This window comes from Cervus elaphus, chromosome 24, assembly GCF_910594005.1.
Source record: "Cervus elaphus chromosome 24, mCerEla1.1, whole genome shotgun sequence".
Lineage (NCBI taxonomy): Eukaryota > Metazoa > Chordata > Mammalia > Artiodactyla > Cervidae > Cervus > Cervus elaphus.
In genome coordinates this window covers 18658604-18730692 of record NC_057838.1, presented here as the reverse complement: position 1 = coordinate 18730692, position 72089 = coordinate 18658604, and the positions used below count along the sequence as shown (strand labels likewise).

Sequence of the window (72089 nt, the reverse complement as noted above, 5' to 3'; positions counted from 1 at the left end):
ACTCCCCGATGACCTCAGTCCATCTGAACACTTCTCCATTTCTTTAAACTAGAAAGTGGCTGCTTGAAATCAACTACCACCTAGGAATGCTGTCTCATTGAAATAGCTCCTGGATAAACTAGCAGGCAGTAAGGTGGCAAGAAAATCTCAGAGACTGGGTGTGGTAGGCAACTTCTAGGGATCCTTGATGTCTGGTGTTCATACCCTGTGATCCCCTCCACTAGGTGTGGGCTGGATCGAGTGACTCACTTCTAAGCAACAGAATACAGCAAAAGTAATGGGTTGTCACTTCGAAAACTAGGTTATAGGACTTCCCTGGTGGCCCAGTGGTTAAGAATCTGCCTGCCAATGCAGGGGACATGGTCCAGGAAGATCTCACAGACAACTAAGCCCACTGGCCGCAATTATTAAGCCTGTGCTCGAGACCAGGAGGTTTCCCTGGTGGCTCAGACAAGTAAAGAATCTGCCGCAACATGGGAGACCTCGGTTTGATCCCTGGGTTGGGAAGATCCCCTGGAGAAGGGAATGTCTACCTACTCTAGTATTCTTGCCTGGAGAATTCTGTGGACAGAGGAGCCTGGCAAGATACAGTCCATGGGATCACAAAGAGTCAGACACGACCGAGCGACTAACACTGGAGCCCAGGAGCCGCAACTATTGAAGCCCAAGAGCCCTAGAGCGCGTGCTTTGCAACAAGAGAAGCCAGCGCGATGAGAAGCCCATAAACCAGAACTAGAGAGTAGCCCCCACCTGCCACAACTAGAGGAAAGCCTGTGCAGTAAGGAAGACCCAGCACAGCCAAAAGTAAATAAAAATTATTTTTAAAAATTAGGTTATAAATAACTAGTCTCATCTCCCTCCCCTCCTCCTCCCTTCCCCCTCCCCTCTCCTCTCTGCCTCCCCTCTTTCCCCCTTCTCCTTTTCCATCTCTTTCTTCTTCTCTCCCCTCCCAGGAAAGCGAACAATGATATTATGAGGAGTCCCGTAAAGGGGCCCCATGTAGCATGGAACTATTTTCTCTGGCCAGCAGCCTGTGAGGGCCTGAGGCTGCCAACAGCCGCAAGAGTTTGTTTAGCAGCAGATACCTTCACAGCCCAGGCCTGAGATGACTGCAGCCTATGGAGGCATCCTGAGCCAGAGGACTCAGTTGAGCCACACCCAGATTCCTGATTCACAGAAACTGTGAGGTAATAAATGTGTATTATTTTAAGCTTTGTGTAATTTGCTACACAGCTATGGATAAACTAACCCAGAGGAAATAAAGAGTGACAAGGTTATCAGGATTTTTCTCATAAATTTTCTAACAATGTACCTAAATAACCCACAAATATGAAATCACTGAATCACCCAAACAATTTCTAAGGCACACTTAGCCCATAAGATTCTTTGGGAGAAAACAAAAAAGTTTTCCTGGTCAAAAAATAGACATGGGGACTTCCCTGGTGGTCCAGTGGTTAAGAATCCACCTGCCGGTGCAGGGAAACCAGTTCATTCCATCCCTGGTCTGGGAAGATCCCATGTGCTGCAAAGAGTAACTAAGTCCATGTGCTGCAACAAGAGAAGCCACAGCAATGGGAAGGCCATGCACCACAATGAAGAGTAGTCCTTATTTGCTGCAGTTAGAGAAAGCCTTCGAGCACCAACAAAGACGCAGTGCAGCAACCCTTGCCCCCCAGAAAAAAAAACAACATCGTTTATTTTCCTCTTGGGAATGTGTGATAAATACTGCCATACTCAATGCTCTGGAAAATTTTGGAATAACTTGATTTTACCCTGCACTGCCTCAGCCTATTTGACCCTAGGACCTCTTTTCTTCATAATACCCTACCCATTAAGAGGCTGTGAAACACCTAGTCCTCAGACATAGTTTGGGAAACACAGCATGAGATTAAAGCTGACAATTCAACTTCGGCTCTAGAACTTGAAGAGCCTTTCATGTGGAAGAGCCCTGGACGGGCAGCTGAGAGTTACATTCTGGATCAGGTCTTGCCAGTAAGTCAAGTGACCTCAGGCAGCTCCCTGAAGCTCCCCACAGGAACCTGTCAAATAACTAGAGCAGCAGAATTTTTAACTCTGCACAGCCCTGCAAGGTTGGTTTTCATTCTCTTGACTGCTGCTTCGCCATTGTAAAATAGCTGCTAAAGCTCCAGACATCATGTCAGCATTTGAAGCAGAATGTTAGGGGAACAGGAAGTGTCAATCCTGTATGTCTCCCCTTTTTAAGGAAAACAAAGTTCTCCCAGATATCATCTTACCTTACCTTCTCTTAGGTCATTGGCAGGAACCCACTCCCCGCCCCCGCCACCCCACTGTGATCACCTTGACTTTCTATTGCCCCAGGGCCCCACTGTCACTTCTTTACGCATATCTGGCCTTGTGGCTAGTTCAAGCAAAAATCCAGAAATTGGGTTTTAGTGAGTCTGATTGGCCTGTCTTTGATCAAGTGCCAATTCCTGACCAAATACCTTGGCTAAGAGGATAAGAAATATTCTGTGATATAGACCAGTGAGGTGGCTGTGTTCCAATAAAACAATTTATCAGAAGCTGTTGGGTCAGATTTGGTCTGCACGTCGTAGTTTGCCATCTCGTGAACTACAGTATTCCTCATCCCCGAAATGATGTACACGGGAGAGCCTGATTTATTACTACTACTATTATTATTACTATCATTGCTATTACTGAATGCTTTACAGAGGTAATAGAGTTACGTGAAGACTCTGCCTCCCTTCCTTTGTCCTGAAGCCAAATTCCCTCACTTTTCTCCCTGTAGGTAATCATTTTTCTTATTTCCTTTTGTATTCTTTGAGCATTCTTTATGCAAAGGCAAGCACATAGCTTTCTTTTCCATCCTTTTCACATGCTTGACACACTTTTCTATATCTTGATTATTCTTTCAAATATTTGTCTTCAAGATCTTTCCACATCAGTTCATAGAGACCATTTTCATTCCTTTTTACAGCTGCATGATATTCCATAGAATGGATGTAGCATACTAATTTAATCAGTAACTCACTGGTGGGTGTTTGAGTTGCTTTCAATTTTATGACACTGCAAACAAGGACAAAATGAATAGACTATAAAGAAGTAATTTTTCCCAAGTGTGTTGACTGCATAAACTTATGGAAATTTGTAATATTTATAATTTCAGTAGATAAATTGTCTGTTATATGGGCTCGAATCAATTGCCTTACCAGAGTGTGAGAGACCCACCTTCCAGGGCTCATCAACAATGTACATTGAGAAAGGGTTGGCCTGGGGACTTGCCTGGTGGTCCAGTGGCTGAGACTGCACGCTCCCATGCAGGGGACATGAATTTGATCCCTGGTTGGGGAACTAGATCCTGAATGCTGCAAATAAAGATCCTGCATGCCACAACTAAGACCCAGAACAACCAAAAAAAAAAAAGAAACGGTTGTCTTTTTGCCAACTAGTGAGATGTAAACTCATGGTTTTAATTTGTATTTCCCTTATGCATAAAGCTTAAGGGTACCTGATTTTATGTTTCAGGCAATCTTTTCACATCCTCAATGAGGCAGAGTTGCCAGCATTGATTGTGTATCTTTAAGCATACTTATCAGGGTAGTAGCTCCAATATTATGGAAACCATTAACATGTATAGTTTTATTTGCTGGTTGCTCAGAAAACGAGGTCATATACATTGAATTCATGCAAATCTGTTCCTAAAAAAATTCCCCAAACTCTTTTACTGTTTAATTTAGCATATCCTGTAGATTATCTACTCTAGATCATGTACTTTATGAAAGTACCTTTGAAGTAATGAAGGGATTTTTTATGGTGCATTAAGAAATTCAGGTAGAATATTTCTAAAGATAAAGTAACTGCTAGCAAATGCCTCCTCTGATAGAAAGGTGGTTGTTTCATTTTATTTTAATGTCACGAAGTTTTGTGCTTTCCTGGTATGTAGCTAAATTGTGCACCTCTTCCTGAGAGCCTTATAGGAGCAGACAAGTAAATAGGTTGCTTTCAGTTCAGTTCAGTTCAGTCGCTCAGTCGTGTTCAACTCTTTGCAACCCCATGGACTGTAGCACACCAGTCCTCCCTGTCCATCACCACCTCCCGGAGTTGACTCAAACTCATATCCATTGAGTCGGTGATGCCATCCAACCATCTCATTCTCTGTTGTCCTCTTCTCCTCCCGCCTTGAATCTTTCCCAGCATCAGGGTCTTTTCCAATGAGTCAGCTTTTCGCATCAGGTGGCCAAAGGATTGGAGTTTCAGCTTCAGCATCAGTCCTTCCAATGAATATTCAGGGCTGATTTATTTTAGGATGCACTGGTTGAATTTCCCTGCAATCCAAGGGACTCTCAAGAGTCTTCAACACCACAGTTCAAAAGCATCAATTTTTTGGTGCTCAGCTTTCTTTATAGTCCAGCTCTCACATCCATACATGACCACTGGAAAAACCATAGCCTTGACTAGATGGCCCTTTGTTGGCAAAGTAATGTCTCTGCTTTTTAATATGTTGTCTAGGTTAGTAAATAATATTTTTTAAAAATATATTTCAGTTACAGTCATAGTGATCTAATGTACTGCAATCACCAGTTCCTATACACTGGGGATTTTTAAATATAAATTGCAAAGTGATCACAGAATCAATCACTGCATTGTTTGTAAAAGATTGTGTTAAATTATATTCTAATGTAAAATAAGTTGGGGCTTCCCAGGTGGTGCAGTGGTAAAGCATCTGTCCGCCAATGCAAGGGACACAGGAGAGGTGGGTCCAACCCCTGGGTTGGGAAGATCCCCTAGAGGAGGAAGTGGCAAGGCATTCCAGTATTCTCGCCTAGGAAATCCCACAGAGAAGCCCGGCAGGTCCATGGGGTCACAGAAGAGTCGGACACGACAGAATGACTGAACTCCACAAACACTCACACTCACAGACACACACACACATGCATAAAATAAGTCAGAGTGAAGTTCAAAATTTATATAATATGAAGATACTGTTCATTTCATCCTATAGGTGTCCAGAAAACAGGAAAACTTGACATAGGGGTTTTTTTCTTGCTGAACCAGAGAATTTAATATATATTGAGCTTCAGAATTTATGTATTCATTTTTTAAAATCTCCCCACTTCTTTCTACTGTAAATTGTTCATATCTCAAATATTTAAAGTTAGATACAATAATTATTTTGCTGAAGAAATATCTTCCCCTTAATAACTATACAAAACAAACTCATTTACTAAGGAATTAGAGGAGATTTTGTTGGTTATTAAATTAGTGACATAATGAAGAATGGAAGGCACATTAGCTGGAAGTTATAAAATTGAAAATGATGTTATAATTTGGATAATAAAAATAAAATTAAAAGGAGCTGAAGGAATATATTAATTGTAAAAATATTCTGAATACCTAAAGCATTATAAATGCATGTACGATTGGGGTGTTCATTTTATTTCTGATAGTGTGGATTTCTTAGCCTCTTTCAGTTTTCAAAGAACAGAGATGTATTTGGGTTCCGGGTAATGGAATTTATTGAAAGGATGCACAGAGGAGGAAAAGAGAGACAGGAAGACCCCTCTACAGCTGCACAACCAGACCTCAAAGAAAACAATAAGTTATTTTGGGATGCACAGCAATTCTGGTGTCTCAACAAAACTCCGCCGGGCCAGTTGCATGACTTGTCATCTTCCTTGCACCCTGTCCGTGTGCTGACGCCATTATTCTGTCTTGGTTCCCATTGTAACTGCTTTCCTGTCTTCACCCTTTAACACACTCACTGTTCTTGTTCTCAAAGCCTCTTCCTCAGGCTTCCTTATGGCTCCCGTCCCTCTGTGGCTTAGTGCCCTCTCTCTCTCTCTCTTTTTTAATTAATTAATTTTTTAATTGAAGGATAATTGTTTCACAGAATTGTGTTGGTTTCTGCCATACATCAGCAGGAATCAGCCATATACATATACATCTGTCCCCTCCCTCTTAAAGCTCCCTCCTGCCTCCCACCCCATCCCACCTCTCTAGGTTGTTACAGAGCCCCAGTTTGAGCTCCCTGGGTCATAGAGCAAATTCCCATTGCAGTGCCCTCTCTTGAACATCTTTCTGCTTTTCATGAAATCTTTGCACATCCATTTTAGATCCGTTTTCCCAGAAGGAGCCCCTGAGATGGGCTTGTGTGTGACTTACTGAGGAAGTGCCCTCAGGAGAAATTGTCAAGGGAGAGGTCAAGGAAAGGGAAGAAGCCCAATAAGGATGTAGCTAGATTAAAAAAAAAAAAAAAACTTGAATGCACAGCAGCGGCCAAGCAAAGCTGTGAAGCTAAAACTGAAGGCCTGGTGGAAGAATGTCACCAAGAGACTGACGGTCAGCAACTGTGTTCCAGACAGAGTGAGTGTATGTTTGGTGAAATGCCGAGAACTTCAGCACTTTATCCTTGGGCCATGTGGTAGGGCCAGCAATGCTGTCCTTGATGTAGGATAACCTGAACATGTCCATGGAATTTTCAAGTACGACTTTTGATCCAAATAAGAATACAGGAATTGGACGGGGCCAAAGTGCTGTCATGGGCTTCCCTGGTGGCTCAGCGGTAAAGAATCAGCCTGCCAATGCAGGAGATGCGGGTTTGATCCCTGGGCCAGGAAGATCCCCTGGAGAAGGAAATGGCAACCCACTCCAGTACTCTTGCCTGGAGAATCCCATGGACAGAGGAGCCTGGCGGGCTACAATCTCTGGGGTCTCAAGAGTTGGACATGACTGAATGACTAAGCACACAGCACAGGATTCTAAGTGGAAGGTGCTAACCCTTATCCACGCTTTGAAGATAAGGAGACCAAGGCACACAGAGGTGAAGAAATGGGCCAAAGGCCACGTGACTCAGAAGTCAAGCTGGGGTTTGATCTCCAGCAGGCTGTCTCCAGTCCATCCTAGAGGAAATCAGTCCTGAATATTCATTGGAAGGACTGATGCTGAAGCTGAAACTCCAATCCTTTGGCCACCTGATGTGAAGAACTGACTCATTTGAAAATTTAGGCCCTGATGCTGGGAAAGATTGAAGGCGGGAGGAGAAGGGGATGACAGAGGATGAGACGGTAGGATGGCATCCCCAACTCAATGGACATGAGTTTGAGTAAACTCCAGGAGTTGGCGATAGACAGGGAGGCCTGGCGTGCTACAGTCTATGGGGTCGCAAAGAGTCGGACATGACTGAGCAACTGAACTGAACTGAACTGATGGTCTGTAAGACATTCGTCTATGGAAAACAACTTAGATACTCCAGTAGGCAGAAAAGTCTGATCCTAAACCTTGCATATTTGAAGACATAGTCTGTGTTCTTTCTATTGCATTCTTGTTTCACTGCATGTGTTGTTATGGACTGAATTGTGTCTTCCTCAATTCATATGTTGAAGCCCTAATCCCCAGTGTGACTGTGTTTGGAGACAGGGCCTTCAAAGAGGTAATTCAGATTAAGTGACATCACAAGGGTAGGACTTTAATCCAGTATGACCAGTGTCCTTACAAGAAGGGGGAGAGACACTAGTAATGTCTCTCTCTCTGTCCTTGGTGGTCAGAGGAAAGGCCATGTGAGGACACAGCAAGAAAGCAGCCTTCTGCCACCCAAGGAGAGCGATCTCACCAAAAACTAACCCCTCTGTCACCTTGATCTTAGATTTCCAATCTCCAGAACCGTGAGAAAATAAACAGAAGTTGTTTTTATAGCTACCTAGTTTGTGATACTCTATTTGGGAAGCCAGAGTTGATTACAACCTAGCTGATCAATACATTTTTCCTTAAGTGACTTTCTCTCCTCTAGCATATTCACACAAAAAACTTAAACTTAGAACACAGCTAAGGTTTATTCCTCACTCATTGTTCACAGCCCAGTGGGCTTGTGGGGGGTCATGTGATTACTCACAGATGGGCTAACTGAGGCTTTACCAACCTTTAGCAACAGCATCTAGACCACAGTGGTTTTCTCCATCACCATGGAGGTGAACGGAGACCCAAAGGGCCACCATAGGACTGAAGAATTGAAATTTTCCGTCCAGAGGTAGCCTGCATCACTTGCACTTTTGGCCTATGCCAGAACTAACCACATGACTTTAAATGTAACCAGGGGCTTAGAACATTCAGGGGAACCCTTGGTTATCCAGTGAGCAGCAAACTTCACGACTAGAGAAAATCAAAACTCTTCCTGACTATAAAATAGGTAATCTGCCCATTAGACCCTAAAGTTTTGGGGGTCTGGGGAGATGTTTTGCCTTGGTATCTTATTTCACTGTTTTTTGTTTGTTTCTTGTTTTTTTTTTTTTTTTAATTGCCAATTCCTTTTTCTTTAAATTTTATTTTTATTTACTTATTTGGCTGGGCCTAGTCTTAGCTGTGGCATGCAGGATCTTTAGTTGCGGCATGTGAACTCTCAGTTGCAGCATGGAAGATCTAGTTCCCTGACTAGGTATCAAACCCTCGCGTCCTGCATTGGGAGCTCAGCGTCTTAGCCACTAGACCACCAAAATAGTCCCTTGCCAATTCTTTATTTTATTTTTTGACCATGCCATGGGTCTTGTGTGATTTAGTTCCCCAACTAGGGATTGAACCTGCACCCTCGGCAGTGAGAATGTGGAGTGCTAACCACTGGACCCCCAGGGAATCCCCTTATTTTACTGTTTAATGTACCAGTTGCAAATGATTTCTCTTCTAGTAAATGCAGAAAACTGAAAAGGTAGCAGTAATGGAGTGATTAAGAGCGAGGCCTTAGAACCAGACTTCTTGAGTTTGTATCCTGGATCTTTTTATGGGCTGTGTACCCTTGGGTGAATTACTCAACCTCTCTGTGTATCAATTTTGTCCATTTATTAAAGGGCATAATAATTATATTAATAATAGGGTCTATATAATAAGGTTGTCAAGATTAAGTGAGTTTGTTGAAGTGAAGCCTGAGGACTGAGCTTCATACAGTGGGTGCTCAATAAATCTTGTCATTATTATTACTGAACCACTTTGCTTTTCACTGAAGAAAACTATTCTCCAGCTGCAGCATCTAACTTCAGCCAGAGCTTGTGGACACATGTGCACTGGGTCACAAAGGGAAACCACATAAAAGGGAATAACAGTGCAAACCTCAAACCACTCGTGGAAAAACAACTCAAAGGTCATGTTCAGTTGAAAGTGGTTGGGCTGTGTGGTCTTCAGCAGCAAAAGCGAGGGTGTGTGCATGCAAAGTACAAAATGTCAAGCAGAGAGATGTTGGACAAATGACACATGCAATTCAGTCTTAAGAGTCCATTCTCATGTAGCCTTTACATAACATAATGGGCTCAGACAGGGTCTTGTTATTAAAAAAAATTTTTTTATCTATATTTTGAAGTATAGTTGATTTACAATCTTGTGTTAGTTTCTGTTGTACAGCAAAGTGATTTAATTATACATAAATATATATTCTTTTTCATATTCTTTCCCATTATGATTTATCACAGGATACTGAATATAGTTCCCTGTGCTATTCAGTAGGACTTTGTTGTTCATCCATTCAAATATAATGGTTTGCGTCTGTTAATCCCAAACTACAATCCATCTCTTCGCCCTCTGTGAGTCTGCTTCTGCTTTGTACAGAAGTTCACTTGTCATATTTTAGATTCCACAGAGAAGTGATATCACATGGTATTTGTCTGACTCACTTCACTTGGCATGATCATCTCTAGCTCCATCTATATTGCTGCTAGGCAACATCTCATTCTTTTTCATGGCAGGGTAATACTTCATAAATAGTGCTATTATGACATGGGGGGGTTCATGTATCACTTTGAATTATAGTTTTAAACAGAGTCTTACATATACATGAATCAAGAATTAAAAATAGACTAAAAATACAGATTTCATTTAGCTTACTCTCATTTCACACACACACGCATGAAATCGACTCAATCTCTCCTTGGCTACTGAGACTAGATAACATTCCAGAAAACCCCAGTACTTCTTGAACTTTTATTTCTTCTTTTCTGGACAGTCTCTGTGGGGAATGTGATTTCCCAGGGGCTCTGTGCAGGATTCACCAGCACGATTACATCTTCCAGCCCTCACCAGGGACATGAGACTAAAATCCGGCTCCCAGGAGTTTGCCTGACCTGCCAGTACAGCCTTCTCTCATCTGCCAGCATCTCCTGGATGCACTCAACTCCCTTTCATTTCACCACTGAGAACCCAGACATTTGTGAGAATGAAATCTTATTCAGGTATACCAACAAATCTGAAGCCTTAACTTTAAAACTAAATTGATTTCTGCTTGAATTCACGTTTTTCTTTCCCTACCTCGAGAGCACTCATTAAGTGTCTGCACACTTACTGTGTCACATAGATAAGGAAAATACTCAAGACTCTAAGTGCACTTTAAAATTTACTTTAAAAAAGTAAGCAATTTTGAAAGAAGACATTTAAGTCTCCTTCACTATACATTATTTAACAAAAATCATGAACAGCTATTAGTAACTTCTTTGAGTATACTGAGGGTGTTAATTTAGTTCTTTCCTATTTCCCCCTATTCATCTTTGTGCCCTTTGAATAAAAGACATTTATTTTATACTCTACATATAATTATGGTTTTGTGCCCCTGCATTAGTCATAGGGAATGCCTTGTTCCATCTCAACTTCAAAAGAAGAGGTTTTATAGTTTTAGAGAAATAAATAAGCATCTTAAAGGCAGAGCATGTCAGCCCAGCTTACACAGTAAATTCTGACCCGATTTTGTTGAGATTAAGATCTACACAGGATAGAGAGTGAAGTAAGTCAGAAAGAGAAAAAAAAAAACAAAACAAATATCATACATTAACACATTTGAATGAAGTCTAGAAAAATGGTATAGATGATCTTATTTGCAAAGCAGAAATAGAGACATTGACAGAGAGAACAAATGTATGAAGCCCAAGGGGGAAAGAGAGGATGGGAAGAACTGGGAGGTTGAGACTGACATATATATACTATTGATGCTGTGTATAAATAGGTAACTAATGAGAACCTATGGTATAGCACAGGGAACTCTACACAAGCTCTGTGCTGACCTACACGGGGAGGAAATCCAAAACAGAAGGGATATATGTCTATGTACAGCTGATTCACTTTGATAGACAATGGAAACTAACACAACATCGTAAAGCAACTACAAGCCAATAAAAGTTACTTTAAAAAAAGACCTACACAGGAATTCAGAACACTCAGAGACAGTAGCAAGACATAGCCCTGAGAGGTCTCAATAAGTTTAAGAGGTTCTTAACTTTGCAGACCGAGATAAATGTAAGGAACATATTCAATGAATATTTATGCTCCTCTCCACCAGGTACAAGACATTTCCACCAAGTCAATGGCACATTTATTATTCTTGTTTTGTTTGGGTTCAGGTTGAGCTATTTATTTTCCAAACAATAGGCTGCAAGAATGAATTCTGTTCTCTCTTTCTTTCTTCTGTTTTTTAATAACTCTTTCTGGTTCTCCACATTAATTCCCTTTGCCAAGTGTATACATGATCTATATTTTAAAAAGTGACTTGCTTTCTGAAAAACACAAAAATACTAATTCAAAAAGATACATGCATCCCAAGTTCATTGCAGCACCATTTACAATAGCCATGTATGGATGCAACCTAAGTGTCCACCAACAGATGAAGGGATGAGAAAGATGTGATATATATCTACAATGGAATATTAGCCCTAAAAAGAATGAAATTTTGCCATTTGTAGCAACATGGATGGACCTGGAGGGCATTATGCTAAGTGAATTAAGTCAGATAAAGACAAATACTGTATGATATTTTGCACTTGTGTGCAGAATCTAAAAAATACAACACATAGTGAATATAATAAAACAGAAGCAGACTCATAGATATAGAGTGCAAATTAGTGGTTACCAGTGGGGAGGGAGGAGAGATAATACAGGGGTGGGGAAATGGGAGGCACAAACTATTGGGTGTAGCATAAGCCCAAGGATGTATTGTACAACATGGGGAATGTAGTCAATATTTTGTCATAACTATAAATGGAAAGTAACCTTTAAAAATTGTATGCGTGAGTGCTAAGTCTCTTAAGTCGTGTCCAACTCTGTGTGACCCCATGGACTGTAACGCACCAGGCTCCTCTGTCCATGGGACTCTCCAGGCAAGAACACTGGAGTGGGTTGCCATGGCCTCCTCCAGGGGATCTTTCTGACCCAGGGATCGAACCAACATCTCTTACATCTCCTCGATTGACAGGCAGGTTCTCTACCACTAAAGCCACCAAAAAAAATTACTAAAAAATTTAAATGGCTTCCTCTGAAGTAATTGGAGAAGAAAATGGCAACCCACTCCAGTGTTCTTGCCTAGAGAATCCCATGGACAGAGGAGCCTGATGGGCTAGAGTCCACGGGGTCTCAAAGAGTCAGACATGACTTAGCAACTAAACAACTCTGAAGTAATAAAATGTGCTTGAGGTCAAGAAAGTAAAACATGTTGGGCACATTTTACCCTAGGCTGAGATGCCATTGTACAGATTTAAGTAGAGCGAAGTGATGAATTCTGGATTGACTCTGAGCACTGTACAACTGAAAAAGAAGTGGAGGTGGGTTTTGTGTTTAAAATATAGTAACACATCAGGTACCTTTGTTTCTCTTATCTTGGTAGTTCCTGTTCAACCTTCCTTAGAAATTTAAAACCATGTGAGGAAGAGATATAAAGAGAGAGCAAAGAGGTGAAGAAAGGAAAGAAAAGAAGTGATGTAGTTACGGAGAGACAGAAGCAAGAGAGACTTCTCGGGAGCAGGGAGAATGGGGCAAGGATCTCATATAAATGTTGTTTTCAAATAATCGTAGTAACTAAGAATAAAACCACAGCTAACTCTAGCTGTGACATATCAATTGACTGAAAGTAAGAAATCTGCATGCTGAGGGAAGCAAAGCAGCTCAGCTGTTGACACAGCCGACAAGCCTGTGCAGCAGGGGAAGCTGAGCATCAGACGGGGACCCCTTGTATCCCATTGTCCATAGCTTTCTTTTCCACCTTGGTCAACATTTTGTTATTTTTCCACTATTACTAATAAGCAGAATCAAAGCTGGTTTTTCACAAATGGGCACAATAAAGGACAGAAATGTTATGGACCTAACAGAAGCAGAAGATATTAAGAAGACGTGGCAAGAATACACAGACGAACTATACAAAAAAGATCTTCATGACCCAGATAATCATGATGGTGTGATCACTCACCTAGAGCCAGACATCCTGGAAGGTGAAATCAAGTGGGCCCTAGGAAACATCACTACGAACAAGGCTAGTGGAGGTGGTGGAATTCCAGTTGAGCTATTTCAAATCCTAAAAGATGATGCTGTGACAGTGCTACACTCTATATGCCAGCAAATTTGGAAAACTCAGCAGTGGCCACAGGACTGGAAAAGGTCAGTTTTCATTCCAGTGCCAAAGAAAGGCAATGCCAAAGAATGCTCAAACTACCACACAGTTGCACTCATCTCACACGCTAGTAAAGTAATGCTCAAAATTCTCCAAGCCAGGCTTCAACAGTACATGAACCGTGAACTTCCAGATGTACAAGCTGGATTTAGAAAAGGCAGAGGAACCAGAGATCAAATTGCCTACATCCATTGGATCATCATAAAAGCAAGAGAGTTTCAGAAAAGCATCTACTTCTGCTCTATTGGCTATACCAAAGGCTTTGACTATGTGGACCACAACAAACTCTGGAAAATTCTTCAAGACATGGGAATACCAGACTACCTGACCTGCCTCTTGGGAAATCTGTATGCAGGTCAGGAAACAACAGTTAGAACCGGACATGGAACAACAGACTAGTTCCAAATAGGAAAAGGAGTATATCAAGGCTGTATATTGTCACCCTGCTTATTTAACTTATATGCAGAGTACATCATGAGAAATGCTGGACTGGATGAAGCACAAGCTGGAATCAAGATTGCTGGGAGAAATATCAATAACCTCAGATATGCAGATGACACTACCCTTACGGCATTAAGTGAAGAAGACCTAAAGAGCCTCTTGATGAAAGGGAAAGAGGAGAGTGAAAAAGTTGGCTTAAAACTCAACATTCAGAAAACTAAGATTATGGCAACTGGTCCCATCATTTCTAATGGGGAAACAATGGAAACAGTGAGAGACTTTATTTTGCGGGGCTCCAAAATCACTGCAGATGGTGACTGCAGCCATGGAATTAAAAGACGCTTGCTCCTTGGAAGGAAAGTTATGACCAACCGAGACCGCATACTAAAAAGCAGAGACATTACTTTGCCAACAAAGACCCATCTAGTCAAAGGTATGGTTCTTCCAGTGGTCATGTATGGATGTGAGAGTTGGACTATAAAGAAAGCTGAGCACCAAAGAATTGGTGCTTTTGAACTGTGGTGTTGGAGAAGACTCTTGAGAGTCCCTTGGACTGCAAGGAGATCCAACCAGTCCATCCTAAAGGAAATCAGTCCTGAATATTCAGCATCAGAATTGATGCTGAAGCTGAAACTTCAATCCTTTGGCCACCTGATGCAAAGAACTGATTCATTTGACAAGACCATGATGCTGGGAAAGATTGAAGGTGGGAGGAGAAGGGGACGACAGAGGATGAGATGGTTGGATGGCATCACCGACTCAACAAACATGAGTTTGAGTTTGAGTAAATTCCGGGATTTGGAGATGGACAGGGAGGCCTGGCGCGCTGCAGTCCATGGGTTGCAAAGAGTCGGACACGACTGAGCAACTGAACTGAACTTATTAGTGTACTTCTAAATTTGTATGTATTTATTTCAAATTAAAGTATAGTTGACTGACAATGTCATGTTAGTTTCAGACAGACAGCCTAGTGGTTCAGTTATACACACACACACATCTATTCATTTTCAGATCATTTTCCCTTATAGGTTATTACAAAATATTGAGTATAATTCCCTGTGTATTTGTATTTATTTTAAAATTTTTTATCTGGAGATTCCAGAAGTGTACCAAACAGAGTTCCTATATGCTCTTTACTCAGCTTCCCCTATTGCTAGCTTCTTACATAATTATAGTGCAATGATTAAAACTGAGAAATAAGCTCATTTGTACCATTTTTAAAGATTCCACATATAAGTGATATCATATGATATTTGTTTTCCTCTGACTTACTTCACTAAGTATGACAATCTCTAGGTACATCCATGTTGCTGCAAATGATATTATTTTGTTCTTTTTTAAATGGCTGAGTAGTATTCTCTTATGGAGAAGGAAATGGCAACACACTCCAGACTTCTTACCTGGAGAATCCCAGGGACAGAGGAGCCTGGTGGGCTGCCGTCTGTGGGGTCACACATGACTGAAGCGCCTTAGCAGAAGCAGCAGTATTCTCTTATATATACATATACCGGCTGTATAGCACAGGGAACTCCTCTCAGTATTCTGTAGTGACCTATATGGGAAAAGAATTTTTTGAAAGAACAGATATATGTATACATACAACTGATTCACTTTGATGTGCAGCAGAAATTAACATTTTAAACTATAGTCGAATATAAATATATAGAAATACATATAGACTAAATAAATATAGACTAAATATAGAAATAAATATAGACTATTTAAACTACAGTCGAATAAAAGTTAAAAAAAAAAACATTGGTCCTTCATTATTACTAGAGACTTTGAATTTCACCAGTTTTTCTATTACTGTTCTTTTTCTGTTTTAGAATCCTATGTTGCATTTAGTTGTTGTGTTAATCATTGTTGTGTACTGAATGTGTCTCCTCACTCCAAATCCATATATTGAAACCCTAACCCCATTATGATGGAATTTGGAGATGGGGCCTTTGGGATGTGCTTAGATCATGGTGGGTAGAGCCCGAGGTAGGATTATGTAAGAAGAGATAAGGGAGTAAGCTTTCCTTCTACATGAGAGAACGTGGTGAGAGCCGTCTGTCACCTGAGGGTCCTCACTAGAATCTGACCATGATGGCACTGTGATCTGGGACTTCCAGCCCTGACAACTGTGAGAAATAAATTTCTGTTGTTAATAAGTTGCCCAGTTATGGTATATTGTTACTGCAGCTTGAGCTGATTAAGATAGCTATCTAATGTGGCAGAACAAATTGCCATAAACTCAGCAGCTAAAAACAATACATTAATTATTTCATAGTTTTTGGGGGTTATGGTTCCAGGCACAGATTCGCTGGGTTCTCTGTGAAGGGTCTCACCAAGCTGTGATCCAGGTGTCAGCTGGGCTGACATCTGAAGGCTAGAATGGGAAGAATCTGCTTCCGAGCTCACTCAGGTGCTGGCAGAATTCACTTCCCTGAGACTGTAGGACGGGGGCCCTGGCTTCCTGCTGGTTGCTGGCTGAAGGCGACGCTCAGCCTGTGCGTGGGTCTCCCAAATGGCCACTTGCTTCCCCAAAGGTGGCTGGAAGAACTCTCTCGAGCGGGTCTGCAGCAACATGGAGCCTTATCTAACATGACACCATCACAGGGACGATGACATCCATCGCCATTGCCAGATTCTGTGGGTCAGAAATAGTCAAGGCAGGGGGCGGGGTGGTTCCAGTTACCACCAGGGGTGGGGATCGATTATTCACATGGACTTGGTCCTCCCTGGTCATCCCTCTTACCTGGCAATTACACAGTCCTCTTGTCCTTCAGAACCTTGGCACTTTAGAATACTGAGCCGCTTTTTTATTGATGTGTGTACTTTTGACCATTGTGGGGATTTTTTTTACGTTTTATTAAAATGTATTTATTTATTTTGATTGGAGGCTAATTACTTTACAATATTGTGGTGGTTTTTGCCATACATTGACATGAATCAGCCAAGATGACAAGATGATAAAGACAACACTATATGCGAGACCATTGTGTTTTTAACAATTATGAAAATATTTTTCTCAGATAACTGAGGACACATACATATCATTTACCCTCCCTGCACACTTTGGCCTACTAAATCATCACGTGTCTCTTGTCCCTGCCTGCCCCTTTGCTTTCATTTCCTGAGAGATGTTGGAGAAGAGACACAGCAAGCATAAGAGACCACCTCAAGAAATAATGGGCAGAGAAAGACAAGTATCATTTGATATTGCTTTTATGTGAAATCCAAAAAATGGTACAAATGAACTTATGAACTTAATTACAAAACAGAAATGAGTCACAGATGTAGAAAACAAATGTATGGTTACCAATTGCAGTGAGGATAAACTGGAAGATTGGGATTGACACATACACAGTGCTACATATATATAAAATAGATAACTAAAAAGGACCTACTGTATAGCACAGGAAACTCTGTTTAATATTCTGTACTAACCTATATGGACTTCCCTGGTGGCTCAGACGGTAAAGTGTCTGCCTACAATGTGGGAGACCTGGGTTCGATCCCTGGGTCAGGAAGATTCCCTGGAGAAGGAAATGGCAACCCACTCCAGTACTCTTGCCTAGAAAATCCCATGGATGGAGGAGCCTGGTGCAGGCTACTGTCCTTGGGGTCGCAAAGAGTCGGACACGACTGAGCGACTTCACAATAACCTATATGGGAAAAGAATCTAAGAAAGCAATGGCTACGTGTGTATGTATAACTGATTCACTTAGCCATATACCTGAAGCCAACTTGATGTTGTAAATCAACTATAATCCAATAAGATAAAAATAAATAATGAAACTTAAAAAAATAATGGGGAGGGATAAATTAGGAGTTTGGGATTAACATGTACACACTGCTATATATAAAATAGATAGTTAATAAGGACCCACTGTATAGCACAGGGAACTGTACTCAATGTTCCGTAATAACCTATAAGGGGAAAGAATCTGAATAAAATGATAAATATGTAAGTATAAGTGAACCACTTTGCTGTATACCTAAAACTAACACAATGCTGTAGATCAACTATATTTTAATTAAAAAAAAGAAGAGGTAACAGATTAGCTATAAAAGGTTGTGAGCCTAGAGGAATGATCACATCTTTGATAGAAATCAGAAAATTAAGGGGAAGATTCTGGCTTGGGAAGCATCCTGAACATTTATTGCTTGCCCTCTGGAAACCTCATTGAATCTTAGCCAGAGTGGTACAGATGGAGAGAACTGCACCCCAACTCTAGTGGTGGGTGTGGCTGCGAAACCTTTCAGAGCCCTGGGTCACAGCGATCAGCTCAGGAATTGGCTCATCCTGATCAGAGCCATGGAGATGCTCAGTTGCATCTTCTTAGAGCTTTTGAGGAAGAGGCAGGCATAGTATCCTGCAGAGCTTTACCCCACAGGAAATAAGCCTGGAACTGTGGTAAGCATTCTGCCATGCATGTTAATTAATATTAGGTTTTGCTCAGAGACAGAAACCTCACATTTACAATAATTTAAATAAGGTACAGGTGTATTTTTTCTTACATGAATGAAGTCTGCAGTAAGCAGGGAGGCTGTGTGGTGACTCCATGGCCAGCAGAGCATGGTTTCTCTCTTGCTCTGTCGTTCCTGATAACACAGATGGTTCCAGACAGATGCTTGAGTTTCCAGGCTGTAGGGAAAAGGAAGATGGTGAAGAGGGATCCTTCAAGGACAACTTTCTGAAAATTGCTCATGAGGCTTCTTCCGCTTGTATGCCATTGGCCACACTACCATGCTTAACTGCAACAGAGGCATGGAAAGGTGGTCTTTACCTCAGGAGGCTGTTCCCAGCCACAGGTGAGAGGTTTTATGATAAAGGAAGCAAAGGGGAAACAGCTGTGGGTTGGACAATGAGCTTTCTCTGCTGCTCCCTCTACTAGCGGAGAGCTTGACTATAAATAGAGTCTACTCTCAAGGAGCAGGCAGAGTTGAAAGATGAAACTAAATCAATCTTGTCCCAGTGATAGCTTTGAACCCCTGCATCAAGCTGTACCTGAAGCCAAAATACCCCTGCTACTTAAGTTAATAACTCTCCCTTCTTTCCTCATTCCCTCCCTTCTTCATTCCTTCATTTCTGTTTTTCTTCCTTCTTTCTCATTCTCTGTTTTAACTGAAAAAAATCTCGACTGGTACAGAAAGGAGGATTCCCCCCAAACAGCATATAAGATCACCTTTATTTCTTTGTTCTCTCAAGCTTTCCATTCCCCTTACAGTTACTCAGAAGGCAACTGAATTTTCCCTTATATTTCCTAAGGGTCAAATTATGCATCTCCATGCTCTGTTTCCTTTCAGCCTAAAGGAGAGGGAGCTGCTGCTGTTTCTTAGAACTTGCCTTTTTTGGGATTGGATTAAAAATTTTAAAATATGTTGGCTTGTAAATCCCTACTAAGACTCATAAGCTGTAAATTTCAGCTCAACCTATTCTAGGTATTTTTACTTATTTTTAGCAAATGTTCCTTGGAATTCTTTCCCTATTTAGTAAAAACTCCTCTGTCCAATATCTTGGCTGCATACCCACATCCTCTTCCTCAATTCTGGCTTTTATTAACATTAACAGCATCTGTGAGAATTAGAACTTAATGGATTGCTTTCTGTTGATCTGAGAACCCTGCCATAATAGATCTTGTTTTAAAGGATTCCAAACAGTTGGTCAGCAATCCAGCTTTTTTTTTTTTTTTAAAGTAACTTTGCTAATAGAATCAATTTGCCTAGCCTGTTCCCTTGGCATCTCTTTTTCTGGGTCTTTCCTTTGAAGCAGACAATCCAAAACATTAGGTTTGGAGGTTTTTTTCTATCAGATTCTGAAAGCACGGTTTTCACTTAAATTATTATGCGTCTCTGTCCCTACTTATATCAGTAAAGTGATTAGGAGTGTCTACCAACTGCAATTCTCAGGCTATGAAATCTGGATTTTTAAATTTAAATTATACCACAGCACCATATGGCTGAGGAGAAAGGAGTGCTCAGTTTCTTATCTAACCGAGAGTTCCTCTCAAGCAAGGGAAATTGCCGTCACAGTCCAAGTTTTCCCCGGCTCTCTGAGGTTTAGCATCACTGCTGCCTCCCAAAGCGCATGCGCATAGGATTTTCTGAAGCGGCTCAGAGAAAAGTTGCTACAAAACACAGCGGACGACTTTTGGATAGCAGCCATTCTGACTGGCGTGTAATGGTACCTCATTGAGGTTTTGATTTGCATTTCTCTCATAATGAGTGATGGATGACCCAGAGGGATGGGATGGGGAGGGAGGTGGGAGGGGGGTTCAGGATGGGGAACACATGTAAATCCATGGCTGATTCATGTCAATGTATGGCAAAAACCACTACAATATTGTAAAGTCATTAGCCTCCAACTAATAAAAATAATTGGGGATGGGGGGGAAATAGCGGACGAGGAGAGCTCCCGAGAGTCCGCCGTTGCCTGTCTTCTCACCACTGACGCTGACATAGCCACGAGGCCAAGTTCCGGAAATAGGAGCACACGGGGTGTCCTTCACTTACAAGCATTAAAAAAATGCATTCAACTTGAGGCGCATTCAGAACTTCATTCCTTTCCCCGAGGGCGTGGTGAGCAGGGGCTACCAGGCTAATGCAATTATGTGTGGGAGCACCACGGAGACCCCTGAAGCTTCTGAAGCACAAGGTCAAATGCTGCGAAAGTCTAGGTGTGTCGGGGGATGCGGCTGATTGATAATTATGGGGACTCCTCTCTGAATCTGTCATGAATTAATGGAACTCGGGAGCTACACATCCTCTTTAGGATTATAAATGGCATCCTGACGTTTTAGACTCGGCCACCCTTCTCTCACGCCCGATATTAGGGGACACTTGACTGCCTACTGAGACGGTGACCTTGTACTTGCCTTCCCCCAAGTCAGGGTCAGGACTGTTGCAGACAACCCAGGGGTGACCTCTCTTGTTTACCCGGCATAGGAACTAAGCCAGGTCCCTTTGTAGGCTGGTGGCACTGGATACCTCCTCCCGTCCTCTGAACCCGCTCTCCGCGGGTTTGCTCCTGGTGGCCGACCTGGATGGTTGACATCCCCGTGGTTCCTGCCCTCTGTAGCTGGGGTTGTCCCCCGGTGAGTGCAGGCAGGGAGGTTGGGGTGTCTGCTTCCCTGGCCTCCTTTCTGTGGCGTCAGCAGTGCTGACACCTACATAGCTCCTGCCACGTGGCCTTCTCCCGTCTGATCTCTGGTACCCTCCCTTAACTCCCCGCCTCTGGATTCTGAACCTCCTCCCTGCCGTCGCTGGCCCTGAATGTTACACCGCCCAATGGTGGTTTCCCTTCACCTGCCCACACTTATGTAAATAATGTATTTCTTAAACTCTCGCCGCATTTCTGCTTCAGTGTGCCCTGGGTTTCTTGCTGGAAGCCTGTGTGTTAAAACAGCATTGTCTTGATTTGTCTGATCTTGCTTCTGTCTCTTCCACCTGCTCTGACTCAGTCTTTCCTCTTAAGTGTCTGTAAAAGGCCACCATCTATGTTTGCTTCTGCTTATTTGCTTAATGCGCTTTTGCTTCAGCTCATTTTCAGAAGGATGTGATGATATGCATGTTGGTTGGTCATGCCCCTGCGCTGACTTGCCTCTGCCCACTTAAAATGCACTGTATCTTTCGGTCACCCACACAACCTTTTAAGAAATCAGGGGGAACCTTCAATCTGGCTATTCCCTGACATGAAGACAACCTCTAAAGATAGAATTTCATTGAAGTCAGTCCTTTAAAATAGAATTTAACTGAACCTTTTTGGCATGGCTATAACCTCAGAAATATAATATGTACTTGCCTGGTGACAGTGAAGTGCCTACTATTTTGGTTAGTACAGATTTCACTTTGATTCTTTTGAGATAATTGTCTTTTTACATAAGATAGAAATTTCTTTTTTTCTCTTTTTTAAAAAAATGTTTATTTATTTGTTTGGTTGCATTGGGTCTTGGTTGCAGCACACAGGCTCTTCACTGGGGTGAGGGGGCTCTTCATTGTGGCTTCTCCCTCTACTTTTGGCATACATGCTTCAGGGTGCACAGGTTCCGTAGTTGCCCATTAGAATGTGGGATCTTAGTTCTCCAACCAGGGATGGAACCTGGGTCCCATGCATTGAAAGGCAGATTCTTAACCACTGGACCACCAGGGAAGTCTCTAAGGTGAAAATTTCTTAGGTAGCCATTGCCCTATCAGAAAAAAATTCCAGCAAGAAAAATGCCAATGTACCACACCTGTGGTAAAAAAAAATAATCCAGCTATGAGTACTAATTTTTAGGCTATTCAATATCAGGAAAGGTTATTCAGGACTCAAGTAGATACAGCATAGTTTTAAGTACAAGAGAAGTATAGGGTGCCTTCAGATAATGTTAGAAAGTTTTGAATCCTTGGTATGCTGATGATGGCTTTGGTCCAGAACTAACTGTTACCCAAATGAGAAAAGGAGATGTGGCAGGTGCTATAAACAGCCCACTCACTTTCCTGTTCCCCCTGTCCCTTCCCCCTCCCCCAGAGGTGGTGCTCCCGTGGAAAATTCCTCTACTCACACAAAGTTGCCCCTTGCCTGCATCTCTCTGCCAGTGGGATGTGTGTGGCCTGGTGAGGAGGTGCCCCAGCAGCAACCTTCACCCACATAGGGCCAGGAGCTGGAGGGTGAATGTCTACATCTCTTTATCCCTTTGGGAGAAGGGCCAGTCCTGAGATGTGTTCTCTGCAGGCACTAGTGGTTCCCCAGAAGGACGGAAACTCAGTTGCCAACAGCAGTAACCTCCTTGTGAGCAGACCCTTTATTGGTTTTCCTCCTTCTATTGTCTCACTTTCCACCTCTTTCTGTGCTTCTGTGATTGCCTCCCGAATAAATGGCTTGTACCCCAAATCTTGTCTCAGGCACTGACTTTTGGGAGCATACATTTAGGACAGGATGCTCCAGAAGGACAACGAGAGATGAGACCCATAGAAGAAGAGATCAGGCCATTCCTAGCTTCAAGAGAATTGTGTCTTTTCCATTCTTCTGAATTATCTGTTATGAACTATTGAGAACACTGGCTGTTTCAAAACTATAAATCTGTTTCAGCTCTATAAATCTCTGCTATCTACGCATGCAGGGAAGGAAGACTCGATAAATATTTGATAATAATGACAATTCTAAGATTATGCTATTTATGGTAACCATTACCCTAGTGAAGGGATATAATTATTGCAAAAGAGCAAATCAAGTTCTGCATTTTGTGAAAGGAAAGTGCCATCAATCCTCTTTGAGTCATCTCTAAAAGCTAAAAAAAACAGCGTCTTCCTCAGATGAGCACTGTTAGGGGGTGGTAAGGTTATGCAATTGTGTTCAAAGCAAACTGAATTTCTTCTCAGGTGACTTGGCAGTTTTTCACATTCCTCCACTCATGTCGAGGGCCTAAGTGGATTGATTGTAACATCTCTGTGTATTTCCATAGACAACAAGACTGTTTCACCAAATGTACACTGAAGGTCTATCTTTGCAAGTACAGCTCAGTCTTAGCATTTTAAAAAATATTTATTCCTTTTTTAAATTTGGCTTTGCCAGGTCTTAGTTGTGGCATGCAGGATCTTTAGTTGCAGCATGAGGGATCTAGTTCCCTGGCCAGGGATCGACCCCAGGTATTGGGAACGCAGAGTCTTAGCCACTGGACCACCAGGGAAGTTCCCAGACTTAGCCTTTAGAACTGGCTTCAGACCTTTCTAAACTTTATTGGAAGGAGCCCAACCAAACATAAATGGTGGAGAATTCAGTGGAGAAAACCATGATGAAACAAAAAGTATGTGCGTGATTTAGCTCTTAGCAATTTCCAAATTATGGCCTTTATTCTTTGACTTATCATCTGCCCACTCTTCGGTGAGATGAATAGTTTTCTGCATATTATTTTAGAAATTTTTTTTTTCACCCATGAGTTACTCACTAGCATTCATCATATAGTAGAAGAGTGAAAGTCACACCCAGGATAATATCAGACAATTTCTTCCTCTAGCTAATATTAATGAAATTGAATAGGCTTGCTCCAAAATTCATTGGGAACCATTATTCACTGTCCTGTGATGCGTTTAATCAGATCCAGTTGTTCAAAGATTATGTTACACATCTCCTCAGGAGGAAAGTTATGGTAGAAAGACAACCTTCCAGGCTGTACACAATAGGACAAAATATGTGATAAGGGCTCTTGGAAATCCAAGCAGGTTAGCTTCATTTAAAAACTTCAAGCTTCATTTAAAAACATCAAGCTAGAATGTAGCCCATCTTTGCAAAACATGGTAAAGTGCTCTTTCCAATGATCACACATTTCATCTGTCAAAATGTATTTTTTGGTATATTCTTTTTCATATTCTTTTCCATTATGGTTTATCCTAGGATACTGAATATAGTTCCCTGTGCTGTACAGTAGGTCTTTGTTGTCTGTCCACACTAAATGTCATAGTTTGTGTCTACCAACCCCAAACTCCCAACCCATCCTTCTCCTTCCCCCAAAATGTATTCTTGTTGTATTTTCGAAATCATCATCCTAAGCATATTTAGTTAGGCATCACTTGCAAATAAGCTAATGGGGTAGCGGCACAAAATGCTGAGACAACTACAATTATCTCTTAATTACACACAGCAGGCTCCCAACGTGTGTCACCCTTCCGAGGATACTTAACAAGAAGCAAAGAAAGTCAGGCTAACCAGTTAGAGAGCCCACGCGGGCTGCCTGATGACAGGTTTCCTCTGAGACACTGTGGGGCAGGACACAGCCGCAGCAGCTGTCACCAGGAAGAGCTTGCCCAGATCGAGAAAATAACCCGACTGAATCTGATGATTCAATTCACACGGATGGACGTGAGGAACCAGGAAATGAGGCCATGAGATAATCCCATCGGCAAATCGATGGTTTTACAAGGAGCTCTAGCCCTCTACATATGAATAAGGGAATTTCAGACAGCCCACCTCGGGTTGTGTCACTCAGGGCGTTGTTATATCTTCCTTGAGCAAGAATCAATATCTCCTTGTTACTATGAGATCCTATATTCAGGAGGGGAAATGGTCTAAGACCAGAAATATGTCAAACAAAGTCCACTTCATCTCCAGGGGAGATTGATGAAATGGGGAAAAGCCTATCTGTGAATTAGTCAATGAAAGTTTATGGCATGACTGTTAGCTGCTGGCACTGTCCACAGTAAGGTTAAGGACTTCCCTGGTGGTCCAGTGGTTAAGAATCTGCCTGCCAGTGCAGGGAACTCACGTTCAGTCCCTGGCTGGGGAACCTTCTAAGATGCCACATGCTGCGGGGCAATCTGTGTGCTGAAGCTACAGAGTCCGTGCTGCAAGGAGGAGCCCACGGGCCACAGCTGAGACCTGAAGCAGCCCGGATAAGACAAGACAACAACAAAGCGCCCAAGTGAGGGTAAGAAAAATTCAGCATGTATTCTGTGCTTTTCCACACGTTCTGAAACAAAGCTGCTGTGGGGAGTAGCACCCAGCCTCTGTGGATGGTGCACATGTGAAGTGGGTAGACCGACTGAGGGCGGTAATAATTATTCTCTGTGTCTACATCTCTTGCCAGACAACAAAGGATGCTCATAAGCTTTCTTTGCTTTGATTCGTACCACAACTCATGAAATGAATTGGAAAACACATTCACCCCTTTCTGCAAATGAGAAAGCCTCTTGCTCCATGGTCTAGAAATTTCTAATTGCTGTGGGAAAGGAAGTACCAGTGCACAGCCTTTATGACACTGACTGCAGCGGGAGGTTACTGGAGTGGATGAGAGAGGCTTCTAAAGCTGGGCCTGAGGACAGTCGTCCCACCCTCATACTCAGCTCCGTTTGGGAAATTTCAATTAGCCACCAATTAGCCCCGCTTGAACCCTCCAGTCCTGCTACATCCTCTGTTTTCACAGAACATCCTTGCATCTTGAATTCAGCCAATCACATCACACCTCTCTCTTTGTTCATTCTCTCTTCTACTACCCCAGTGGGCCCAAGCCTGGTTTTATAGCAGAGTCACCTGCTGAGTTTATTATCAATTCAGTTCCTTGGGCTCCATCCACTACAGACCCATTGAATCAAAGATTCCTCCTGCAGTCTGTAACTAGAACTGCTTTTGCTATTTGGAAATGCTGACTAGATTCTGAGCTCCTCTGGGGATTTTGCTTTGTCTTTTTCATTTTTATGATTCAGTCTGATATTTTTCACTTTCACTGATATTGTCTAAGCAATATTCTAATCAAGAGTTGGAATATTGGAGGGAATTCCCTGGTGGTCCAGTGGTTAGGACTCTGAGCTTCCACTGCTGGGTGCATGGGTTCTATCCCTGGTCAGGGAACTAAAATCCCACATGCCACGTGGTGCAGTCAAAAAAAAAAAGAAGAAGAAGAATTGGAATATTGGAACAAAGTTAACTGGTCAGCCTAAAGAGAGAGCAATAGGTGTGTGTTTGATTATCCTTGTGACTTTTCTGTGTTTGGCATTTTCAACACAAAACATTGGAGGAGAAAAGATATGATTAGCTAAATAAGTACTGACAAATTTGGTGGAATTAACTGAAAACAGTTTAAAAAAACAAGGTGAATTGGGCTTCAATACTAAATTAACTGTATAGCACATGGAACTATACTCAGTATTTTGTAGTAACCTATAAGGATGAAGAATCTAAATATATATATTTAGATCTATCTATCTATATATATCTATCTGAATCACTTTGCTATACACTTACAACTAACGCAACATTGTAAATCAACTATACTTCAAGAAAAATACTAAATTAGCTAATTAATTAGCTTGTTAATTGAATAAATGAATGAATGATCTGATCTCTGACCTTTTATTTTTTATTCAGAAGAAAATACTGAAAGTGAGAACTCTCAGATGGCGAATTTGTTACCAGGAAGATCTTTGAAAAAATGGAGGAGTTGGAAACTAAAAACTAGTTTTTCTTCTTAGTTGTCTTGTTGAAACTTGCAACCAATTAATTTCCTCCAAATATACCCATTCTATAATATCCTCTAATGAGAAACCTGTTTCTGTCCTCATTTTCAGTGAACACTCCCTTGTCTGTGCAATAGACAGAAAGCAATGCCGTGGACCAATGAAAGCAGCGAGACGACAGACCATGCAAGGCACTGGCTGGTTTTGTGCTGGTTCCCTCAGAGCCCACAGTCCTTCTCTGCAGAGGCCTTTACTCATGAGACATCATACTTTGTATCATGCACCCCGCCATCTAGGCCACATCGGATCGGACTATTGATGGGGTCCAGGTTCAAAGATGGCCAAATGTTAGCAGTCTTCCAGGTGGCCTGGATCTATCCTGGTTCATGACTGGCTAGTCTGAGGATGTTGAAGGATGGGACACCCAGAGACATACAGCAAGAGGAGGGTAGCATGGAAGCAGGGGTGTAATAAAGAGATGCCTCTAAGTGCGGATGCTGTCACAGGAAGAGAAGGGAGTCAGTTGACAATGGCTGCAGCAGTCGAAGCAAAAGCAGAAAATTATTGATCAAATTCTTGGTCTCAGGGGACAGAAACCCATCCTGAACTTGCTTAGGCAAAAAGGAGAAATTTATTGGCTGACACAGCCATGAAGATTGGGCATGTGGTTAGGTAGGATGAGAAGCAAGAATTGATCCCAACCAGAAATTTTTCTTTTTGTCTTGTAAGCTTGTTTCCATTGTGTCTTGTGTGTTTTATTTTCTCTATTTTTCAATGGGCATCATCATTGTAGGGAGAGGGGACATGGTAGCTCTATCACTAAAACATTTTAGGGAGAGGCTCTGATTGGTCTGCTTAGGTCACATAAGCATCACTGGACGAATCAGTGTGGCTAGAGGTGCTGTGTATTGTGGTTGACAGTCTTCATGGTTTCCACAAGAGAAAAAACAGATCTTCAAGAGAAAGAGGGTGAATTTCCCCAAAGAAGGGGGAGAAACTGGGTAGAGTCATTCATTGACACCTACCTTAGTAGCCATAATGGCAGAGAGTTAGAGAAGGAATCACTGGACACCTATTTCTGAGCACAAAGGCCCTAAGATTCGGTTATGTCATCAGCGCAGCTGCTGAACTCCTAGTGAGACAGGCCTGGGACCAGGACCCTTTGCTGCAGTGCTTGTACCTGGACACACCTCTCCTCCAGCAGCAAAATACAGAGAAACTGTATGGGACGAAAAATAACTGTGTGCATGTGCCCTTGGGGCAAATTCAGTGCAGGAAATTCTGGATGCAAAAGATACAAAGAAAACAAAAACCTCAACCTCCACTTTGGAGGAGCCTAGGACAAAAACAGGATTTTGGGGAGCAAAAGCAGAGGACTGTGCATGCCCCCTGCACACACCACCACCAGAGGGGTGGGCAGACCACCTAAGCTACCCCTCCAGCCCAACCCCTGGGCACAGACCTACCCTCACCCTATGTGAGGAACAAAATTGCCCCACCTTGGGGAGTGAGAGAGCAATTTCTAAGAAAGCCAAAAAACCTGGTTGGTAACACTAGGGCTAGAGATTTTTATGTGTATTAGCCAGCTATTACCATAATAAGCTGCATAACAAACATTCCAAAGATCTCAGTGGCTTACCACAGCAAACATTTATTTCTCATTCATGAACTGGGGGTTAGCAGGGATGACTGCTTTATACTTGGATCCTGGTCTGCTCTGAGCATCTCCCCATCCTGGGATAAGTTCTATCTGGCACATGTTCTTTTCATGATCAAAGTCAAAAGCCCAAGAGATCAAGCCAAACTCTGCACTAATATTTTTAAATGTCTCTGCCTCTACTTGTATCATGTCTGTCAACATTCCTTTATCCATGCCCATCATCAAAACCAGAGGAGCTGCACAGAGGTGAGGAAGAGAAGGTGGATAATTGGCTGGAAAATAAGAAAATCTACCATTATCCTGAATGGCATTGAATGACATTCTAGGAGGTCTAATGAAATTGTTTCTTATGTTTTCTTGTTTTTCTGTATATTTATTTAGTGGATGTATATCTCAGTTCAGAAATCCAAATGTTGAAATAAATTACAGTTTCTCTAATGTGACTTAATTCTGTTTGGAACCTCCATTCAAGAGGCTGAAACTTGACCTCCTTGAATTCAGATTTATCTGTCTCTATCTCTTTCACAATCAAATTTAGATCCTGGGGTGGGGGTGTGATGTAAATGCTATCAAAACAGCATTTGGAGAGCATCTGGTTTTTGAGGCGTCTTTCTGTCCAGACTCCCACTGAAATGTTCATCTGTCTCAGATGTCAGTCCCTGGCAATGACTACCAGGAGGTCACGTCTTTGGCTTGCTTCACATGAGAATCATTCAGCTGCTTCTGTGCCACAGTGGGCTTCGTGAGGACAGAAGAACCCAAGTCCTGCCTGCCTAGATGCCCAAGACTCTCCCCAGGTCTCTGTAGATAGACTGTGCTGCTACGGCTCTGGGCGGCTCCATTCACATGGTCGACAGAGACCAGGTAGTCCCCCTTGGTCTTTCAAATCTGTGTTAACTTCGCTGCCCATTGGGGGCCCTGGCAAAAGCATATGAAGCCACAATCTTGAAGACTTGCCATTTTCCAAATATTTAATTAGTCCCCGAATTTCTTCCTTTCAGCCTATCAAGCAGTCTTTCCCAACTCTGAAGAAACTCTAGTCTACTCAGCCACCTCCCCTCAACTCAGTTCTGTTCTCAACCATGGAATTACTCTGTCTCCTCTGAGGGTGGTCTCTCTGTCCTCTCCTGCCACGTAACAGGGCCAAGGACTTTGGAAACCCAATCCAGGAAAAGGCCATGTTTCAGCTGTCCACCAGGGTGTGTCTCTGCCCAGAGGCAGGGAGTTCAAAACAGCCTGACTGCCTAAAGAGGAAGGGACTTAGGGAAAAGAGAATGACTGGGGGGAAATATCTTAAAAATATGACCTTGACTACATTTACAAACTAAGATCCACTCATCATGCATCAGTTCTTAGGAATTTGAAGGGAATATTGATAAGAATCCAACAGTACACTTTCATAAGTCATATTTGTTAGCCTTTAAGTGGATTTTGGTGCTTCTAGAAAGACAAGGATTTGTTTGGCACAGTGGGAAATCACAACATTTCTAACTAAAAAGCAAACGTATTTACATTATGAAAACAAGGTTCGGGACTTCCTTGGTGCTCCACTGGGTCCAGACTCCATGCTCCCAATGCAGGGAGCCTGGGTTCAATCCCTGATCAGGAACAAGATCCCTCATGTCTCAGTTAAGAGCCCACATATCACAATTAAGACTCGGTGCAGCCAAATAAATAAATAATAAATAAACATTTTTTTAAAGTTTTGAAATAATGATAAAAAAGAAAATAAGGTTTAAGAGGAACTAGAAAGTTGTCCAAAATCCCTGTTACTTTCCCTGTGACAAGCTGGAAATGGTGGTCATTCTCTTACAGAATATGAAACAATGGCCTAAAGAATTCCTCATTATCCACCCCAACTGCCAAACTTGCTATCACACACCTTCTATGGAATCACAGAGTGTTTAAATATTTTGGTATAAATATATGGTGGTTTAGTCACTCAGTCTTGTCCGACTCTCGCAACCCCATGGACTGTATGTAGCCTGCCAGGCTCCTCTGTCCGTGGGATTTCCCAGGCAAGAATGCTGGAGTGAGTTCCCATTTCCTTCTCCAGGGGATCTTCCCAACCCAGGGATTAAACCTGGGTCTCCTGCATTGCAGACAGATTCTTTGCTGACTGAGCCGTCAGGGAAGATGCTGTTCTTTGGTGGACTCTTTTGGGGATATTTGATCAGCCGATGAGACAACAACTCCCCATTTTCCCAGGAACAACTCTCATCTTAAGAGTTGGTTCTCCATCCACCATACTTTTTCTGTGTAAGTTCCTCTCTGGCTGTGCTATCTGAACCAGCGCCACATACCAGCTCTACACTTGTCAGTCTTCTGGGCATCTGGGGCTGAAAGATGAGTCTGTTTCCTGGCTGAACCTTCAGGTTCCAGGAAGCAGATGAATCTGCTTTGGGGAGAGAATATAGAAGATATCTTTACTGAATGTGGCCTCCTAGTTTTGTCATTGCCAAGTCCGTCTCTCCTGAGGCTGTGTGTCTTGCAGTCTCCAGGCCTTTGAGACTCTGCACGGTCTCAAAGCTCCCTCCTCTGTGAACTGGAGCTCGTCTAATTTTATTTCTCTTGTTTGCAACCAAAGAACTTTAGCAAACACACTTTTTCTTTTGCTGAGCTCAGTTAAACCAGAACCTTATTTATATCAACACAGGACTTAATTAAGCTGAGTGGATAACAGCATCAAGAAGAACTTGGATAACCAGGAATAGCTGTTCATAGTTCCTTGAAAGGAGACGAGAACGTAGCAGTGGCTACATGTTGAGTCACAAAGGCCCAATCTATAATTCTGGGCACATCAAACTGCCAGGAGTGCCATTTGTTTACATGGGAGCAGAATCTGAAACATTTATGCCCCTGGTTAATGAACATTGTGAACAAAGGAAGGAGAACTTTTATAGCCTGCAAGCAGCAGCTGAGAGAATACACAAGAGCAAAGTTTTCATTTCAAACATCAGAAATTTTTGTCATGCTTATTATTTTAGGCTATCAGACTGCCTGCTTTCATGTATTGATATATTGACTTTGCAAAAATAAAATCATTAAAAAAGTTTGATCACATGTTTCTAGCCATCTGCTTTCTGGTGACTAAGTTGAGGGTTGCAGAAAGCCAAGAAGGGATATACTATCTTTTGTCAACCAAGGCAAAAATAAAATCCACAGATCAAAAATCGGAACCTGGGGGAGGAAGCATCCGGATTTCTCAAATGAGTCAAGAAATATGCAAACTGTAGACCTCTCTCCAACTCTGGAAAAATCTAACTTTGGGAGGGTGAGTTTTGCCTGTTTTGGTAGAAAATAAATTGGGTTGATGGATGTGGGTGCTATAGGAAGTGACTGGAGTTTAAGGCCCAGATCCAAACTCTCTCTCTCTTTCTCATCGTTCAAGAGACTTTCCTCTTCCTCTGGATCACCTCTTCTAGAGGATAAAAATAAAATTAAGTCTTTTTGAGTACCCTTGAAATTTTGCCTGATTTTATTTGTTGAGTATTTCATTTAAAGGCCTCAGTTCCCTGGTGAAAGGGAAAACACTTGCATTGAAAAAAGCCATATTCCACGATCACATCTCACAGGATCGGCCGACAAGAGCGTCTGGCAGTTAGCTTTTTATAGAGCGGGGAAACAATCTCTCTTTTGAACCATATTCCTGGCTCTCCAAATTAATGGGACATCTTTTTCTTGAGGACGTTCTTGGAGTGTAGCAGCAGGGCATTTACTCTTCATTCTCCAACTGCAGAACTTATTTAATTTCTAGTTCCACTAAGTGTGCCCTCGGCCCTTGACCTCCCTTCTCGCTATTAAACTGAGCTCTCTCTCAGTGATTGCTGTGGACAAGATGACTTTAGACAAAATTGGAAGGAGGTCACATTTGTCGTCGGCTCCCTTTCACCTCCCCCATTAGCACAATCCCCTTTCTACCTCCCATCCACACCAAGCCACTCATGTTGCCTGGGTGATCCATCTTAAATAGACCCAATTTTCTCTGTAGTGCCCAGAAATCCCACTTCTGTACTTAATTATGAGCAAAACTGTATTTACTTACTTATTTTTTTTAACTTAAAATATATGGTAATTGAACATACATTGTGTCATGCATGTAGATATAAAAGTAAATGCCATGGGTCCCTGTTTTCAAAAAAATAATGATCTGGGCAAGATAGATGCATATGGGACTTCCCTGGTGGTCCAGTGACTAAGATGAAGTGCTCCCAGTGCAGGGGTCCTGGGTTCCATCTCCGGTCAGGGAACTAGATCCCATATGCTGCAACTAAGAGTTCACATGCCACAACTAAAATATCCCACAAGCCACAACTAAGACCCAGCACAGCCAAATAAGTATGTAAGCAAACAGATAAGTAAATGAGTAATAAATATATAAAAAGATTGTTGCTGTTTTAGTTGCTGTCATGTGTAACTCTTTTGCGACCCCATGGACTGTAGCCCACCGGGCTCCTCTGTCCGTTGGATTTCCCAGGCAAGAATACTGGAGTGGGTTGCCATTTCCTTCTCCAATGCATCTCCCCAACCCAGGGATTGAATTTGAGTCTGCTGCACTGGCAGGTGGATTCTTTACCACTGAGCCACCTAGGGAAGCCATATAAAAAAGATAGATGCATATAACTGTACATGTATGTGCAATAGTGGGCTTCCCTGGTATCTTCCTGCAATGCAGGAGACCCAGATTTGATCCCTGGGTTGGGATGATCCCATGGAGGAGGGCATGGCAACCCACTCTAGTATTCTTGCCTGGAGAATCCCATGGACAGAGGAGTCTGGAGGGCTACAGTCCATGCGGTTGCAGAGTTGGACATTACTGAACAACTAACACCTACATGTGAAATAGCAAAGCAAGCAACTATTGCAATAATATATGATAATATGATCATATACAGTAATATATCATTATATTCTGATAATATTATCATTGCAATAATATTAACATAATTAATGATCCTTAGGTAGGTAATAGAAATGTGACTTAATAGAAATGGATGTAGACCCTTAGGGATTAGAAGGAAAAGCAGAACTGGGAGTGAGGGAAGATTTGGGAAGGATTCAGGTTAATTGAATCAAATCTTTTCCAATGGGACTTCCCTGGTAGTTCAGTAGTTGAGAATCCGCCTTCCAATGCAGGGGACATGGGTTAGGGAACTAAGATCCCACATGTCATGGGGCAACTAAGCCCCACGCACATACTGCAACTACTAAGCCCATGCAGTACTTGTGGCATGTGGGCTTAGTTGCACACACGCCACAAGTAGAGAGAAGTTCATGTGCCATAACTAAGACCCAGGGCAGCCAATAAATAAATAAATAAGAAAAGGGCAGTTCATTTCTGGTAGCCTATTAAAAAAATCTATTCCAGCGAAAGTATGAGATAGTAAATTTTCAGATTGAAGGAGCCAGTATTTCCTTATGTTAAAAGGGAAAAATATGAATGCATTGTCAGACACAGGGTGAACCACAGTCCAGGACCGAAAGATGACAACTGAAAAGCATTTGAAATCAGGGTGACCCTGGAAGATCTGGGTTACGTGGACACTGTATCCATATTTCTTCAGAGATTAGGAGATTGGATGATAATCTAAAATGTAAAAAGTTGATCATTCTTCTTGTAAAAATAGTGTGCAATGAGACTGAAATCGATTTTGAAGTGAGAACCGGAGAAAACTGGAATTAAGACGAACCACATGGCATATTTATTGATCTGTTTTGGCTCAGTGGTTTATCCTTTACAATATAGGTTTTCATAAAGAAGGAGAGTAATATGATAGATTTCTTCAAAAGTCTATTATGAAAATAGAAAATGACATTTTCTTCCTGGGTAGATTTAGCTTGATCCTGCCAGATTTGTCTGGATGTTGCTTTGTGTACTGTCCTTATTGAAATGCTTGATGGATGCCATTATGGGGTTGGTGGGTAATGGAGTGGGGATGGGGTTGAGCTTAGAGAAATACTGGAGGAAAAAGCAGTGAACATTCATTTGCAAATATGCCATCAAGGAGAAACACTCAGAAAAATGTGAAGTCTCCTAAACTGTGGTATTTAAATGCTGTATTTATACTAGTCATTTTTTCCCCCAAAGAAATACAAATGGCCAATAGGCGTATGAATAGATGCTCCACATTGCTAATTATTAGAGAAATGCAAGTCAAAACTACAACGGTACTGCCCTGGTCAGAATGGCCATCATTAAAACCTCTGTAAATGACAAATGCTGGGGAGGATGTGGAGAAAAGGGAACCCTCCTATGCTGTTGGTGGGCATGTAAGTTGGTGCAGCTATTATGGAGAACGGTATGGAGGTTCCTTACAAAACTAAAAATAGAGCCCACTATGTCATCCAGCAATCCCATTCCTGAGTGTCTATCCGAAGAAAATTCTAATTCAAAAAGATATATGCACCCCTATGTTCATTACAGCATTACATTACTCACAATAGTCAAGACATGGAAGCAACCTAATGTCCACTGACAGATGAATGGATAAAGAAGATGTGGTACCTACATACAATGGAACATTACTCAGCCATTAAAAAGAAGGAAATGATGCCATTTGCAGCAACATGGATGGACCTAAAAATGATCATACTGAAGTGAAGTAAGGCAGAATGAGAAAGACAAATACTGTATGATATCACTTATGTGTGGAATCTAAAACATGAATCTCTAAAACAAGTGAATCTCTCTAACCTTCTGTGTCTGTGGCAACTGCTCAAGGGACAAGGAGGGCCAAGGCCCAAGGTCCACAAGACCTGTGGTCTTCCAACTCTGCATTTCTAGGCAGCTGAATCATGCACATACTTCCTATATGGGCTCACAATTGTGCCTTGTTATTTAACCAGCCTGGAAAGAGATCTCAACTGTTTTCCCTTTCCATATGCTGGGAGCCTGGGTTAGCTGCTGGGTGCTTGGGCTCGTCTGAGTGTATCTGATGACCTGCGAGTGCTATCAGAGAGGTATTTGCACTGGGCGGTTTGCCTGTAGGGAGAGAGCTTACGACCAGGAAGAAAATATTCATGTGGAGCCAGACTAGTAGACCCAGTCTCTGGGAATGTGTTTCTTAGTCTTACAAAGATAAGGGTAGCAGCGATGAGGTGGTTCTCTATGCGTGAACTCTGAGCTACCTGGTGAAAGTCATTGAAAAACAAACCCCTGTAGGGAACAAACTTGTGGCTGCCAAGAGGGAGGGGTTGGGGAGGGATGGAGAGGCAGGTTGGGGTTAATAGATGTAAGCCGTTATCCTAGGATGCATAAGCAACAAGGGCCTATTGTATAGCACAGGGAACTATATTCAATGTCCTATGATAAACCATAATGGAAAAGAATATGAAAAGGAAAAAGAATGTTAAAAAAAAAATCCCAGAAAACATAGAGGTCTGGGTTCCGCTTAGACCCTCTGCATCAGAATCTCTGATGGAAGGGCCTAGGAACCTGCACCCCAGGTGACTCTGACACCTACTACAATGTCGGGTTTAAAGCCGAGGACAGGGCCTGCCTCACCTGGGGACCCCATCCCTGACCTCCTGAATCAGAGTCTACCTTTTAACACATTCTCCCACATGGTTCTTCATGCACAGCCCGTTTGAGAAGTCCTGGCCTAATGGTTTGAGAACCACGTGCCCCAGAGGGTTCTTTTCCTGCCAGGTCCTCAGAGGTGAGAGGGAGACTCAAGTCACTTGACATTCGTCTGAAGCCCAGGTGAAGCAGGCTGGAGCGCAGAGGCCCTATCATGGGTGCCCACTGCAGGACTCGAGGGAAGGGGTATCAGTCTGCCATCTCCAGGACTGGCATCTTTAAATGCTCCTGGAGGCGACAGGGACATCCCGAAGGGCACTGGCAGCAGAACCACTGGGGTGTCCTCAAATAGCTTACCGGGTGGCAGACACCCGGGGTGGGGTGGGCAGGGGGGCGAGGGCAGAGGCGACAGGAACGGCAGGCACCATCTGCAGAACCACACTTGTCCCCCCTGCCCCACCTGCTGCCGATTCCCTGAAGGAACAGGGCAAGACTGCGTGGCTTTCAGAACTGACAGCCTATGCCACACCACTGTGTACAAGACCAGCGGCTACAGCTCAGGGTCTGGGAAGGCTGAAGGAGAGCAGGTCACATAACAGTTTGTTACATCAAGCAAATGTGATTAGGGGGACTTCCCTGGTGGTACAGGGGCTCACACTCTGCGCTCCAAATGCAGAGGGCCCCGGTTCCGTCCTTGATCCAGGAACTGGATGCCCCATGTCACAACTAAGAGTCTGACTGCTGTAACTAAAACATCTTACGTGCTGTGACTAAGACCTGGCAAGGAAAAGGGAAAAAAGAAACCAAAAACCCAAGCACACACACAAATGCAATTAGAGGCGGTATTTATGTGTCCCAGTCATTATCAACCACGGGTTATTTTTAGACCCCCCAGGGACCTTTGGCAATATTTGGAGACTTTGACAGCTTGGGGGTCCAGACCACAGTGGACCACTAAACATCTGCCATGCCTAGGGCAGTCACCATATCAAAGGCTTGTTTTTTTAGCCCATAATTCATGTCTGAGTCTTTGCAACGCCATGGACTGTAGCCCACCAGGCTACTCTGTCCATGAGATTTCCCAGGCAAGAATACTGGAGTGGGTTGCCATTTCCTTCTCTAGGGGATCTTCCCAACCCAGGGATTTTACTCATGTGTCCTGCATTGGCAGGCAGATTCTTTACCACTGAGCCACCTGGGAAGCCTTATCTGAGTCAAAATGTCAACAGTGCCTAGACTGAGAAACTTGGAATTTTATACCAAAGATGGATTTACAAAAAAACAGTATTCCCCATCAACTTGACAGCCGTTTTTGGTGGTATTTAAAGATTCACCACACAAAGTTAAGCTAGTGAAATGGGAACCCTTTTGGTTGGCAATTGAGTTGACTACAACATCATTTCAATTTGACTGACTCTTCTGTCGAGTTCCTTTACCAATATTGAATTTAAACTGATCAATCTCAAAGAGCCAGGGGAGTCTTCTGACCTCTTAAACTACTGGGCACTGTATCCATCCTGTCTCCTCATTCTTCTTCTCTTCAGTCCTATTAATTCTGAAAAATAATGACAAGTGACTCAGCAGTAAGGCGACCCATTCCTGCCGAGTGTTGAGAATCGTGTTATAGGACCTAGTGCTTGCAATACTCCCCTTTTATCACACACTCGACCTCCAGGCTAGAGAACAGGAGAAAGTGATTTCCCATCACATGCTGGCAGCCAGGTCTCGCTCTTCATATTTGATTAATTCTGAGCTTAAGAAAGAAATTACATATATATAAAAATTACATTTTTGGAATAATCAGTTATTAGGTTTTTCTACTGTTCTCAGCAGGCCACATTGAGAACTCATACAAGAAAGGAGAAAAGTGATCCTTGGAAGTCAAATTTCTGGGCTGGGGAAAGAAAACCCTTTCTAGGGAAGACTACCTGTTACTGCTTAGTCGCTCAGTTGTGTCTGACTCTTTTGTGACCCCAGGGGCCCCAGCAGGCTCTTCTGTCCATGGGATTTTCCAGGGAAGAATGCTGGAGTGGGTTGCCACTTCCCTCTTCAGAAGATCTTCCCGATCCAGGGAGGGAACCCATATCTCCTGCATTGACAGGCAGATTCTTTACCACTAAGCTACCTGGGAAACAGAGAGGACTATGTATCTTAGTAAAAATCAACCAAGAGACATATTAAGTAAAAATAAAATCAGTTTTATTCATTTTATGGAAAGAGGAGTATAAAGTTTAAATAAGAGACATGCTATGAGTAAAAGACCGCTGGAGTTTAGATCAGACAGATTTTTCTGTGAATCCCAGCTCTTCAGCATTCTAGCTGGTGACTTCAGGCTTGTTTCTCACTCTGTTTCCAGTTTTGTTAAGAGGGATATTACTATTTACTTCATAGGATTGTGCATTGGTTAGCTATTGCTGTGTAACAAAAGTCACAAAATCTCAGTGGCGTGCAAATCTTTGTTTATGTCATGTGAGGTCAGTTGGGACTTGGCTAATGTAGGTTGGAGAGTTTTTTTTTAATTATTCTTTTTTGAAGTATAGTTGATTTATAAAGCTGTGTGAATTTCAGGTGTCCAGCAAAATGATTCATACAAATATATTCTTTTCAGATTCTTTTCTATTATAGGTTATTATAAGATACTGAATATCTTATATGCTACACACTAGGTACTTGCTGCTTATCTATTTTACATATAATTCTGTGTGTCTATTAATCCCAAACTCCTAATTTATCCCCCCCTCTCTTTTCCCTTTGGTAACATTAGTTTGTTTTCTAAATCCATGAGTCTGTTTCTGTTTTGTAAATTAGTTCGTTTGTATCAATTTTTAGATTCCTCATATGGTATTCCTCTTTCTTTTTCTGACTTACTTCAGTTGGTATGATCATCTCTAGATGCACACACTTTGCTGCAAATAGCATTATATTTCATCCCTCTTACTGGCCGAGTAATATTCCACTGTATATATAGATAGATAGACAGACAGGTGGATAGTTGGGTTGGCCAAAGCATTCATTCAGATTTTTGCAAATTTTATGGAAAAACCTAAAAGAAAATTTTGGCTATTTTAATATATATACACACACACACACACACATATATATATAGGGCTTCCCTGGTGGCTCAGAGGTTAAAGCATCTGCCCGCAACGCGGGAGACCCATACACACACACACACATACACACACACACACACACACACATACATACACACACACACGATACACACTTTTGTATCTATTCATCTGTTGATGGACATTTAGGTTGTCTCCATGTCACGGCTGTCGCAAATAGCGCTGCCAGTTTGGAGTGGTTTTGTTCTCTGAGAGTCTCATTTCCCTCCAGAGACCAGAAGGCTGCCTGAGAATGTGTTGCCCTGTTTCAAGTCTCTGCTTGGATCCCATCTACTAACACCCTATTGGTCGAAGCTGGTCATGTGACTGATGCCAAACCCAAGGGGAGGGGAAGTACAGCCTGCCTCATAGAAGCGAAAGCAAGTCCCACAGGCAAATTCAACATCCTTGGAGCAGAAACTCTATGCTTCCCAGGAACGTGGGGAGGGAAGGAGGGAGTGAACATTTCTGAATAATAATCATCTACCACCAACTGCTTAAGTGATTAAGTGAATTTATGTCCTCAGAGCACCTTGCATAATGTCTGGTGCTACAGTGTTGAATAAATGTTAGTTCCGTTCTCCTCCTCCAGAATCTGACTTTACAGTGAAGCATGGCAAACATAAACGTAATTTCGGAGATACAATAACTATTTCAAAACACACTTGAAATCTGCATTATGATCAGCTGTGAGAGAAGGGGTGAAAGGAAAGGAAGAGGTATTAAGAAAATTAGGAAACGGCTTCCCTTGTGGTCCAGTGGCTAAGAATACATCTGCCAGTGCAGGGGACGTGGGTTCCATCCCTGGTCAGGGAAGATCCCACACATGCCATGGGGCAGCTAAGCCTGTGCACCACAGCTGCTGAGCCCATATGTCCTAGAGCCTGCCCACCACAGCTAAGAGTAGCCCCAGGTCGCCACAACTCGAGAACGCCTGCATGCAGCAGTGAAGACCCAGTGCAGCCAAAAATAAATAAATATATATATATATATTAAAGTCATAGAAATACAGCCACAGAACAGAGGAACAATAAAGAAGGAGGAGGAGAAAATGACTGAACAAGAGAATCACCACAAAATCCAGGGAGCTTTATAAAAATGTATATAGCTTTCTTTCCTCCCCTCTCTCCCAAATTGTGAACTGCATATTTTTCATATAGAATAGGCTAGGCAAGGGAGAGGAATATACATTGTTCTATTGTCTCTTTCAAGGTTTTATGAAAGACTGATGGGCATTTTGGGCTTCCCAGGTGGCTCATTGGTAAAGTATCTGCCTGCCAATACAGGATACTTGGGTTTGATCCCTGGGTCAGGAAGATCCCCTGGAGAAGGAGATGAAAACCCACTCCAGGATTCTTGCCTGTGAAATCCCATGGAAGAGGAGCTACAGTCCATGGGGTTGCAAAAGAGTCAGAAAAGACTTATGGACTAAATTGACATTTTAACCACTGTTTACTATGTCACTGAGTGCACTCTATCCTGATACTTCACAAGCTCTAGTCTGAACGTGGCTATTATTTTGACCTGCCAAATGAGCAATCATTTATTTCTTGGGAAGGTGGTGTGAGGAAGAGAAATGATATTGTAGGGATCAAGTGAAACTGACTTGGGGTGTTTTTTTTTTTTGACTCTTTTTTTTTTTTTTTCGGTCCATCCAGAGCAAAGAATATTCTCAGCACAACCCATCTGATCATAAAGTATGTCACATCGCCTCACTGCTCAGTGTTCCATGGTAGGAAAAAATGTTCAGGAATTATTTTCTAGAGGATAATACAGCCTTCAATATAATACTCTGCCTGCAAGTACATTCTAAAAGAAAAGAAAAAATGCTTTCATCAAATTGGACTTGGTTGATAAGGACTAGCAGGAACCTCTGTTAGATGAAAAGTGTTAATATTTAACCACGCTGTTTTTGTAAAGAGCAATGGTGAATGGTTTTTGCTACGTCAAATGCTTAGGGAAACAAAGACATACAAATTCAACCATCTTAATTTTCCACAGTGAAACTCTTGTTAGATTTTTGCACGAGCCGTCTTGCTTTATGGTCACACTGCCAATAGCCTACACGGAGAAGATGCTTAGAAACTGGGCTAAGGTCAGGAAAAAGCCATTTAAAAAATTATATTTAGCAAAAATCTGATTCATCGTAGATAGCTATGGGCACATGGAGGGGCAATCCCTCCTCATTCATGTTCCTTAAGAAAAAAAAAAATGTATACTGCCTGAAGAGATGAGAATGTTTAAAAAAAAAATCCAGCATTCCATACCAAAAAGATAGACTTGGAATATAAAGATGTAAACAACAACAACAAAAGAAAAAAACCCCAGTATCTTGAGTGGTGCTGTAAGCTGGTATCCTGTCATAAGCAGTGACTTATACAAATGAAATCAAACAACACAAAACACTGATTTTTAACTGAAGGGCTTCATGGAACCTAGAAAGAGCTGCTCACACATCAGGCCCTCATGGAGGCCTGTCCCAACCATCTTCCCCAAAACGGCTCTATTCCCCTCTGTCCTCGAACCTGGCATTAAATTTCTTATCATTTCCTACTACCTGACATTGCATTATACACCTACTTTGCTAATCTGTTTCTTTTCTTTCTTTCTTTTTCATTTGGAGTATAGCTGCTTTATAATGTGTTCGTTTCTGCTGTCCAGCCAAGTGAATGGGCTCTAGGTATACATGTATCACCCTTCCTTGGATTGCCTCCCCACTTAGGTCACCACGGAGCATTGAGGAGAGTCCCCTGCATTGTACAGGAGGCTCTCATTAGTTAGCTATTTTGCACATGGTATCAACAGTGTATATATGTCAGCCCCAGTCTCCCAGTTCATCCCACCCCCTCTTTCCTCACTTGGTGTCCATATGTTTGTCCTCTGTGTGTATCTCTATTTTTGCTTTGCAAATAGGTTCATCAAAGCATCGCTAGTCTGTCTCTTGTCTGTCTTCACTAGAATGTTAGCTCCCCGAGGCCAGGGTCTTCTTGTTGCTCACCACTATACCTTTAGGGTCCAGAGCAGTGCCTGTGCTGGGCACACCACAGGCTTCTCGGTATATTCTGCTCAGTGAATGAATGCCTGTAGAGAGGAAAGGACATCATTTTGGACTATGCATCACAGTTCTACAGATGAAAATATCCTTAATGTGAAGAAGGGCAATCCTTTGGCTACCATGGCTTTGTAAAAAATTTCCTTGGACATATATATTCATTCCTCAAATAGCCAGTTGGACCTACCAGGTGTATGGCACCTTTTGAGGTGCTATAGGCAGAACTGGTGCAAAAAAGGCAGGTCCATATGTCCGTTCTCTACATCTGTGTCTCTATTTATGCTTTGCAAATAAGATCATCTGTACCACTTTTCACAGTTAGAACTGGACATGGACCAACAGACTGGTTTAAAATTGGGAAAGGGGTACATTAAGGCTATATATTGTCACCTTGCTTATTTAATTTACATGTAGAGTACATCATGTGAAATGCCAGACTGGATGAAACAGAAGCTGGAATCAAGATTGCCGGGAGAAATATCAATAACCTCAGAGAGGCAGAAGACACCATCCTTATGGCAGAAAGGGAAGAGGGACTAAAGAGCCTCTTGATGACAGTGAAAGAGGAGAGTGAAAAAGCTGGCTTAAAAACTCAACATTCAGAAAACTAAGATCATGGCATTTGGCCCCATCACTTCATGGCAAATAGATGGGGAAACAATGGAAACAGGGACAGCACCTTATTTTCTTGGGCTCCAAAATCACTGCAGATGGTGACTGCAGCCATGAAATTAAAAGATGCTTGCTCCTTGGAAGAAAATCTATGACCAACCTAGACAGCCTATTAACAAGCAGAGACATTAGTTTGCCAACAAAGGTCAGTCTAGTCAAAGCTATGGTTTTTCCAGTAGTCATTATGGATGTGAGAGTTGGACTATAAAGGAAGCTGAGCATGGAAGAATTGATGCTTTTGAACTGTGGTGTTGGAGAAGACTCTTGAGAGTCCCTTGGACTGCAAAGAGATCCAATCAGTCCATTATAAAGAAAATCAGTCCTGAATATTCACTGGAAGGAAGTTGAAGCTCCAATCCTTTGGCCACTTGATGCAAAGAACTGACTCACTGGAAAAGACCCTGATGCTGGGAAAGATTAAAGGCAGGAGGAGAAGGAGACAACAGAGGAAGAGATGGTTGGATGGCATCATTGTCTCAATGGACATGAGTTTGAGGAAGCTCCGGGAGTTGGTGATGGACAGGGAGGCCTGGCGTACTGCAGTCCATGGGGTCGCAGAGTCGGACACAACTGAGTGACTGAACTGTACAGTACCATTTTTCTAGATTCCATATATGTGTGTTAATAGGCAACTGATGAGAACATACTACATAGCACAGGGAACTGTATTTAATGCTTTGTGGTGACCCAAATGGAAGGAACTCCAAAAAAAGGGGGATTATATATATATATAAAATGGCTTCCCTTGTGGCTCAGTTGGTAAAGAATCTGCCTGAGATGCAGGAGACCCAGGTTCGATCCCTGGGTGGGGAAGATCCCCTCGAGAAGGAAATGGCAACCCACTCCAGTATTCTTGCCTGGAGAATCCCATGGACAGAGGAGCCTCGCGGGCTACAGTTCATAGGGTCTCAAAGAGTCGGACATGACTTAGCAACTAAACCATCACCACCATCTATCTATATCTATCTGATTCACTTTGCTAGGCAGCAGAACTAGCATAACATTGTAAAGCAATTATACTCCAATAACAGTTATTTAAAAAAGACCCCAAAGTTCCTGCCTTCAAGGAATGATCATCCAGAGGTGGTGTTGGGTCTTCCTGGGTCATCGCTAGGGGTGCCATTCACACAGACGCGACATAAATCACACCTTCCTCAAGCGATGAGGCACCCAACCTGTCCAGCTGAATACAGCAAGCCTGGGACACAGCATTTCTCTTCCCTTCAGCCAACATGATGCTTTCTAATAATCCAGACACTGGAGGATTTTCGTTCATTCATTCCACTAGCATTTATCATATAGGTACTTCATATACGGCTTCCCTCGAGGCTCAGACGGTACAGAATCCGTCTGTAATGCAAGAGACCTGGGTTCAATCCTTGAGTCAGGAAGATCCTGCCAGTGCAGGAAATTTAAGAGATTTGGGTTTGATCCCTGGGTCGGGAAGATCCCCTAGAGGAGGGCAGGGCAACCCACTCCAGTATTCTCACCTGAAGAATTTCATGGACAGAGGAGCCTGGAGTCTTACAATCCATAGAGTCGCAAAGAGTTGGACACAACTGAAGCGACTTAGCACGCACACACGCATGAGGAATTTATACAATGCTTTGTGCTTTAGGGTGACTAGAAACAAAACAAATCAAGTGAAATTTCTCTGTTTTGATGCACTCTACATAAATACATCCTCTGAATCATTTCCATAGTTAATGCAAAAAAAGAGTGACTTGAATAGAATACAAAACATGGGGAAAAGTCCACTTGAATTTTTTTTTATACACCACCTAAATAAACAAGTATTTTTCATTCTTGTGCCTTTCCAGGTCTTGTAGGAAAACCTACGAAGGTTTCTATCTCTGTCATCAGTGTTGATACGCTTTTCTGGTCAGGCCATCTTGGATTCAAGGCTTTTGCTTGTCACTTCTGAGCTTGGAGGGTGTTATGCAGGGAACACCTGCACGCCTTCAGTCTGTGATGCCGTCAGCACACGGATGCTGGATTTCATGACAGGGTCTCAGTGAAGGGGCTTAAGGGGGGTGTGGAGGTGAGGGCAGCCAGCTGGGTTAGAGTAGCATAGTTGTGTGAAAGCATCCTGTCAGCTCCAAAGCACTCAGCCAAAAATGTGCATGTGGCAGAAGGAAAGGGAGAAAGAAGGTTAACATTAAAGCGGTTGCAGTCTTGCTCCTTCTCAAAGGAGGAAGGATTCTTGCTTATCTGGTCATTCTAGAGTCTTCCCTTATTTTCTGGAATTGGGGAAACTGAACACCTATAGAAAAATGGAAAGCAAGCAAAACTAATTTAAAAAATACTCTTAACCAGAGAACTATAGAATGAAGATCTAATGTGAAGGAAATACAAGAGACACCATCAAATGGACTAGTTATCTTGCAAACAGCACGGCAACATTAAAGTGACACAATGCTGGTAAATGTTTCATACAGGCTTTCTGAAAAAACAAACCTCTGTGTGTTTGCACATACATATGCAAGTTTATTACAGATTTTATTGTGTCATGCACAATTTACAGATAATAAAATATGCAATACTCTTTATTATAAATTCTTTACAAACAATTGATCCCCATAGAATGCTTTCATTGATTTTTGCTGTTTTTTTGCTGAACTCTTAGAGCCATTGCAACTGATAAATGAATATAGTTCTAACCTAAAATTGGTTAATATTTTCGTTTATGTTAAGTTAGACACAAGAAAGTGAAACAACAAAGAGTATGTTTAATTTTACACATTCATCAATGATGTCAGTGACTCCTTTGCTGAACTGGATAATAGTTTTTGAACTATTTCTTAAATTTTTATCCTGTTTACAGTGTAAAAGAAAGTGAAAGTGTTAGTTGCTCAGTTGTATCTGATTCTTTGCTGTAGCCCTCCAGGATCCTCTGTCCATGAAATTTTCCAAGCAAGAATACTGGAGTGGGTTGCCATTTCCTTCTCCAGGGATCTTCCCCACCCAGGGATCGAACCTGGGTCTCCTGCATCTCAGGCAGATTCTTTACTGTCTCAGCCACTAGGGAAGGATGTTCACAATGTAAGGCATAACACAATTTTAACTTGTATTACTAACATTTTTTTTCCATGACTGTCTTAAGTCCTGACAATCAAGAAAACAAAAATATCAAGCCATGGTTTGGAGTATTTGCTGATTTCCATAGTGTAAACACTCCCACAAGGGCCGATTTCAGGCTCCCAACATGAGGTCACTGAAAATGGAGTTGGGAGAAGAGACCAGAAGCACCATTGTATAGTATTTCCGCATTACAGATACAGAGTGTAAAGAAACCTTAGGAGTATATAGATAGGAACTTCCCTGGTGGTCCAGTGGCTAAGACTCTGTGCTCCCAATGCGGGGGGCCTCGGTTTGATCCCTGGTGGGGGAACTAGATCCCACATGCTGCAAGTAAGACCTGATGCAGCCAAATGAAAAAAAAAAAAAAAAAGGAAAGAAAAAGAGAGTATATAGATAGTAGTAAAATAGTTAGAGTGATGGATTTTGAGTGTTTGTTACAGCGTTCTTGAGGTATAATTGACATACAGTAAACTGCACATACATGAATTTGATAAAGTTTGACATATATATACACCTGTGAAAATACCACCACAATATATTGAAAACCACTGAATCTCCTCATCTCTTTTTTTTTTTTTCTCATCTCTTTTTATAACCTGTCCCTTCCACTGCCTCCCAGCCCCACCCTCAGATGACCACTCATTTGGCTTTCTATCACTACAAGGGTGATTTTTTCTATACATGGAATCATTCTGTGTGCACTCTTCCTTTGCCTGGCTTCGGCATAACTATTTTGAGATTCACTCATGTTGTTCCATGTTCATTCCTTTCTTCCTCTGAGTATTGCATATTTATCACTTTGGTGTATAATTTATTTTGTTGTAAGTGTCTATAATTTAATTTTTAATAATGGCCGCATTGAACAACTGACTGGCAAAATTCCTGAAAATTGAACAACTGGCTCTTTCAAGCTGAGGCAAGCCAGCTCTGGTGTACCCCTGGTAGGCTGTATGCAAGTGTGTGTGTCTATGTGTGTGTGTGTGTGTGTGTGTGTGTGTCTTGCTTTAGAGAGAAGGCTGAGAGTCTCTGGGACAGCAGCAGGGTTTGGGAAATAATTGGAAATGAAAGAAAAGGGAAAGAGAATTTCTAACAAGTTCTTCTGTATTTTCTCTTTGGTGTTCTCTGAGAGAAACTGCAGTAAAATGCTAATTAAAAATTACTTTTTGGTTGCTGGCATGTTGTTTTAATGAATGCACGACTGCACCACAACATAACTGGGCTTTGGAGCTTTTGGGCTTCCCTTGTGGCTCAGCTAGTAAAGAAGCCACCTGCAATGCGGGAGACCTGGGTTTGATCCCTGGGTTTGGAAGACCCCCTGGAGAAGAGGAAGGCTACCCACTCCAGTATTTTGGCCTGGAGAATTCCGTGGACAGTCCATGTGGTCGCAAAGAGTCGGACAGGACTGAGCTGCTTTCACTTTGGGGCTTTCACAAGAGTGACTTTTAAGCCTGAGGGTTCCAAAGAGAGAACTCCAAATGCCACAGTCAGTTTGCTTCTGGGTCCTGGGGGCAAACTGGTGGAGAAGGATCTGGAGCTGATGCTTGGGCACCAGGATGCTGGGAGCTGGCTACTCATAGACCACTCTGCCTCTCCCCAAATGCACTGGACAAGCAGGTGTGTGGGAGAAGGCTTGGGCTCCGTCCTGTGTTACTGGCATGGTGTCATCAGGGAGATGCAATTTGGGATGTGACAATCACTGTGTATGGCCCTGAATATATCCTTGGGTAGAGGCCGATGAGTTTTCCCTGGTGTCCCAGTGGTAGAGAATCTGGCTGCCAATGCAGGAAACGCAGGATTGATCCCTGGATCACAAAGATCTCCTGGAGAAGGGAATGGCTACCCATTGCAGTTTTCTTGCCTGGTAAATCCCATGGACAGAGGAGCCTGGCAGGCTACAGTTCATGGGGTCACAAAGACTCAGACTTGATTTGGCAACTAAACAACAACGACAACAACAAAGAGGTTGAGGGGTGGGAGGTTGTTCCATGCTTCTTCTGTGCTGTAACAAAATTTAAAAAGCTAGTAAAGAGAGCTGCAATAATGACAGTACCTGTGTATTGAGTGTTTACTACATGCAAGACTCTCAGCCAAGGGCTATCTATCTGATATAATGATCAGAATCACCTGAGATGAATCACTGGATGGTACCCATTTTACAGGGAAGTTAAGTCCTTTGCCAGAATTCATAGGAGGCAGTGGTGGAGACAGGATTGGGACCTAGATCTTTGTGATTCTTCTGGTCTTAATCCCTACCCTGGACAGCCTTCTGGTTGGCTGAGCTGTAGGAAACTCAAGAATGCAAGGCCTCGAAACAAGAGTGACAGGCCTGGTTGGCAAAGGGCCCTTTCCCAACTCAACGAGGGCATCTGTGGCTGCCTGGAGAGCATGCCTGGATGTGGCACTGGAGTCCGGTCATCTGGGGCCTTTTAATCGTGTTTTTTTGAAACTTGGATTCACTCCTAAGAGCAATCAGGGTGCCACTGAGTATGGAGTGTGGGCTCAAAACTGCATTAGAGGGACTTCTCTGTTGGTCCAGTGGTTAAGATTCCATGGTGCCAATGCAGGGGGCGCAAGCTCGATCCCTGGTCAGGGAACTAGATCCCACACGCCCAACTGAAAAAAGGTCTGTATGCCACAACTAAGACCTGGTGCAGCCAAATATATATATATATATATATATATATATATATATATATATATATATATACATATAAAAGAGGAGTTAAAAAGAAAATTTAAATTTCTTTTCTCATTAGAGAAAAGTAGGTTGGAAAGTGGCTGTACAAGATACAGGCTAAAGTCACCCCAAAATACAATGTAGATGTACCTGTACTCTCTCCTTTTGACAAATCCTTCCAACTCTTATCTTGCAGACTAGATTCTGAGAAGGTAAGAAGCTTGCCCAAGGCCATACTGCTCCTCAGAGGCTGTGTTAGGATTTAAGGCTGCACTTTAGGCAGTGAAGGAAGGACACATCCTCTGAAACCCAAAGAATGAAGGATATCCGAAAATAAGGAGAGGAAGTGGATAAGGAGAGGAAAGATCCTGGAACAAAGACATACAAACTAGCGGCTTAAGTAAATAGGCTTATGTATCTCCCAAGAACAGCCTAGAATGAGCTCACTTTTGCGGGTAGGGTGGTTTTGCTCTACAAAGACATTCAGAGACCTTGATGCCTTCTATCTTATTGCCCTGTAATCTCCTTGAATGTCCTTATGGCTGAGGCTGGCTCACTTCCACCTTCAAGATCTAGCCTGGGGCAGGGAAGAGAGAGTGTCTGGGTCAGTCTTCTAGAAGACCTGGAAGTCGTCTACATCCCCTTGGTCTAAGTAAGCCACAAGGCAGTCTGGGAAATGTAGTTTCTTCTTGGGCGACTAGATTTCTAGCTAAAACCCAGGGGTTCTACCACTAAAAGGAAGGAGAACATGGATACTATATGCTCTGAGTCTTTTACTAGAATTGCTCCTAGGCAAGTCATGTGGCAAAACCACAAAGTCTGTCTGAATAATAGATACTTACACAAGACAATGAATGAAAACAACATTCTTTGACAATTTCAAAAATGTGTCCTGTGGCAAATGGTATTTCCAATAGACTGAGAGGATACATTTAGTGTCCAGCATCTGTGCCATTACTCTGAGGCTCTCCTAGCAGGGGGGGCATTTTTTGAAATGATGGCCTTGTCAGAGTGCGTGTTTCCCATGGTTTGGATCTTTCGGAGATAAGTCAACAACTGGTCATAATATTCTGCCTGTTTTTATGAGATGGGAGCCAGTGGATATTTAAGCCAAAAGGAAATGAGTGATGCTGGCTGAAGGGGACAGTAGTGGCCTGGAGAGAGTGGGCCCTGGGCAACCACGCCTCAGTTTTAGCCATTGATGCCAGGAGGGAATGTGGCCAGGGTTTTTGGAAACTGGAGAGTCTTAATAGAAACCAGCAATCTGGGTTTTAGCATGTCATCCAATCTTTCAATGTTGGCTCAAATATTTCAATACCACTCTGTGGGCCAAAAAGAACATCCCTGTGAGCTGAGAGCAGGCTCTGGTCTCTGACCAGAATGTCTCAGAACTTCATTTTCCCATCTGTCAACTGGAAGTGATACACACCTCAAAACCTTATAGGAAGGATGGAAGGCAATAGGGTATGCCTGGGCAGATAGTCATTACCATATCTGATTTTTTTCATGATGAATCTGCCTCAGAATTGGGAGATTCTCATATACCATCCTAGCGGATGGGAAGCTAATGATGGATGTTTTGAAGAAGCTAAGAGAGTAAAGTCTGTAAGATTGACTGGAATTGGCTGTTTTGATTTACAGCTCTCCCAGTGAACATCTCCTAACATTGCCTTTTGGAAGTGTCAGGGGCAAGAGCTGGGTTGCACCAAGCAGCTTGAATTAGAGAGGAAGATGAATCCATCCTATACTCACCCTTTGCTCCTTGTGTGACTTGGGTTCAGTTACTTCATATCCCTAAGCCTTAGTTTTCTTATTTTAAAAATGAGAATAATAATAACTCCATAAAATAATTGTCAGGACTCAGTGAGATGACAAACCCTTAGTGTCTATTGCTGAGCATATAGGAAGTATTGCATATACATTAATAGTAATTACATATTATGTCTTACCCAGGGGGAAGATATATAAAACAGATTGCTTGTTATTTTGATTTCTGATAAAATTTGTATTTTCAGGGACTTCCCTGGTGGTCAGTGGTTAAGACTTCACCTTTCAACGCAGAGGGTATGTGTTTGATCCCGGGCCAGGGAGCTAAGATTCCACATGCCTCATGGCCAAAAAAATCAAAACATAAAAAACGGAAGCAATACTGTAACAAATTCAATAAAGAGTTTAAAAATGGTCCACATTTTAAAATATCTTTAAAAAATTTTGATTTTTGACCAAATCATTTTGGTCAACATCTTGGTTATTTTTTCCCCTAGAAGAATTGTTATATATAATAGATAAAATCTTAGGAAATATTGCTTAACTCATCCTTTGTGCAATTTCCTACAGCAAGAAGATAGTGTCAGGTGTAAAGTGTTCGAAAATAACAAAGTGTCCTTTAAAGAAAAGCAATTTATTCTTAAAGTAAATCACTAAAGAAAGAGGGAGAGTTCTTGAACGTTGCTAGGATCAGATCTCTGAGCTGCCACCTTGTCTTGTGTCGTTTGGGTTGGTTACCTGCTGACGGATCCTGTGAGAAAGGAATATTAAAGTTTACTACAGTAATGAATACATGATCTGTCCTACAAAAATCTCCACAGGCGAAAACAGTGGAGGAAGTGAAGTGAAGCGAAGTGCAAGTCGCTCAGTTGTGTCCAACTCTTTGCAACTCCATGGACTATACACTCTGTGGAATTCTCCAGGCCAGAATACCGGAGTGGGTAGCTTTTCCCTTCTCCAGGGGATCTTCCCAACCCAGGGATCAAACCCAGGTCTCCCGCAGTGCAGGCGGATTCTTTACCAGCTGAGCCACCAGGGAAGCAGTGGAGGCAGGGTGCAAATAATGGTTCCTTCCAGAAAGTTATCAACCAGCAATTAAGACCTCCCCCCCCGAAATAGATAAACTTCCACAGGATTGTTAGACCTATTGATCATCTTTACCATAATAATTATTATTATTACCAGTAGCAGCAATAATAATTACTGATGTTTATTGACTTTTCCTATGGACCACCCATTGGGTAAACTGCATGCCTTATCTCTATGAATTCTCTCAAGAATTCTATGAGTGAGGGGCTATTATTATTCCCATTTTTCCGATGAGGAAATTGATGCTTAGAGATGTTAGTTAACTTGGTTAGCTTCATTTCTTTGTCAGTGACCTGCTTAGCTTCTGTTTATTTATTGCTGGCTGCGCTGGGTCTTTGTTGCTTTGCAAGGGCTCTTCTCTAGTTGCAGTGAGCAGGGTCTACTCTTGGTTGTGTCGTGCGGGCTTCTTGTTTTGATGGCTTCTCTTGTTGCAGAGCACAAGCTCCGGGCACACGGGCTCAGTCGTTGCGGCACACGGGCTTAGCTGCCCCAGGACACGTGGAATCTTTGTTTGATTCCATGTCCCCTGCATTGGCAGGTGGATTCTTATCCACTGGGCCACCAGGGAAGTCCCATGGCTCGCCTCTTAACTTAGCACTTGCCTGGCTCTGGTGCTCATGATTCTGTGAGGGAATGGAAGTTTTGGTGAGTGAGATGGAAACAAAGAAAAAACATTTAATTTGAATTTTAAGCCCTTTCAAAAAGAGAGCACCCAAAGCCAGTGCCTCGTTGTGGGGCTTTGGGGAAACAGAGAAAGTTCGGGAGGGGAGGCAAAGGAGCAGTGGGGACTTTGAAGACCAATCCTTTGTAATTTCAGCAGCTGTGTTGCTATCTCATGCTCATTCTTTGATAACTTGATCTCTTTGTTCTGACTAGGAATGGCTTTTATTATCTACATTGGTGATTACCACTCTGGAATTCCTGTGATGTCTTGCTTTCAAATACCCTGTTCTATTGTCCTCATAAATACATCAGACTAACTTTGGGAATCATGGTCTTACAATGATGGGCATGGTTTCCGGAGCCCCTCAGCTCCAGTTCACCAATTCCAGTTGGCAAGGTGGCCCTTCTCTCCGGGTGTAGTTGGCCTCTGTCAGAAGACAAGAACATTCTCTTGACAACTCTGACAATCTGCCGCTCTCTCATGTGGAGAGGAACTGTTTACCACTCTGTATTGTTGGTTATTTTCTTTACAGTGTCATCATACTTTCTTCTTCTTGTTAAATATTAATTAACATATATCCTCACGTCACCTTTAAACACAATTGGCAGCTTGGATGAATTCATCTATAATTACAGGATGTTTTTCTTGACTGTGTTAGGGGAAATTTTTGATAAAGAAACTACTTCAATTATGAAGTAGTTGACCTTGAATTGGATAAGATACAAACTAGACGTACACCTGTAGAAATAAGAGGGAAGAAAATTTTTGTGTGTAATAAGCTGGGGAAACACTCCAAAGAGTCTTGTCCAGGTAAAAGCTAAACACTGTTTCCATTTTTTTTTTTTATTGGCTTTGCAGCCAACATCCAAATAACAGCAGCCACATCCTGCTGGCTAGAGCCACGGACAGAACACTGCACAGTAGGACAGCCGGGCTCTCCTTCTGGCTTTGTCACTGTGCGGTCCAGAATTCACTGGCTTGTACTTTGCAGAAAGAATAACACAAAATCACTTGAGCAGGTTTTCCCTGGTGGTCCAGTGGTTAAGAATCTGCCTGCCAATGCAGGGGACACTGGTTCAGTTCTTGGTCCAGGAAGATTTCACAGGCCAAGGGGCCACCAAGCCCATGAGCCACAATTACTAAGCCCACACCCTAGAGGCCGTGCTCTGCAACAGAGAAGTCACTGCAGTGAGAAGCCTGCAACTGTGATAGAGAAACTCTGTGCGGCAATGCAGACCCAGTACAGCCAACAGTGAATAAATAAACCATAAATAAATTTTTAAAAGTCACTTAAGCAGAGCTTATTGTTGAAGTAACTTACATGTTTGGGGGTAAATCTGGCTTCAAGTAGCTCAGAGCTATTAATTATATCATGAAGGCTTCTTTTCCTTCTGTTCCTCAACTCCACCCCTGCTTCTTTCTCAGACTCCACATGGCAGGTCATCTGAGCTCTGGTCTCATCTTCTCCCAGGCTCTAGACCAAGATGTAAGTGCAGGAAACTTTTCCAGTGGTCCTAAGGGGACTACTCTGTCCTCTGAATGGATAGGCCCGAGATGCATGTTATCCCCAGACCAATCACTGTGCTGTTTTAGCTAACCATGTCTGGATAGAGCCTCAACCAGACCTCATAAGAGTGGGGAAGGTAGATAGCCAGAACAAAAATGGGGGCCGTTACTAGGAGAACGGGCATATCAATACTGCTCACCAATCATATGACCTTAAAAGGATAACTAAACCTTTGTGAAAAGTAGAGTTAATAATGTGTACTAAAAATGGATTAAAAATTGTTTGTAGACCAAGTAACAGATGCTGGAGAGGATGTGGAGAAAAGGGAATCCTCCTACATTATTGGTGAGAATGTAAGTTGGTATAACGATTATGGAAAACAGTATGGAGTTTCCTCATAAAATTGGAAATAGAATTACCAAAAATAGCAGTCCCACTCCTGGGTAGATATCAAGATAAAACTATAATTCAAAAAGACACATGCACCCCAATGTTCAGAGCAACACTATTCACAATAGCCATGATACAGAAATAAGCTAAACGTCCATCAGCAGATAAATGGATAAAGAAGATGTAGTACATGTATACAATGGAATACTACTCAGCCACAAAAAAGAATAAAATAATGCCGTTTGTAGCAACATGGATGCAATTAGCAATTATAATACTAAGTGAAGTAAGCAGAAAGAGAAAGACAAATAACGTGTGCAATCACTTGTATGTGGAATCTAAAATATGGCACAGATGACCCTATCTACAAAAGAGGAAACTCACAGACATAGAGAAAAAGACTTGTGCTTGCCAAGCGGGAAGTGTGTGAGGAAGAGATGGACTGAGAATTTGGGTTTAGCAAATGAAAAGTATTACATATGGAATGGATAAGCAACAAGGTCCTACAGTATAGCAAAGGGAGCTATATTCAGTATCCTAGGATAAACCATAAGGGAAAAGAACATTAAAAAAATGTATATATGTATATAATGGAGTCATGTTGCTGTACAACAGATACTAACAATTTCATACAGGCTTCCCTGGTGGCTCAGATGGTAAAGAATCTGCTGTTTGGTAAATCGGACCATTAAAATTATGAGCTTGTATTCATCCAATGACAGCCTAAAAAAAGTGAAAGGGCAAGCCACAAATTGAGAATAAGAGTCTGCAACAGGTAACCAACAAAGTATTAGTATTCTGAATATAAAAAGAGCTCTCTGTGAATGGTTGAGAAAGCAAAAAAAAAAAAAAAAAAGACACACAATTGTTCAATAAGTAAAAATGTGGACAAGTACAACTCTAAATATAGCCAACAAATATAACGTGGTCAATAAATATTAAAAACATGGTCTTTGTAAATTATCAGGAAAATGTATATTATAATGAGATACACATTGGATTGGAAAATAAAGTTCAGTACCTAAAATAACTAAAAAGTCTTGAAACAATGTAGATCGATAGGAACTCTATTCTATACTCATAGTAGAAAACAATTTGGCCTTCCTTGGTGAGGTTGAAGATGTGCATAGTCTGTGTACAACTCATCAGGTTCACTCCTATGTATAGATCCCAGTTAAACGTCTAAAGATGATAACATAAATTGTATGAAAGTGAAAGTGTTAGTCGCTTAGTTGTGTCCCATTCTTTGAGATTCCATGGACTGTAACCCGCTCCTCTGTCCTTGGAATTCTCCAGGCAAGAATCCTGGAGTGAGTTGTCATTCCCTTCTCCAGAGGATCTTCCTGAACCAGGGATGGAACCTGGGTCTCCTGCCTTGCCAGCAGATTCTTTACCGTCTGAGCCACTAGGGAAGCCTGTATGAAATTGTATAGCACTTCACAGTTTACGAAGCACTGCTATTGGTATATGTAGTCTATGAACTATTCTTTTTATTGATTTACCATGTGCTAGTATCTGTTGTACAGAAACACGAATATAGTTGGGTCATAAAGATATTCTTCTCTAAAAGTTGGAGTGTTTTGCCATCTATATTTGACTCCCTAATCCACTGGGAGTTTACTGTATACGTTGTGAAGCAGCTGTCCAGTTTCAACTTTTCCGCATGGACACTCAGCTGTCCTGGCACCATTTAGTCAAAGATTGTCTTTTCCTGTTGCTGTAAAACGCCACTTCCATTACACACCAAGTGTCTTTCTAGGCATACACCTGTTTTAGGCTCTCTGTCCTATTCCTTTGGCCTATTTGTCCATCTCTCTGTTTTTTTATTCTTTATTTATTTTATTCAAAAAAATTCTTGGCCACACCCTGGAGCATGTGGGACCTTAGTTTCTCCATCGGGCAAACCCACACCTCTGGCAATGGAAGCCGCGTCTTAACCACTGGACTGCTGGGGCAGTCCTGGCTGCTTTTCTAAATGTTTACACATGCTTGCGATGGCTGTGAGCGGAGACTGGTCTGGAGAACTGGGCCTGCGCCCCGTGGGCTCTTCCTGTGCCTCCTCAGACAGCCCAACAGTATTTTGTTGATCTGGTTTGAAGAAGTTGTGCTGAATTCTACCTACTTTGTGTGCTCAGTCACTTCAGTCAGGTCCGACTCTATGTGACCCCATGGACTGTAGCCCGCCAGGCTCCTCTGTCCATGGGATTCTCCAGGCAAGAATACTGGAGTGGGTTGCCATGCCTTTTGCCAGGGGATCTTCCCAACCCAGGGATTGAACCTGCATCTGCTGTGTCTCCTGCTTTGCAGGTGGGTTCTTTATCCACTGAGCCACCTGGGAAGCCCTCTATCTACTAGATATCACTGCTAATCTCTGTCCTCAGTCACCCATCTGTAACAACGGCATTGTTGATTTTTTTTTTTAAATCACTTGTGGTATTAGAATTAAATGAAATTGAGTTTACACATCCGAGATTGGGAAAAGTTATGAATTTCTTTTTACCTATAGAAGACCTGGAGGGTGAAAAATAGGTTCTGGAGAGAGGATCTGAAAGGCCAATTATTTCAAAATAGAAGGTAAATGATGAGTAAGGCTGGGTGAGAGGAGAAGAGGCTACTCAGAGTTGGGGTTTCAGGATAGAAGACACCAAAGGATAAGAACCCTTATGGCTCTTTTGGCCTATGGCACATTATTGCTACCTTAAGAACTATAATGGAAATAAAATAAAGGCAGATAAAAGCCAGATAGGATGTAGATAAAAAGAATATAACTTTTGTGAATATGGCTTTTTAGCCTACACAAATTTTTTTTCTCTATTTTATTATAAGTACTATCTCAATGTGATTTTATATTAACAATACAAAAATAACACGATTCTTGTCTCCATGCTTTAATTTTCTGGCCCTTCTCCAGTGATGGTGAGTTGTTCTTGAAAGAAATTTCTTTGCCTGCAGCTCTCTCAAAGCACAGGCTGGAGCAAAATTCATGGAGAGGGGAATTCAAAAAGTCTACTTGCTTTAAATCAGCTAACTCTATTAGAAAACAAGTAGGAGAGTAAGACCCTAGAACTGCGTGATTAAAAGAGAGACTAAGCTGTTGAGCTCAGAGATCACGTCTTTTCAGGCTGTCATGTCTGGTACAGTGTGTGTATGTGCTGGTTATTGATAATAATTGTAAGTATGAATCGAAGAATGTGTAGAAAAGCAGCTGTCCTTAAGACGAATTGGATCCAAGCCACAGTGCACAGTGTTTGATGAATTAAAAACCCTGGTCCTTGTTCCAGTTACCATCTATTCAACAGAAGCCAGCTGAGGAGATACACAGCAAGGTTAAGGTCTGCAGATGCGACTCAGACATCAGCTGTGTTCTTGGCCTCTGACTTCTGCACTAAATGTGCTGACCATCAGCCAACTTGGATGCAAAAGTCAGTCCCCGTCCACTTCTCCAGCGAGAATCCCCTCCCGCAGAAGCATTATCAAGCAGAGAAGAATTGGTGGAAACACTTTGCAGGGAAGGTGGGGGACTAAGGTTTTCATTGCATATCCCATAACAAACTAGTTTAAAAGTCCCCTTAAGTATTTCCCAGTCTCCCCCCCCCCACCTCTTTGGCTATGTCTTGTGGCATCTTGGTTCCCCAAAGAGGGATTGAACCCATGCCCCCCTGCAGTGGAAGCGTGGAGTCTTCACTACTGGACCACCAGGGAAGTCTCTGAGTTCCCCAGTCTTTTGAACTCACCTCCAAGGGAAGAACTTTCTCTCTGGCTCCCCCCGCCCCAGGTTCCTCCGAGCTATGCTGGGCCCTTCTCTGTATACCTTGCCTTTGTTTTTCTTTTCCTCACTCTTTAGAGCATCTTAAGTTCTCCCCACTATCTTAAGCCTGCCAGGTTAACTACCATGTTTCAACATTTGTTCACCTCCCAAACGGAGGCTCTTATATCTGCACTAAGGGTCTTACTCATTCATTCAAGTGTTTATTAGGTGTTTACTATGTGATAAGACCTGTTTTAGGCCCTGGGGGTTCAGCAGTGAGCAAAACAGAAACTCTTACCATTTAAGGAGCTTATATTGTAATAGCAGGAGCCCTACAAAAATAAATAAAACAAAATATAATTAAAATGCATAACATGTCAGGTAGCAATAAGACCTATGTGCAAAAATAAAGCAAAGAAGAGATAAGGGATTCTAGGGATGGGGGTTGCAATTTTGAATAGTGTGGTCCCAGAAGAATTTGCTGGCAAGGTAACATGAAGCACATTCCTGAAGGAGGTCAGGGAGTCAATCTTCGAAATACCGGAGAAAAGAGTATTCTAGATTAAAGGAACAGCTAGAGCATAGCCCCCAAGGCAGAAGCGTGCCTGGCTTGTTTCTAGAACAGCAGGGAGGCTGTTGATGCTGAAGCTGAGTGAATGAGGGCAAGAGTAACTGGAGACAGGTTGGGAAGATAATTGGGCAAGCTCCTGAAGGGCTTATCCTATGAAGGCTTTGGTTTTTATGCCTAGTGAGATGGGGGAGACACTGGGGGATTGAGGGCCGACAAATGACGTGATCTGACATCTATGTTTAAACCTCCCTGTGGCTACAGGTCTGAGAGCAGACCATAGGCGGCAAAGGTAAACTGGTTAGGAAACTTGTATCATAACCCAGACCAGAAATAATTGTGGCTTGGAGGACAGTGACTGGACTGGTGATGGTGAGACGTGTTGGATTCTGTTTACAATTTAAAAGGAGTGTTTCTAGCCTTTTGCAAATATGTTGGATGAGAAATAGGGGAAACAAGAGGGAGAGTAAAAGATGTCTCTAAGGTTTTTAACTTGAGTCCCTGAAAGATGGATTTTCAGTTTTAGAGATGAGGGAGACTGGGGGAGGGGGTGGTAGTGGGAAAACCAGGAATCTGATTTGGGACAGACAGAGTAAGTTTGAGACAGCTATTAGTTATTCCAGGGGAGAAGTTGACTAAGCCCTTGGGTATAAGATGCTGAAGTTCAGGGGCAACATCTAGACTGGAAAGACAAATTTGGGGGTTGCAAACATAAGTAATATCTAAAAGAGTGAGGGAGACTTCCCTGGTGGTCCAGTGGCTAAGACCTCGCACTCTCTATACCAAGGGCCCGGGTTCAATCCCTGGTCATGGAATTAGATTCCACATACTGCAACTAAGAGTTCACTTGCCAACTAAAGATCCCGCAAGCTACAACTAAGACTTGGTACAGCACATACATATTTTTAAAATAAAAAATAAAGGAACACTTTTGGAGAACATTACGATATCTGGCATAATCTGATGATATGAGATTTAAAACTTACCAGGATACTCCATCTGAACAACTAAGAAGCTCCGCTAAGGGGATGTCTCTGCACGTGATGCTGGCAGAGTAGAGACACACAGACCCTATGTGATCTGGCCCCTGTTTTTCCACTCTGCCCCACCTCCAACTCCTCTTGCCCTCGTTTATTTTGCTCTTGCCACACTGGCCTCAGAGCTGTTCCTTGAACTTGCCGCACATGCTCTCTTTTCATGGCTTGGATAGTTGCTCTTCCTTCCTCCTGAAAGGCTTCATCTTGCTTCTTTCCTTCAGGACACTCACCTTACGTATTACTTATCTTTTGCTGCATGACAAATTACTTCACAACTTGGTGGCTTTATCATCTCACCTTTTCTGTGGATTAGAAAGTCAGGACCAGAATGGCTGTGTGGCTCTGGCTGAGGGTTTCCCATGAGACTGGGGTGCAGCTTTGAGCTGGGGCTACAGTCATCTGAAGGCTGGACTGGGGCTGGAGGTTCCTCTCCCTTTGGTGGTTTATTCACACGTCTGACAGAGCAGAGCCTGGAGGCGGTTCTGCATTCCTCTCCACATGGTCCTCTCCCAAGGCTGCTTCAGTGTCCTCCTGACTTGAAGGTTGGCTTGCCCCAGAGTGAGTCACCCAAAAAAGCAAACTGTGTGGGTTTCCTGTTGCTCTAGCTTTCTAAAAAATCTTAGCTCTCAGCATGATCATGCTTCCAAATAAGCTCAGGCCCAAAGGGTTAAGCAAGCCCAGATGGAAGTGCGATTGATGGGGCATCTGTGTTACTGCAGAGGGAGAGAAAACAGTGGCATTAATCGTAATGATGATGAGGGTAACAGCTTTTATTATAGGCCAAGGGGCCATCTGTGATTTATTGTGGGAGGAGACACACAAGGGTGTAAACACCAGGGAGGTGAGGCTCACCAAGGGCCGTCTGGAAAGCTGACTGCCCCGTCTTATCAGAGATGCCTTCTCAGACTATTCTGTATATTATGGACTGAATGCATGTGTACCCGCACCCTGCTGCACCCTCCTCCCCAAATCATACATTGAAACCCTAACCCTCCAGTGTGACTGTTTGGAGAAAGGAAGTAATTAAGGTGAAATGAGGTCACACAGGTGGGGCCCTGGTCATATAGGATTAGTGTCCTTTTAAGAGACACCAGGGGAGCTTCCCAGGTGGCTCAAGTGATAAAGAATCAGCCTGCCAATGCAGGAGATGCAGGAGACTTGGGTTCAATCCCTGCGTTGGGAAGATCCCCTGGAGTAGGAATTGGCAACCCACTGCAGTAGTCTTGCCTAGAGAATCCCACGGGCAGAGGAGCCTGGTGGGCTACCGTCCATGGGGTTGCAGAGAGTCAGACATGCCTGAGCACGCACATGCACGCAAGAGATACCACAGAGCTGGAGCTCGTTGCCTCCCTTCTCCCCTCCACGTGCACATGCTGAGGAAAGGCCGTGTGAGGACACAGACAAGGTGGCAGACTGCAAGCCAGGAAGAAGAGCTCTCCCTGTAACCAAAGAGGGGGCAGTCTGGATCTCAAACATCTAACCTCTGCAACTGCGAGAGAATAATTTCTGTTGTTTAAGCCCCTTAGTGTGTGGTATGTTGTGATGCAGCCTGAGCTGCATTAGGGAGCAATAATATACTGCATTAGGGAGCAACCTCCTACCTCAGCACTTTCCGTTCCCTATATTCTGCTTTATTGTTCTACACAGTTCTTTTCTCACAGTCTGACATTTTCTCAGTTCGTTTGTTTATTGTCTGTCTCCCTTCCTGGAGTGGAAACCCTCTGAGGGCAGGGACTGTTTGGGGTACTGTTGTATCTCAATTTTGAAACTAGTGCCTGGCCCATGAAAGGTGCTCTGAATTACTTTTTAAAGATATTTATTAATTTGGTCGCACTGGGGGGTTAGTTGTGGCATGTGGGATCTAGTTCCATGACTGGAGATTGAGCCTGGGTCCTTTGCATTGGGAGTGCAGAGTCTTAGCCCCTGGACCACCATGGAAGTCCCTGATTTACTTATTGAATGATAAATGACTGGATGAATATCTGACCTTATTGCGTCTCCCCTCCTCACCCTGTCAGTGGCCAGGATTATTCTGACTAGGTGAACTTGGTGTGCATCATGTCCCAGCACCATTTCTGAAGGCAGCCATGAAGCAGAATATTTTAAAAACCTCAATTTATCTAGTACTTGGGTTATTAATTATAATGGGTTATTTGAAAATTAACCCAGTGAAATACAAGCCCATCTGAAGTAATTTCAAGGTTGTCCTCGCCTAAGCTATAAACCATGGGAAACCTTCCAGTTCTTGGGGCTGTTTTTCCTGCCTGAGGGTGAAAATTCTGCACTTTGTCAAGCACATGCAGTGACTAATCCTGATGAAATGTGACCTGTGTTTTTTGCATGTGTGTAACGATAAAAGAGCAAGCCTGAAAAGAAATGCAAAATCCATTTCTGTATATTCCAATGTTCCCATCACGCTTATGTACTTACTTCTGTAGTTAGAAATGAAAAAGTTATAAATGATGAAATAGAAAGAACAATAATCTTGAAGTAGGAGAAATCCATTTGTATCTGTGCTCTGTGTCTTACTGATGGGGTGAGTAACTTAATCTCCCTGAGTTTTGGCTTCTGGCTCTGCAGATAGGAAACAATAGTAGTATGGAATGCTAGCTTTGACTTATGTAGAAAAAAATCTGAATGTTGGAATGTGTTGGCTCATTCTTGTAGCTTTCATTTGAGTCCGGAGAGAATGGGACAAAGTTTGGTCCAAGGTGGGTCTTAGAAGAGGAAGCAGGATATAACCTTGCTACGAAAAGTCTTTTCTGTTTGCAAAACCGTGCGTGGCCAGATTGGCTGACCAAGGACATTGCTTCACTGCCAGGGACTGGAGTGCCTGCCAGTCTTCTCTGGCTGGATAGAGCGTGCTCAGGACTGGATGTTCTGGGTGACTCTATTTGCTTTTATCCAAAAAGGAGTCATCTGTGGTTACCTTATTTGTTTTTTCTACCATTGTTTGTTGAAATATTTAAGTTGATCATTCCTGGACTCTGAGAAATCATATGTGGACCTGACCCAGACGAAGGCACATTTCCCCAGAGATTCTAGGCTTGGAGCTAGATGGAGTAATAGGGTGAGACTTCTGGTTGCCTCTCCTATAAAGCTCCTTGGCCCATAATAAAAGCTGCTACCCTTGTTGGCATTATTGTTAATGTCTCTCTCTTCTCTCCCTCTGTAGTAACACAGAAGCCCCCATTAATCTCACTTCCATCTGGGCTTGCTTAACCCTGTAGGCCTGAGCTTGCATAGAAGCATGGCCGGGCTGACAGCTGAGATTTTAAAAAGCTAGAGCAACAGGAAACCTGCACACTTTCAGCCAAGAGGGTGACGGGAGGATCTCAGTCAGTAAGGATAAACGAGTTATAATGTGGGTATTGATGGACGCGGGCAATTCTAATGAAACTAGAGTGGAGACACAGGGGATTCAGGAAGGCAGATCGATAAACAAGAAAACCCACTGGAAAAGACTACCTTATAGTGATTGGACCTCCTGTCTCTGACCTCTTCCGCATCCTTCCGGGGTGGGGAGGGGGACAGCGTACTGTGATCCGTTCCTTTCACTGTTCCTGTCTGGGCTCCCCTCTGGCTGCCTTCCTGGGTCTACCCGGCTGCGGCCTTTAGAGCTTTCTCCCACTTAAGTTTTCCTCTGCACACCCTCATCCCTCACTTTTGTACGGGCCTGACAATTTCTTATAGCTTTTAAAATCTGTTAATTGCTATATACTGCCAAGGGAAATTGGTTTCAGACTTAACTGACTGCTATGGTCTGAATGCTCATGTTCCTCCCAAATTCACAGGTTGAAATCCTAACCACTAAAGAATGAAATACTGCCATTTGCAGCAACATGGATGGGCCTAGAGATTGTCATTCTGAGTGAAGTCAGACAGAGAAGGAGAAATACTGTATTGGATGCATGAGACAGGTGCTCGGGGCTGGTGCACTGGGAAGACCCAGAGGGATGGGATGGGGAGGGAGGTGGGAGGGGGGTTCAGGATGGCTGAAATGTAAATCCATATAAAACATGTATGTAAATGTAAAATGTAAAAACATGTAAATCCATGGCTGATTCATGTCAATGTATGGCAAAAACCACTACAATACTGTAAAGTAATTAGCTTCCAACTAATAAAAATAAATGAAAAAAAAAAGAAATCCCTTATATGTGGAATCTAAAAAGAATTGATACAAATGAATTTATTACAAAACTGAAACAGACTCAAAGCTTAGAGAACAAATTCTTGGTTGCTGGGGTGGCGGGCGGGGGGTGGGGGAAGATAAGGGGAAGGGATAGTTACGGAGTTTGGGATGGACAGGTACACACTGTTATATTCAAAATGGATAACCAAAAAGGACCTCTGTATAGCACTGGGAACTCTGCTCAATTTTATGGGGCAGCCTGGATGGGAGGGGAGTTTGGGAGAGAATTGATACAGGTATATGTATGACTGAATCCCTTCACTATTCACCTAAAACTATCACAACATTGTTAACTGGCTATACCCCAACGCAAAACAAAAAGTTAAAAAAACAAAGTCCTAGCAACTCTGCCCACACCACCCCCATCCAGAGGGAGGTCACTGGCTGTGAGCCAGGAAAAAAGCCCTCAGAGAACATGGCCATGCTGGCAGCTTGATCTGAGACTTCCCGCAGGCAGAACTGTGAGAAATTCCTTGTCTTTTTTTTTTTTAATTCATTTTTTGGCCACACCATGTGCATATGGGATCTTAGTTTCCTGACAGGGATTAAACCCCCAACCCATGCATTGGAAGTACAGATTCTTAACCACTGGACCACCAGGGAAATCCTACGTTTCAGTTGTCTCTAAGTGACCCAGTCTGCAGTAGTTTTTTTTTTTAATTATTATTTTTTATAGTAGCCCAAATGGTCTAGGGCTTCCCTGGTGGCTCAGTGGTGAAGAATCTGTGTGCAATGCAGGAACCATAGGAGACTTGGGTTCAATCCCTGGGTCAGGAAGATCCCCCGGAGAAGGGCATGGCAACCCACTTTGGTATTCTTGCCTGGAGAATCCCATGGACAGAATGAGCCTGGCGGGCTACAGTCCATAGGGTCACAAAGAGTTGGACATGACTGAAGTGACTGAGCACACATGCGTGCAAATGGACTAAGAGACTAATTTTACCAATACCATACCGTTATTAAATATAATGATGGCTTGAGGAGAAAAAATGATACAAATCTTAGACTGTCAAATCCAAATATTGCTTAGCCTGAACTTAGATGAATAGCACGTTTCTGGTGGAAACAGACATCCTCTTTAAAATTCAGTTCAGTTCAGTTCAGTCGCTCAGTCATGTCCGACTCTTTGCAACCCCATGGACTACAGCACACCAGGCCTCCCTGTCCATCACCAACTCCTGGAGCTTGCTCAAACCCATGTCCATCAAGTAGGTGATGCCATCCAACTATCTCATCCTCTGTCGTCCCCTTCTCCTGCAGCCTTCAATCGTTCCCAGCATCAGGGTCTTTTCCAATGAGTCAGTTCTTCACATCAGGTGGCCAAAGGATTGGAGTTTCAGTTTCAGCATCAGTCCTTCCAATGAATATTTAGGACTGATTTTCTTTAGGATTGACTGGTTTGATCTCCTTGCAGTCCAAGGGACTCTCAAGAGTCTTCTGCAACATCACAGTTCAAAAGCATCAATTCTTCAGTGCTCAGCTTTCTTTATAGTCCAGGCTCAGCTGGTAAAGAATCCTCCTGCAATGTGGGAGACCTGGGTTTGATCCCTGGGTTGGGAAGATTCCCTGGAGAAGGGAAAAGCTACCCACTCCAGTATTCTGGCCTGGAGAATTCCATGGACTGTATAGTCCATGGGGTTGCAAAGAGTCGGACATGACTGAGCAACTTGCACTTTTAAAACTTTTCAAACTCACATCCATACATGACTACTGGAAAAATCATAGCTTTGATTAGACGGGCTTTTGTCAGCAAAGTAATGTCTCTGCTACCAACTTATAATTGATTTTATCTGGCTCATATTATATTGTTAAAAGATTTGCATTAGTTGCTTGCTTTAAACAAGAGGTTTCTTTTTATTTCTGAATTCTCTTGAAGAACTCAGAAGACTGTGGGCCCGCATGTCTGCCAGCCAACAGCAACTGTAGCTGAATCAAGGCTTCCCTTGAGGTTGGCAGGAGCCCGTTGGTTCCACGAGACCACTACATGGACAGCTTCATGAATTCATGGTATCTACCTGGCTCCTACAGGCATTTCCATGTTTGACCTCATTGTTAGTGCCTCATGGTTTTTTTTTGAACCCTGTCACTTTTAGAACAGAGCTGTGCACAGTGATTTGTGACAAGTGTATTGACTATGATGAAAGAGCTAAGGTCATTTTGTTCAAAGGTTCATTCATTCATTTATTTACTCATTCATTCCAATTACACTACTATCATGGCCTATTGCTTTATTAATGTTTTTAAATAGGTGCCATTAAAATACAAACAGTACAAAAATGTGTACATAAAAAGTAGTGTCTCTCAAATCTCCCAATCCTCCTTCCTAGAGTCTCCCTTTTTCACTAGATTTTTGTGTACTCCTTCCCAAGAAAGCCTACACATGTATCCAGGTTAATACATATCCCCTTTCACATTATACCAAATGGTAGCAACCAGGAGAGGGTTCTTCATCTTCCTTTTTTCACTTAATGATACATCTTGCAAATTATTCCACATCAGGATGGATTTGCCTCATTCTTTCAAAACCCTGCAGAGCATTTCATTTTATTCATGTCTGATGATTTTTTTAAAAGCTTATTGGTGGGCCTGTAGCTTGTTTTTAGTCTTTTATGAATACAAACAACACACAATGAACATCCCTATAAATATCTGGGATGGGGAATATGTGCCAGCCTACCTGCAAGATGTATTTTGAGAAGTGGAATTGCTTGGCCCAAGAATACAAGAGATAACGTGCTAGAGTCAGTTTACTTAGTTTACACATGCCCATGAGGACCAGGCCAAATGCATCCTTTCCCAGCCCCACAGTCAATGACATCACACTGGTAACTTGACTTGGCCACAGTGAGAGTATTTGCATCATGGAAACCTGCAATGATTACACGAGAAGGCTTCACTTATCCCTCCTGGAGAGCTGGTTGTCAAACACTGCAGTACTAGGATTAAATTCTAGCACTACCTGGAGTCACTGCAGACTTCACGGGTTAAGGGCACAGCCCCCCAAAAGGCTGGCCTCACTTCAGATGTCAGCTGTAAGTCTGGGGGTTCCCAGGTAACCCACACTTCTGGCTAACTGGTTACAGATGTGAAGGTTCCCATGACCTGTTCTGACTTCCTAGGTGGTGCTAGTGGTAAAGAACTCTCCTGTCAATGCAGGAGACATAAGAGATGTAGGTTTAATCCCTGGGACAGGAAGATCCCTTGAAGGAGGAGATGGCAACCCACTTCAGTATTCTTGCCTGGAGAATCCCATGGACAGAGGAGAATGGAAGGTTATGGTCCACAGGGTCGCAAGGAGTTGGATATGACTGAAGCAACTTAGCATAACCTCTTCAGGTTTGATAATTTACTAGAGTGACTCATGAAACTCAGTTCTTCACTTATCATTACGGCTACATTATGTAGGATGCAAATCAGGACCAGCCACGTGAGGAAACCTATTGGTGAGAACTGACAGAGTCCTGGATGAAGAGTTTTGGGGCCTGCAGGACTTGTCATCACATCAAAGTGTTCACCAATCAGGAAGCTTACTGGAGCTTAAAGTGTCCAGAGCTTTTATCGGCATTTCATTAAGGTGGCGTGAATGATTTAATTATTGCCCATGTGATTGAATTCAGTCTCCTGCCATGTGCCCTCCCAGGGAAGGGAGGATGGGCTACCAGTAGGTGGCCTAAAGCCCCAGTCCTCTAATCACAGGATCCATCTCTTTGGCATGGCCAGCCCTCATCTTAAAACTTCCGAGAAGCCCATCACAGTCACAGTCAAGGTTAACTCATTAACAGAAACCCAGGTGTGACCTCAGGAGCCCAGCATGAATAGGTGGCACTCTTAAAATTCAGGAAATTCCAAGAGTTAAGAGGCTCCAAGATTGCAGGGATGAAATTAAAAGACGCTTACTCCTTGGAAGAAAAGTTATGACCAACCTCGACAGCCAATCCTTTGGCCACCTGATGTGAAGAACTGACTCATTTGTAAAGACCCTGATGCTGGGAAAGATTGAAGGCAGGAGGAGAAGGGGACGACAGAGGATGAGATGGTTGGATGACATCACCGACTCAATGGACATGAGTTTGGGTAAACTCTGGGAGTTGGTGATGGACAGGGAGGCCTGGCGCGCTGCAGTCCATGGGGTTGCAAAGAGTTGGACATGACTGAGCGATTGAACTGAACTGAACTGAAGAAGCTCCATCCTATTAACTGAACTTCCCCAAGGGCTCAGCAGGTAAAGAATCTGCCTGCAATGCAGGAGATGTGGGTTCAATCCCTGGGTCAGGAAGATCCCCTGGAGGAGGAGATGGCAACCCACTCAAGTATTCTTGCCTGAAAAATCTCATGGACAGAGGAGCTTGGTAGGCTACAGCCCAAAGGGTTGTAAAGAGTAGGACATGACTGAGTGACTAGGCACACACCCCATTAACCAGGGACAAAGACCATTCACTTCCCCATCATATCAATGCAACACTGAGCACATCACTGGGTATAAACATGTAAGGTGTTGACATACCTCTCCAAATTGTCCTCCAAAGAGGTTGGACCAAATATGCAGTCCCACTAGCTTATGAGAATATTTTTACAGGGAAAATTCTGACTGTGATGATTCTTGGTGGATCACTAGGCTATGCCAGTTATTTCTTAGAGACCAAGCACATGGAGCTCAAGGTCATGTCTCTGGGAGGACACCTTTCTACTCTTGCTGAGATCGTCAATGAAACCCAACGTTGCGAACCTTTCTTAGGGCTTTATGTTCCTGCTACTTCAGCAAATAGTCATGGGTGAAATTTGCCAGCTATTGATGGAAGTAAGACAACTTTGCCTCATACTTGGTCTTTAACTTTTCTATAATCACTATTAGAAAAGTTCCCTAAAGACTGCCTTGTAAGAGTAAATTCCATTTATGATGTGTGTGTGTGTGTGTGTGTGTGTGTGTGTGTGTGTGCGTGTGCGCTCAGTCTTGTCCGACTCTTTGTGATACCATGGAAGGTAGCCCGCCAGGCTCCTCTGTCCATGGGGTTTTCCAGGCAAGAATACTGGAACGGGTTGCCATTTCCTTCTCCAGGGGATCTTCCCAACCCAGGGAGAGAACCCACCTCTCTTGTGCCTCCTGCATTGGGAGGCAGATCTTTACCACTAAGTCACCTGGTAAACTATCCATGGATGATAAAACCTCACAAATTTGGGGAAAGGTCATTCTGAAATAGTAACATGTGGAAATAAGAAAATTTTGAAAATAACATTGTTTTCTTACCATGGTCTTAAATTATCATTCTGGTTTTTTTTTTTTTAACACATGATGATGTTGATTTGTTCCAAAGTATTGTCAGATCCTATTGGGTAATGCTTTAGTAGAATACAAAGAAACTAAAAAAATATATGATCACTAAATAAAGTTACTTATAGTCATTGAAATTTAATGAATGTTATTCATATAAATTCAAGGTGATTGACACATTAACTCCTTTTATTCTCTCAAAAACCATATACTAGTATTATAGAGTAATACTTGGAGAAGGAAATGGCAACCCACTCCAGTATTCTTGCCTAGAGAATCGTGTGGACAGAGGAGCCTGGTGGGCTGCTGTCCATAGGGTCGCACATTCGGATACAACTGAAGCGACTTAGCATGCATAGATGCATTGGAGAAGGAAATAGCAACCCACTCCAGTGTTACTGCCTGGAGAATCCTAGGGATGGAGGAGCCTGGTGGGCTGCCGTCTATGGGGTCACACGAGTCGGACATGACTGAAGTGATGTAGCAGCAGCAGCAGAGTAATACTATCTTACTTGATATGAGGAAAAAAACTGGGGCATAGAGATTGAATAACTTGGTCAAGGTGGCACAGCTGGGAAATGGTGGACCTGGTCCTTGAACCCAGAAATCTAGCTTCTGAGACTGTTTTTTTGCTGCAACACCACACTACCTTTACATTTACATGCAAAGAGGATCAAAGTCATCAGTGACAGTGTCTAATTCCCCAATGAGCACTGAGAATCAACATGAAAATCTCAAGAAAGCTGGGGATGGGGTTGCCAGGGTAAGCAGGCCAGCACTGGAGCCATGTGGAGAGGTGTGGAGTTGGCCTGGCACCTTCCATGGCCAGGCTGTTGCTTGGAATATTTATTTTTTTTTAATGATTTATTTTGGCTGTATTAGGTCTTAGTGGTGGCGCAAAGGCTCTTTCATTGCGGCATGCGGGCAATCTAGTCGTGGAACTCGGTCTCAGTAGTTGCAAACCTCGGGCTTAGTTGCCCTGAGGCAGGTGGGATCTCAGTTCCCTGACCAGGGATCAAACCCGCGTCCCCTGCATTGCAAGGCAAAGTCTTAACTTGTCTTGGACCACGAGGGAAGTCCCTGCTGCCTAGAACTTTATCCTTGCCTCCCAGCTGTGGAGCACTCCCATGTGATGGAGCATGACATGGAGGCCACACGGAACTGTGTCAAACAGTTCTTCCTGGTACAGTGGGGTCTCCCACCAACAGTTTCCTGTGTATATTCTAGTGACAGGAGGCCCACCCATCACCTGGGTTTGGTGCTATTTATTGAAACAGCTAGGCTAGATGTCCGGCCTGTTCTGTCGTTAACGTGGTTCAGCTGGGAACTACCTTTCCTAGGATCCCTCTCCCACTATGATTCTGGGTTTGAGTTGGCCAAAGAGAAATTTGCATAAAATTGGGGAGGCAGTCTTTTCACAGTCAGATACAGTATGAGTTGTAATCAGAAGGGCTCTGCCAATGCCCTGGCCAGATCCCCCAGGTCCCCAAGTTTTTCTGTGCATCTTTGCTCCAAAGGCTCACAGCTGCAGCTTTTCTTCAGAAGCCTGTTCCTAGACTACCTGTTGCTGTTCAGTTGCTCAGTCGTGTCCGACTCTGCAACCCCACGGACTGCAGCGCGCCATGCTACTCTGCTCTCCACCCTCTCCCGGAGCTTGCTCAAACTCGTGTCCATTGAGTCGGTGATGCCATCCAACCATCTCATCCTCTGTGCCTCCGCTTTCCTCCTCCCCTCAATCTTTCCCAGCATCAGGGTGTTTTCCAGTGAGTCGACTCTTTGCATCGAGTGGCCAAAGTACTGGAGCTTCAGCACCAGTCCTTCCAATGAATATTCAGGGTTGATTTCCTTTAGAATGGACTTCTTTGATCTCTTTGCAGTCCAAGGCACTCTCAAGGGTCAGTCAAAGTCACCTGGGAGTTTATGGCCCCTGAGGCTGGTCAGTGGAAGTGACTGATGGCACAATCCTTCCAAAAGCTCTCCTGAGGGCCAGCCTGCAGTGACCCTCTGAGGCCTGAGCGCCTCCTGCCCATTTCACCCATGAAAAGTCACTAACACAGGACCCTCACCTCAGGTAGTTTTTCTGGATAAACTAACCTAAGACCAAGAGTATCTCAGAAAAAACATTGACTTCCAACCTGGTTTGTTCGATGCACATCACCAAACTCAAGCTACCTCCTCTTTCTGGGTGAGTCCGTACTTTGAGTCTTTTGATCCCAATACAGTGGAATCCAAAAACCCAAGATACGGAAGCCAGTTGAAGGATTTCACTCACTCTGATCCTTGTTGAGGCAAGTGAAAGATTTGGGTTCTCTTCATCGAATCAGGAAAGCAAATGATGTAGATTGTGAAATAGGGAGTTTGTCGGGAGATCTTCGAAGAGCTGGGGGCAGGTGGGAGGATGTGATTTCCTGAAGATCAGTTGCTGTAGGAAGTGGCTGCCCCCTCCAGATCGGGAGAGAGCAGAGGGAATAAAAATGCTGCTCCTTGCACTCAGTATGCTGTTTTCAGGGCTGAGTTGGCAGAAACCCAGGAGCCTGTCCTTACCCTTGGCCACCCCTGCCCACCCCCCCGCCCCCGGCCATGACTGCCCCGCCTCTGCAGAAGTACAACCAGGTCCCTGGGGGAAAAAAAAAAGGCTTCTTCCAAACTCCTGCCAGTGCCAGGGAGCCATGCAGGCTGGAAAGTGTAGTTTGCAGGCTCTGGGCTGGGCAGTGGAGAAACAGCTTAGAATAGGGAGTTGTAGGGCTAAGAGGGGCTTCCCTTGCGGGCAGCTGGTAAAGAATCTGCCTGCAATGTGGGAGGCCTGGGTTCAATCCCTGGGTTGGGAAGATCCCCTAGAGAAGGGAAAGGCTACCCACTCCAGGGCTGAAAGAGAAGACACCATCTGGCACCTGACCCCAAAATCCTCATCCTCTTCCTGATGCAGAAAGTCATCCCAAGGTGCCCAAGGCTTCAGAACTGGTGTAGGATGAACTTATCGGGTTGGAGGAGCTGGGGAGAGGGGAAGAGGGCCAGGGGTAGGACATTGAATGGACAGAAAAAGGCAGCACCTCCCTTTAAGAGGCTTGGGAGGCCTCTAGGTGTGGGATGGTTTAGCCCCTTTCGCTCATGTTGGACACAGATTATGGGACACATTTCTTTCATCTTCTTTGGGACACTGCTGGATAAACTTTCATCTGAACTCTTAGGGGACTTCCCTGGTGGTCCAGTGGCTAAGACTCCACGTTCCCAATACAGGGGGCCTGGGTTCGATCCCTGGTCAAGGAACTATATCTCACATGCTGTAACTAAAGATCCTACATGCTGCAATCAAGATCCAGCATGTCTCAGCTAAGGCCTGGTGC

At 43.0% G+C, this 72089-nt stretch overlaps 1 long non-coding RNA gene and 1 other non-coding gene across 2 annotated transcripts; one reads left to right on the top strand and one right to left on the bottom strand.

Annotated features, from left to right (window-relative positions):
* Window positions 1-15313: 15313 nt before the first annotated feature.
* LOC122682984 lies at window positions 15314-42110 on the bottom strand. The gene is made up of 3 exons (XR_006337586.1): window positions 42036-42110; window positions 18332-18458; window positions 15314-15374 (listed from the first exon to the last, which is right to left on the bottom strand). It is a non-coding gene; the product is annotated as an uncharacterized LOC122682984 (long non-coding RNA).
* Window positions 42111-43494: 1384 nt separating this feature from the next.
* On the top strand, window positions 43495-43566 carry TRNAL-GAG. Its single transcript has one exon. It is a non-coding gene; the product is annotated as a tRNA-Leu (tRNA).
* The last annotated feature ends 28523 nt before the right edge of the window (window positions 43567-72089 follow it).